Genomic DNA, 51,510 nt, shown 5'->3' on the forward strand with positions numbered 1-51,510 from the left:
CTTTCTGAAACTTCAGCACAATTATGTATCCCTGCCTTTGTTTGCTTCACATGCAACTCAACTTTTTATACCTACTGCACATCTTCTGTTCACCCTGCTTTGTCCTATTAGCTACTCTGGAATGCAATTTCCCTGGTCTGTGCCTACTTGTACTTTGAGACTCATCTCAGGCATAATTTCTCTACAAAATCTCCCCTATGTACCACTTCTGTTCTGCATCCTGTGCTTAACTCTGGCATCACTCTTACAGTGCAATCCATTATTTTCATTTGCATCAATTCAACAACATACAATCAAAAACAAACAAAATTTTCATATAGTATGTCCCCTAAATGGAAGCCAAATTCTTCATCTGGTGCTTAACTGAAGAATGTATGATCTGTTTCCATACTGGGGCTGTGTGATCACACAGTGTGTGATAAATTTACTGAGATATTATAGTTTGTTGTAAAGAGTTGCAGAGCTCAATTTGCAAAAAACAACAGAATGTATGCTGGATATTTCCAGCAGGATGAACTGTGATCCAAGGAATCAGCCCATGCATATTCATTAGAATGCAGGAGGCTTATGTCTGTATTTTTCAAAATAAGTTGCAGAATATTACTGCTGACCTGGCATGCCAGGGGTGCTGCTACCTTTCCCAGAACAGGAAAGCAGAATTATGAGTCTCTTACTGACCTGTTGGGTCACCAACAGTGCCAGGAAGTCAAGGAGGTCACCAATATCTCCCTGGCTTCACCTCCGCAGATCTTGAGACAGACATTGGAATATGGCTGGGGAAAAGCTAAAGTCTCCAGCACTGTGCCTCTGAAGAATAAGCAACAGGAACAGAGGTTCTTTCTCCCTTGTGGAGTCAGTCTCATGCATAGGGACTGAAGAACTGAGTCTGCACCTGGAAATCTGGCAACCAGGCATTCTGGACAAGGTAGTTTTAGCTCTCCAACTGGTACAATCAGGAGGGTACTCTGGGAGACTGAATTGGATGCTGGATGCTAATCCCCTGTGTCCACCATAACCAAGTGTACTTACTGTGCAGTTCAAGCAAGATTGGGATTTTCAATGGCTAATTTTGTTTATTCATTAAAACTGTGACTCCAGGACTTATTCTATGATGGTCTCCTTGCCTCTCAGTAGATTTTCAGTTCCTAATAGAAACTGTGCTCTACTCATCATTGGAACACAGCATCCAATACTGTGTCTTGTCAAATGAGTGAATGTACGAATCAATAAACTGGTGAATGATGGAAAACCTGTGTGTTTTTGTACTTTTTTTTTTAATCAACAAATCTCTTTGACTTTCTCTAATTCAGTCAGGGGCAATTTTGCAACCCCAGGGGACATTTGGCAATATCTAGAGACATTTTTGAGTGTAACTATTTCAGAGAAGAGGCAAGTATTATTGGCATCCTTTGGATAGAGACCAGGGATGCTGCTAAATATCCTACCATGCACAGGACAACTCACTTCAACGAAGAATTATTGAGCTCAAAATGTCAATAGTGCCAAGGTTAAGAAATATGTTTTAATTATTTTTTCTTTTCACTTCTGTCTGCGATAATATTCTTATGTCAATAAATCAGAACCCTTGAGAGTGTGGACTCCATAAGAATTCAAATCCTCATCAGTTTTTTCCTCTTGGCAGGGTTTTCCCCTTGTAGTCTCCACACTAATCATCCCCCTCCCATATGTATTAATAATGGACCGCAGGGACACAGACTGGCCTTTACATCCTTATATTAGAATTACTAGAGAAAATTATTGAAGTGTCAGTCTTCGACTTCTTAATCTCACAGATCTAAATTTGAAATGAATTCATTTAATTTAGAAAATGTCTCAAAAAAAGTGAAAGATATTATTCTAATATATTTTGATTCTTGGTAGGCAACATACCAGTTTCAACTAAGTAGGATTTTTTTTGACTTTTTTCTTTCCCTTTTAAAAACATAACTTATATATACATAAATACAAAATAATTTAATCATCAAGAACAATTAAATATTGTCCTGAAAAGGGTTTTCCTAGAAAAATCCAGAGTTTCTTTTAATTTGTAGAAATATATTCCTTTTCATAATACTCTTGGAAGAGGAAATACACCACAATTAAATAAGCATCGTAATTAAATACTATTGTTATAGGACAGGGAGAGGGGCAGCCCAAACCCCGCAAACCTGCCTATTCTACATGGGTTCTGCCATCCGCCGCATCAACACAAAACATAGGAGACTTTAATGGGAAGGAACTTTAATAAAACTAAGAAACAATACAGGTAAGGCAAAGAGTCTAGTTTTTAAATGAAGCACCCAAAGTTACCCGTCCCCTCGTGGGTAAAAGTCCATCCAAATGGGACTGGCCCAGAACAAGGCCCCAAAGCCTGCCAGAAGTCTAAAGCATTTTCCAGTGGGGACCCACAGAAAAGGGTCACAAACAACTGGACAAGCCCGGAAGGAAAAGAGCAAAATTAACATCAAGATAAAAGCTGCCATGGTCACCTCCCCACGGGTCTCACCCACATCTGTGTCACCTAGTCCACGACCAAAAGACAAGCGCAGTTTCTTCACGTGTCTCTAGGCTCCATGCGCCTCCTCCAGGTCTCCTTGCTCCATCCTGCTTCCTTCCTCAGTCTCTTCTGCAGCTTTTCCTCTTCCTGCTCAGCTCCACCCTCCCTTGGGTGGGGCAGGGAACCTGGAACTTCCCCCTTTTCTGGGGACCACCCTGTTACACTATGATTAAACATATATACAGTCAGTCCTCCATATCCTTGGGTTCTTGTCCATGGGCTCTGCATCTGTGGGTTCAAATAAGGATCAAAAGTGTGTGCTATGTACTATGTAGACAGGCTGAGGATGGTTGTATCCGCATTGAACATGTACAGAGCTTTCTTTCCTGTTATCCCTCAAACAACATAGTGCAACAACTATTTACTTTGCATTTCCATAGTACTAGGATTATAAGTAGCTTAGAGATAATTTAAAGTACACTGGAGGTGATGTGATGTGTAGGTTATATGCAAATACCAAGGGACATTGGTATGCACATATTTTGGCATCTGTGGGGTTCAGGGGTCCTAAAATCAATCCTCAGAAGATATCCAAAGAGATGATTATATTTAGTTATAATTAAAGTCATATGTCTGTGAACAGAAAGGGAAGTCAGTAGAAGCCTTAGAGCCAGAACTATATAAAAGTCAGTGAATACAACAAATCCTAATTGAGCACCTACAATTCCCCTTGTGCTAGCCATTGAGAATAAAATAGTCATGAAATCACACCCAGTCTCCATCCCCATGATGCTTACAATATTTATTTAGGGTTTCCCTACTTGATAATCATATATGTAGGATCTGATTATTACACTGACAAGTCCTATAATTGAAAATAACAAGGTGGTATAAAAGTAAACAGAGACTCTGACAAACTTTCTAACTTAATCAGAAGAATCTTCCTTAAGAAAACAGTAATTAAACTTACACCTGAAAGATAATTCTGGAAGAAACAACATCCCAGCAGAGGCATATATAATGCCTTGAGGAAAAAACAAACAACAAAAAGGAAAGAAAAAAGAGCCTCCTTTTTCAGAAAATAAAAGAAGTATTTTGGCTTTAAAACAGTATAGAGAAACCATGAAATGATGAAATGGTTTTAGTAAAAGAATGATTTGTTTGTTTATTTATTTAAAGGAATGATTGGATCAGATTTACATTTTAAATGATTATTTTCACTGCCTTGTGAAAAATGGGGCTGTGGCAAGGCAAAATGGATTAGAAGAAACTCATTAGAAAATACTTTGGGTAGTCCAGGAGAGGAATGTGGCTCAAATTGGAAAACAGATGGATTTAGGAGGCTGGGTCAATGGGATTTGGTGATTTTTTTTTTTTTCTGGGAGTGGGGTTGTGGAGGAGGTGAGGGGACAGAATCATTGAAGAAGAGGGAAGTGTTATGGAGGGCTTAGTCTTCTGATTGGAGCACCTGGGAGAATATTGGGAACATGATTGTGAAAAGACATCTTGGGGAGAAGCAGTTTTAGGGCAGGGTGGTTATAGATAATAAGTTTATTTGGTACATGTTGTGTTTAATATTCTTATATTTCATTCAGTTGTCTCAAATGGAAATATTAAAACATTTGAACCTGTGAGTCTGTGAATCAGAAGAGTCTGGGCTGGGGAGATGATTTTGAAACCATTGTTTGTGGATGGTGTTTGAAGATATGGGAGCAGATGATATCACTTTGGACTAGAATTAAAGAAGGTCAAACACTGAGCTCTGACGAAGGTCTACATAAAAAGGTTGGGTAGAGAAGAGGTCAGCAAAGCTACCTGATAATAAACCAGAGGCAACAAAAGGGAAGTAAAGGGACATGGAAGGATGGAAGGCAAAGAAAGAGCTGTTACTAGAAAGAGGAGTAAGGGCAGTATACAAAGAAAGCTGAGAGTTCAGATAGGATAGATGTGGACATTTTCATTGACTGGACAACATGTAGGTCATTGATGACTTAACACTAGTATTTACATGGTGAGAATGACATTTTGGAGTGGACTGAGAAGTCAGAGTGGAAGGAAATAGAAATTGAGGCTATAGTAATATATTTTGTAACTTGGAGGCTGGGTAAGATTTTAGTTGGAGGCTTATAGTCTAATAAAATTAATTTTTGTTTTTAAGAATAGGAGAGATTATAGGATATTTAAATGATCATGAAAAGTGTTCAATAAAGAGTGTTCTCAGTTATACAAAGGACAGTGGACACAGTCCAGAGGGGGAGGCTCTTGAGAAAGTGGGAGGATATGAGATTCACAGAATAGATCAAGAGAGTCTCTTGTGATAGAAAACAATTTCAATTTCGTAATAGGCAGGGAGAAAGAAAATTAGTGTGAAGTTTTAAATATTTAAATATGACTCTCGGGCCTCCCCGGTGGCGCAGCGGTTGAGTGTTGGGTTGCGAAGCTGCCCGCGGCCTCTGCGGTGCCGGTTCGATCCCCGGCTGCTCCCCGGCCACTGGAGGAGGGTCCCGCATGGCGCGCAGACCTCTCCTGCCGCCCGCTGCTCCCCTCAGCAGTGTACTTCGGTCCTTCTGCCTGCTCTGCTCCCGCTCTGGCTCTGGTGAATTCTCTCACCCTCCCGCGCTTCTGACTGTACCCAGTGCATGTATAAAAACAAAAAACAAACAAACAAACAAATAAATAAAACATGCCTCTATTAAAAAAAAAAAGACAGCATAAATAAATAAATAAATAAATAAATAAATATGACTCTCCTCTAGAATGAAGTGTGACTTAAATCCTTTAGAATGAGTGACCTTAGTGGTCTGAAGTACTCTGCATATATACCTCCAGAGCTTGAAGTTTGTATCTGCACTAATTGGAGATTGAGATGTAGGAGGGTATTGGAGAGTGACTCCCTAATCGGGTAGTATTTAAGAACTATGTTGTCATAATCTTATTTGAGGTGCTGCTCAAGTCTCTTTTCTCACACCCACTCCCATAGGCGACTTGAATAATAACCCCCTAGCAAACATCCAAAATAAAGGTTGATGAGCCCTGAACACCAAGAGAATCCTGATGTGTTCGTAGACGTCATCAGGACTGAGTCACAATTTGAGGTTAGATTTCACCCTTGCCCTGGATAGCACAAGAATAAAATGTTCACTAAGCTTCTATGAAGCTGGGGTAGTTTTGGTTGTGATGGTGGCAATGGCAAAATGTCACTAAGAATTGCACTGGGCTACAAGTAACCAAAAATCCAATTCCATTGGCTTAAACAACAGGAGTTTATTTCTCATGTAATAATAAATCCTGAGGTACAGTTTGCGGATGTTGTTTCAGTGTCTCAATGATGTTAGGGCCGGTATCTTTGTTATTTTTTTTTTTTTTAATATTTATTTTTTTGTAGAAGAACTGGGGTGCAGGCCAGAAGTTTGGGCGGTGTTGAGAGAATCCACCAGAAACAGTGGGGAGCACAACAGGCAGATTTACTGAAATACACTGCTGAGGAGAGCAGTGGGGGAGACAGGAGAGGTCTGCTGTGCCATGTGGGCTAGCTCCCTGGCCAGGGATTGAACTTAGGCTGTAGTGGTGATAGCCCCGAAACTTAAGCCCACAGCAGCTTTGTTATTCTTTTGGTCTTTCCTCAAGTTCATAATAAGGTGCTGAAGTTCTAACCATCATTTCTGCTTTCAAAGCAGGTAGGAGAAAGTAGGAAGAGCTTACCAGTAACAACTGTCCTTTTTTTTTTAAAAAAAAAAAAAAATACAACAACATGGAAACAAGCTTCCCCAGAATTCCCTCAAGCAGATTTTTGCCTACATCTGGGGTCAGGGGTTAAAAGGAAGCTGAGAAGCATATATTTAACTTTACTGTCTCTGTAGTAGGAGCAGCATGGTTAGCAGAGCATAGGAAATGACTTTGGGTTGCTCAAGCAACAGGATCTGTCACTTAACAATAGGAAGCCAAGCAGGCACCCCAGCAGCAGTTCTCAAGGGGGATGGAGGCACCACAACCTGTGGCAGTAGCAGAGATAAACCATGCAAAAAGTGAGAAAGAGGAATTGCCAGGAAGACTAAAGTCTCTGTGAGCCTCTAAATCACTCCTTGGGGATCTCAAGATACGATCCTATCTGTTCTACTTACCAATATATTATCAAGTACTTAGCATGGTGCCTTTAAGTCCTGAATAATTGTTCAATGAATTAATGAATTAATGAATCATGTATGAATCGCAAAATAAAACCAAGATGATACTAGTAGGAATCTGGTGCTGTCCTGCTTATCTTGGGACTTATTTAAAAGAAGTTGGGGTAGGGCCTCCCAGGTGGCGCAGCAGTTGAGCGCTTTTTTGCGAAGCTGCCTGCGGCCTCTGCGGCGCCAGTTCAATCCCTGGCTGCTCCCCGGCTACCAGAGGAGGGTCCCACATGGCGTGCAGACCTCTCCTGCCGCCCGCTGCTCCCCTCAGCAGTGTACTTCGGTCCTTCTGCCTGCTCTGCTCCCCGCTCTGGCTCTGGTGAATTCTCTCACCCTCCCGCGCTTCTGACTGTACCCAGTGCATGTATAAACAAAAACAAACAAATAAAGAAAGAAAGAAAGAAAACATGCCTCTATATAAAAAAAAAAAAAAAAAAAAAAGTTGGGGTAGATTTAGCAGATTAAATTGGTTAACTTTCACAGACCTAGAGGAAGACAAGCTACCTTCATTTTCAGTTAACAGTGTTTATCTGGGAAAAGTGCCTGTTTAAAGAAACACACAGAACTGAGGGTTTTTTTGGAGATAACTACCAGGGCTTTGCTGAGCTGGGATCCTTACCCATTGTAGGGACTGCAGAAGAACATGCTGGGGAGAGGGAGCTGGTGTGACCTCACCCCATATGTCCAAGCATATCTTTCTTGCCCTGCAAGCATATTTTGCACATTCAGTTAAGAGACCAGAAGACTTGGCTGGGGAAATTTCACTCCTGACTTAAAATCCCATTTATCTATGAACTGAATTTGTTTTAATAAAGGGAAGGAGAAATGAATCTGAGACTTGCCTAGTTCTTAGCCCATTTAAATGAGTCATAGTGAATTGAATCTTTCTAATTTTTTCAGTCCTCTTAGGTTGCTCAGTTATATACCATTCCCAAAGTTATAAATACACTGAAATTGATTTTTATAACTTTGAAAGTTCAAAATCTATGATTTTTTTTTGTAAAAATGGACAAGAGGGGAGGCTATGCAAGCTATCTTGTCTCATATTCAGTAATTTCTAAAAATCTGAGTTTTTGTATAATTATTTTGTTTATGTTATCCTTGACTTTATTACTTTTCATTGTTGAAGATGAAAGTTATAATCAGTGTTTCTGCAAAACATGCTCATTTTAAAAAACATTTTTAGTGAACTGGAAAAAAAAGCAATCAAAATGCTGCATATCTCTCCTTAGAAATTTAAAAAAACATAAATTGTAGGAAACCATAAAAGGACTAGAGTATTAGAACAAGTCAAGAAATTAGATTAAAATCTTTTTTTTTTCATACATTTTCTCAGCTGGAGGGTTCTTTTTTCAATTGAAACGCAATAGGAAAATGATAAGTAAAAAACAACTAGTTGATGTTATTTCCCTAGCTAAACTATAACTTGTTCCACTCACCTGTGTTTGAAATTCAGCCTAAACTTATAATATTCAATTGTTTTCATTATCCAAAATAAATTCTATGATAAAATTTTATTATTTGTATCTAGTTATAAAACGATTAGTTCTGGGCCTCCCTGGTGGTGCAGGCAGTTGAACGCTGTGCTGTGAAGCTGTCCGCAGCCTCTGCAGTGTAGGTTTGATCCCGGCCAGCAGGCGAGGGTCCCACATGGCGCTGCAGACCTCTCCTGTCTCGTCCGCTGCTCCCCTTAGCAGTGTATTTCGTTCGTCTGCCTGTTCTGTTTCCCACTCTGTCTCTGGTGAATCCTCTTACCCTCCCGCACCTCTGGCCTGTACCCCAGCTCTTGTTTAAATAAATAAATCTTTAAAAAAAATGATTAGTTCTATGGGGAAAAATAAGGATTGTAATAAAAAGTGAAAGGCGTGTGAGAAGACGCCTTTCATAGGGAGATTAACCAAAAATCGGAGAAGTAGAGAGAGTTTGAGAAAGTGTGTTAGGGGGCGCATGTAAAACTTTACTCAGAGTGGCGAAACAATCCAAGGTTGGAGACACAGTTTTAAGCAGTGCAATCGGAAGGTGAAGTGTGAATGCTGCCTCAAGCTGAATACAGACACCCAGACCTGGGGAGGAAAGTTTGAGGAATGGACACAGCAAAAAGCAGCCATGAGAGGAAACTGGAGTAGAAGACAGAAGTGATAGTTAATTTTATGTCATCTTGACTGGCAACTGCATGCCCAGATAATTGGTATTATTTCTTTCTATGTGATAATGTTTCTGGAAGAAACTGGCATTGAATCGACAGACTGAATAAAGCAGGTGGCTTTTTCCATGGTGGGTCACATCACCTACAGGTGTGCAGGACTTAATTAGAGCAAAAAGACGGAGGAAGGTCGAATGTGCTCTGGATATTGAGCTTCTGATTCTCAGGCCTTTGGAATCTACACCACTGACTGTTGAGTGTCTAACCTGAAAAACGCAGGTGATGGGATTTCTTAGGTTTCATTATCATATGAGCTATTGCAATATAAATCTCTTTATATATGTATATATACACATACATATTCTTTTTCTCACTATTGTTTCTGTTTTACTGGAGAACCTTGACTAATGTGCCAGGGATATTTGATAAAAGAATCAGGAAGAAAAGGGAAAGGTCAACACTAAGGTTCATGGCTGTAGGGTACATGAAGATCGCTCAGGCTTTTGCTCCTTTGGCCTCTGTGGCTATCACCTGTGGCCTTGAATGCAGGAGATGCTTGGGAGCGTGGGCTTGGGACACACATACCTGATGATGGACACCTGCAGTATGATGTGGGCATGCGTAAGTGGGCATACCCGAACTGAGAGACTGGAGCTATAAGGACAGCATCACAGAGGATGGGGTGGGTGGTAGAGGATTGTGTGGTGGAGAGCAGCGAAGAATGGCTACCATTGGAAAGAGTGAATAGAGAGATTCGTGGGGGGCCCATGTTGCTGCTGCCCTGCTGGCTTGTTACCCGTGAGTACTATTAAAAAACCAAGTTTCTCCTTTAAACTGCCTGAACCAACGGTGAACCTACCCAGGCTGCGATGATTGCAGAACAATGGGCTAAACTGAATAGGGGAAAAGAGAAAAGACAAGTAAATGCACATGACCATGACTGGCAAGTGAATATATGTGTGAGCTCTTCCAACATCCTGAGAAAACTAAGATGTTGGGAGGAAAGAGGGAGTGACGCAGAAACAGTAGAAAAGATGAAGAGGGAGTAGAAACCCATGGTGGAAATTATCAAAGACACAGGAAAAGAGGTAGGGAAACAGAAAAATAGCCCATGCTTTAAAGAATATGCTGAGAAGGAAGCAGTGATTCACTAGATTTTGTGTTAAGTGCATTAATAATGTTTTCTGTCAATTCTGTTGTTCCTTGAATGACAGGCTTTCCAGTAAGTTATCACTGTCCTTTAAAATTCACATAAGCTACTTAAACATTATTCACAGCTGTTCAAGTTATTTAAAGTACTTTGACATTTAAAGGTATCATCCGAGGCTTCAGCCAGAAGTATATGTGTGTGCTTATTATTTTTATTACTTTTTTAAAAAGCTGTAGCTATAGTAATCAGATATCAATCTATGTATAATAGGTAAGGAAATTAATCAAAAGGACTATGGAGGGCCTCCCCGGTGGCGCAGCGGTTGAGCGCTGGGTTGCGAAGCTGCCCGCAGCCTCTGCAGCGCCGGTTCGATCCCCGGCTGCTCCCCAGCCACCAGAGGAGGGTCCCGCATGGCGCGCAGACCTCTCCTGCCACCCGCTGCTCCCCTCAGCAGTGTACTTCGGTCCTTCTGCCTGTTCTGCTCCCTGCTCTGGCTCTGGTGAATTCTCTCACCCCCCGCCCTTCTGACTGTACCCAATGCTTGTATAAATAAATAAATAAATAAATAAATAAATAAATAAATAAATAAATCTTTAAAAAAAAAAAAAAGGACTATGGATACATATTTGATATATATCTCTGTATACATATTCCTGACATATATGTGTGTACATATATATTTGATAAGAAATGCTTGTATATGTGTATATATGTATGTATATGTATATACACATATATTGCATATAATATTAGCATTTAATCCCTGATCAAAAGATCAGATGACAGAGGTTAGCATGGCAAATTCTGGTGTAAAAAAAGGTCGAAGTCTCAAAGGTGATGACACATGGGCTGTATGATCTGGGGAAGCAGGCTTAGGTTGGTGGGCAGTAATGGCAGATTTGTAAACCTTGATCAATATGCTGTCATATTCTATGGAATGTTAGGGACACCCCTGTCTTCCACCTCAATGTTAGGGACACCCCTGTCTCCCACCTCAATGAGAGGCACAGTTAAATGTGTCTTTGACCACTAGGCTAGTGCATTTTCTCCTATTCTTGTTATTCCTTTAACTGTCAGCATTCAGTGTGACCTAAAGACCACTAGATGCATCAAACGGAGTCCTGGAATCTGGTCCAGACCCTTATAAGGTGGGTCACTTTAAACAAGTCACTTCCTCTTCTGGATCTCAGGATCCTCCTCAGTGAGTTGGGTTAGCTTTCTGTTCCTCAATCTTTTTCTGTTTTAGCATACTGGATAGCTGTTTTCTACCCTCATCAATTGTAGTAACCACAGTTATATATTTATTTGAGGCTCTCCAGAGAAATAGAACTAACAAAATCTATATAGTTATAAAGAAAGAAATGTATTTTGAAGGACTGGCTGGCTTATATGACTATGCAGGCCATGGAGAAGCCTGGTGAGCAGCCATCTGCAAGCTGGAGGAGGCCCAGGAAAGTCAGTGGTAGTTCAGCCCAAACCTGAAAACCTGAGAACCAGGGGGGGGTGGGAATGGTGTATGCCCCAGTCTGAGTTTGAAGGCCTGTGAACTGGGGCATTTTGATGGTATAATCTTAGTCCAGGTCTGAAGGCCTGAGAACCAGGGTGCCCATGTTCAGGCACCGTGGAGAAAATAATGTCTCTGCTAAAGCAGAAAACCAATTCACCTTTCATCTGCCTCTTGTTCTGTTCAGGCCCTCAACAGGTTGAGGAGGACAATCTTCTTTACTTAGTCTACTGATTCAAATGCTAATATCTTCTGGAAAATTCCCTTACAGAGTCACTGAGAAACAATGGTTTACCTGCTATCTGGGCATCCCTGAGCCCAGTCAAGTTGACACATAAAATAAAGCAATGCAAGTTATATGGAACATTCATTGATTACTTCATCTATGTCAGATTCTCAACTAGTGCTTTTCCATATTTATCCTCAGCACACAATTTTGCATATCATTCTATTATTATTCCCAATTTAGAGACAGGAAAATTGATTCACAATTTGAAGAACTCAGCAAGGTCACAGACCTAGTGAGTAACAAAGTCCTCATGAATTCAGGCCTATCTACTCTCTAGATGCCTGTTCTTCAATCTACAATATATTGCTCTTTATAATTATGATTATCAAAAGGGGAAGGATATACCTCTTTACCTGCATTCATATCATGATATTGCGAAGCCCTTTGGGGGGTATCCCTACATGAATATCACTGAACTGAGCAATATTTAGACTATTTTTCATAGTTAACCTTTTGTGACTTTGGATGTACTGATGAGAAGAAACACAGCTCTTATCTCTTATAACAAGGTGGAATCTAATAAATTCCATTGCTTTTTGTTGTGCTCTAATGGCCTACAGCATTCAGCCAATCATCAATTCAGCAAGTCACTCTTTGGCTCCTTTCATAACTCACTATTGTGACTGGACACTGGGGGTGGGCATGGTGTAATATATGCAGTTGCTGAGGTGAGAAACTACCTCTGAATCATAGATGGTGCTGTAAACTAAAGTTACTTCAATAAGAAAACGACACCAACTCAATGTCTTCAGATCAGCCTCTGATCAGAAACTTCATTGTTTAAAGACAAAGCTCTGATGTGTGTTCTGATGATACCTGTTAGATAACATATTGGAAGTGTCATCTGAGACACTTAGTGTGCTCCTCTAATTAGACTCCATAGGTGTGATGTCATTACTGTCGCTTTAATAACAGATAACCACATGACCAATGTCTGTGATCCAGTCACAGACCTGTACAATTGTTTTTATATTTGGCAAAGATGAGTTGACTGAGGGTCACAATAAATACAAGTGGCATCCACTTTTCAAATGTATAGCATGTGAAAGATGTGCCCCACCTTCCATCAGGATGTCTTGTGAGATCACCTCTTCTGAAGAGATTGACAAGAGAATACATCCTCAGATGATGCTAGTGTCGAAGTACATTTTCATTCATTTCTTTTCCTATCCTCAATGACAGTAGGGAAGAGGGCAGGTATCTAAAAATAGGTGATCTTTGACTAAAGGAAAAGATTGAGAGACTTACTGAGACATTCCTGGGAGACTGAGCAGATTCCATAATACTAAAATATAACCAGGGTTAGAAAAAGGATGACCATCACATTTGATTACAGTGCCTGTGGAATCACGGCCTTTATTTAGTATTTTCAGAGCACACAGAGTGGTGCCTTACATCTTCCCGGTAGGAATAACCTCACAGTATGAAGGGGGCATCAGAACCTCTGTGATTTCTCACTCCTGGTGGGAGTTTTCTTGCTTCTCCTTGTCCCTTCCTCTCTTACTGACACTTGTATTCTCCTCCCACACCCATACCTTTACAAGTCAAGTTTTGGGTGAAAAGAATGGGATATAAGGGGAAATTTACCCTACCTTTGTCACCAGGGTCCCACGAGAGCAATACTTCTACCTGCATGTCCTATTGTTCCACCCAATGCCCTGCTCACCTCCACCTGCCTTTAATATTTCAGAGCTCAAAAAGGCTGGCCATTCCATGGTTTTTTGCAAATATAATTATTTTACAAATAGATTATATTCCAAAAGACAAATAAGGGTGCAAAGTACATGGTTTTGGCCTCCACTTCATCATCTCCTATATCTCCATCACCATTTGCTGAACACTACTGTATGCCAGGAATTATGCTAGGTGTTTTGCATATATAGCTGCTGACCTTTCTCCCTCTCCTCCATCACTGCACAGATGACCCTAGCTGTAGGTCAGCCCTTCCCTGTACTGCACTCCAGGCGTCACATGGAACTCCCCACACATCTGCTTCTCATCCTGAGTTTCTGCTTTGACCTGTACTTCTGCCCTGTTCTTTGTCCTGCTATTCCCCAAGGTGCACCTCCCTCCTGAATCATTGGTCTGTGAAATTTTTACGCCACTCTTAGATGGAAAACAGAGCAAAGAAAGCGGGGTCCCTGGCCGACCTGTCAGGACAACTGCTCTTATAGTTATTTTCTTTAATGTATTTTTGCATGGAAATACACAAAATTTGGGTGCAATAGCTTTATGAATGCCAATATACATTTTGGAATACAGGAATACAGCTTTTACAAGTTGGTAAAAAAAATCCATCTCTAATACTGTTTCTTTTTACTATGAATTCTGAGTTGAAAATTGGATTTTACAGATGACATTTTGGAGCACAATCCATTGATATGTTGGAGAATGTCTACATTTTGAAGGAGTATAGAATAAGATAGAAAATGTTGAATTTTTATGGATCGAAGAATTAACCTTAAAATGTTACTTTTAGGAACAGCGATGTCTTTTTCTAAGTGGATCTTGAGTTGTGTTCCATGAGAAATCTAAATTAAGTTTTAAATGAAGTGTGTAGTGTTCTACTCAAAATCAAAGCGCAGGCCAAAATAACTGGCAACTGAAGAGAACTTCATAGGAAAGCATGTTCCTTCAGGACAGGATCAGTCTCTTTTCCATCTCTGTTTCTTCAAGGCTAGCTCAGCTATTTCCTGGCATAGAGTCAGATTTCAATAAATGTTCAATTTAATGTTTCAATAAATGTTGGTGATTGTTGTTTTTGAATGAATAGAAGGCTTTAGTGTCTGCATCTATGTAAGTCCCAAACTGAACTAAATTATTTATCTTAAACTGAACCTCTCCTCTTCTCCCCCAATACTTTTCTGTGATGCATTTTTTTTCATAGTGTGTAATTAAAAATTGGCGAATTGCTGTTTGAGATGATGGAATATTGGTTGCATGCCCAGACCAGGAGGAGAGCTTCACACCCTGCCTTATTCTTATCACACTATCTTTGCATGAGTCAAGATTTGATTTGGAGCATTTGTATTTAGCCTGTCACTTGGTTCATCATTTGTCTGGAGTCCTTTATGCCTGATAAAGGAAGAAAGAATTCTGAATGTGAGCTACTTGAGACAGGGTTCATGTTCTTTTCATATTCATGTCTTTTTTTTTTTTTTTTGAACATCAAGCCTAGACAAGGAAGGAAACAATTATCATTTGTTAAATATCTGTTAAGTCAGTCACTGCTCTGGGCAAGTTATAAACACGGTTTAACTTAATTAATACACTTATAAGTTGTTCTCAATTCCAAGTTGAGTTGAGAAAACTGAAGGGTAAAAAAGCTTAAGGAATTTGTCAATATCTCCTAAATATGAAGTTCACTTATGCACACTCATATCCTAGCACAGTGCTTGATAGATACTAAACATTCTGTATACACCTATTCTAAGGTCTGTTATGCTTTAAATATCCTTGTACTGTTCACTGAAAAGTGCTGTCTTACTAGTAAATGTGTTCAATATGGTAGCAATGTGGCTTGAAACATTTGGAGGATGTACAGTGGCTTTCATGTTTGACATCTACATTATAAACATTCATTTAATTATATTCTCATTTTTGGGAGTAGAGAGCAATACTTCTTTCTTCTTTTTTCTCTTTCCTTTTTTTCCTTTTTTTTTTTTTTTTTAATTAAAAAATATTGAGTGAGAATCTATTGGTAAAATTATTTTTGTGTTCAAGGTAAACAGATCAGTTTTCATCTCAGTCATGAAAAACTCAAAGTTTTATGAGGGAGACAGACATGTGAACTCAAATTGCCAATGTAGTGGAAATAAGTTCTATTCCCCCAATAGATAGATATATAAATAGAAGACAGAGAGATAGATAGATAAAGATAATATATATGTAGAAAAAAAAATTTTTTTTTTTTTGCTTCCAACTGCTTTAGTGTCTTTTTATTCTTTAAGCAATATTTTCCAGAGTTAACTACTTCCATTTGTAGGTGATGAAATGTTTACGAAATCCACTTCAAATGTTGGCACTGTTATGAGCATAGTCTTTCCCTTTACTTCATCTCAGAATTAAGACTTTAGATTCTTGTTTTTTATATTCCAGTCCCAGTAGTCTGTAGAAGTTATCTGAAGACAGTCTTATTGCTTTCTAGTTGTAGTCTACAACCAGGCTCTAGCTTCTCCAGGAACATTTAGTACCAAATGGATTTAACTAGGTAGGAAACTAAGAGGCTTTCTCTCAAATGAGTTTAAATGCATTTTATTTTTAGACAACCAACAAGACATGTTTTTCTTAAAAACAATGCCTCCTCTCCAAATAAATCAAGGTCAAAATAAATGAAGAGCTCAAGATGACATCAGTCCCATTTGTCTGTCCTGGTGTTGTGTCAATGAAAAGCAGCAGCCAGTTATGACGACAGGTGATAGTTCCAAGTAATTGCCAAATTTGTTAGCATTTTTCCATTTCTAAACCATCCTTAAAGAAAATCATATATGGGGCCTCCCCGGTGGCGCAGCGGTTGAGCGCTGGGTTGCGAAGCTGCCCGCAGCCTCTGCGGCGCCGGTTCAATCCCTGGCTGCTCCCCGGCCACCATAGGAGGGTCCCACATGGTGCGCAGACCTCTCCTGCCGCCCGCTGCTCCCCTCAGCAGTGTACCTTGGTCCTTCTGCCTGTTCTGCTCCCTGCTCTGGCTCTGGTGGATCCTCTCACCCTCCCGAGCTTCTGACTGTGCCCAGTGCATGTGTAAACAAAGCAAACAAACAAACAAATGGGTGAATGGAACATGCCTCTATTAAAAAAAAAAAAAAAATCATATATGGTGTCACACCATCCTCACGGTAATCCAGCAGAGCAACCATACCATCTGGATTCATGTTTTCACCAATAAAGAACTGGTAGTTTTTGAAATTAGCAAGGATGTGCTTGATTTGTTCTGCAGCTCCTGTCATAAAAGGTTTTACTCTTCTCTGGCCTCTGTTCTTCAAGTTTGCCTTTAATTGATTTCATATAATCATTGATGTACTTCTTGTAGGCTTCTTTTGTGAAGCTGGTTTCCTGCAAGTGATGGTTCATGACAATATCAACACCAGTGATTACTGTGCTTTTGGTACCGACGCCCTCGGGGCCTTCAGCGGAAGCATTTCCACCAATGAGCGAGTCATCAATGTTACCCTCTGTCCTACTGACCATCTTTCCCTCCACCTCCAGGCACAGCCCGTCCACGATCTCCCGGATTTTGTAGATGTCGGAGAACATCTCATCATGGATGATGAGGTCCCGGTAAATAATCATGATGGCGGCTCGACGGCGTCGCTAGCTTAGCAGGAGCCCGGAGCTCGGAGCGAGCGCGGTGCAGCTTAAGTGGAAAAATCAAGGAAGGTGTCTTAGAAAGTATTTGAGTTGAGATTCAGCTGATACTCAAATTATTGCTTATTATCCAGATAAAAGAAAAGCATTCAAGAGAGTCGGAGCAGCAAGTATATAAAGACATAAGATTTAAAAAAAAAAAAAATCTGTAAGATACTGTGTGTAGATGGTGGTTTTTATGTGAAGTTTTATATGGGAAGACAAAGATGAGAAAGTAATGATCAATGACATTTATGTCATATTTACTGCATATAAAATATGCTTTTAAGAGTTTCATATAACAATCCCATTATTTCTGACCACAATCCCTGATTATTATTCTTATTTTAGGAAAACAGGACACTAAGGCTTTGAGAATTTAAACTTTGGCTTAATGTCAAAGCCACATAGAAAGGTGACAGAGCCAGTTTTCACATCAGGCCAGTCTGACAGCAGAAGCATTGTGCCTTAACCACAGTGGAACACTACAAAGGTAAAAAATGCAGGGTGGAAAATGTTGTGTAAGTTCTGCTAAGGCATTTGGATTTTATTATCCTTGATATGAGGAGCAATAAAAAGATTTTAGAGCTATTTAAAAAGTTACCCTTTCAGAAAAGGTTTATGGACATCTTGGATGTTGGGGTACCAAGCAGGAAAATTTTTAATTATTAAAGTGTATTATCAAGGCTTGAACCAAAAAAGTGAAGTGGGGAGATAAAGGGGTGGGTTTTGTGAATTGTTGGAAAGATAAACAGGGAAAGATTTGATGACTACTTAGGAGATAAATAAGTGGGGGAGAAGATGAGTTTGGGGACATGGATAACTTGCATTGTAAGGCCATTACCAGTGAGGGACATAGAAAGAGAAATGGGTCTGAGGCAAAAGAAGAAGGAGCTATTAAAGTTCATTTTAAGGACAACCAGTTTGAGTGTGCAGTAGAGATCCAAATGGAGAAGGTAAGTAGTTGCTTGGAAAGGAATTATCAGGATGTCCCAGCAGAGACTGGATGGGAGCAGTCTCTGATTTGGGAGTCATCAAAGATAAGCATCTGTATTTTACTTTTTTTAAAAATAGATTTATTTATTTATGCATACAAGAACCGGGGTACAGGCCAGATGTGTGGGAGGGTGAGAGGATTCACCAGAGACAGAACGGGAAACAGAACAGGTGGACTGACTGAAATACACTGCTGAGAGGAGCAGCGGGAGAGACAGGAGAGGTCTGATGTGCCATGTGGGTAGCTCCCCAGCTGGCCAGGATCGAACCCACACTGCAGAGGTTGTGGACAACTCCACAGCGCTGCGCTCAACACCTTGCGCCACCAGGGAGGCCCAGCATCTGTATTTCAAGCATCTGTATTTTAACAGTTCACTGTTTTGGTTCAAGCCTTTATAATACACTTTAATAATTAAAAATTTTCCTGCTTGGTACCCCAACATCCAAGATGTCCATAAACCTTTTCTGAAAGGGCAACTTTTTAAATAGCTCTAAAATCTTTTTATTGCTCCTCATATCAAGGATAGTAAAATCCAAATGCCTTAGCAGAACTTACACGACACTTTCCACCCTGCATTTTTTACCTTTGTAGTGTTCCACTGTGGTAAGGCACAATTCTTCTGCTGTATTTACTTAGTGGCAGAGGAACCATCTAAGAAACCAAGGGGTATCTGCCAGAAGAGAGAACATGGAAGACATGATCACATGAACCAGGGAAGAATGGGAGAGGAGAGGGGAACAGGGAGGGTGGGCCTCCCATTAAAAGAGGAAAATATGAAATTGGCAAGAGAGGTGGGGGACAAGCAAACACATATTTTTAAGCTGAATTGAATTAACTGGGAGGTGGTGACTAAGATGGACGAGAGAGCTTGTGAGTCACTGGAGGACAGATGTGGACAGGAGGGACCTCACAGCTGAATTGGGTGAGAGCAGGTGCATTTGAAAGAATGGACTGGGGGAAAATTACTTGCTCACAGGTAGTACAAGTTGAGTCACAATTTTAACAAGTAATGCGTCATCTTGTCTAAAGCTGATAAATAACTGACTCAAAAGCAAAATTACCAGGACAGTCATCTTTATGGAAAAGTTTGAGACCCTGAGAACATTATGTGTCCTTCTCATTTTAACTTCCTCTAACATTCTTGTGGCAGTCACAACAGGTTAAAATGAACATGGTGGGGAATCCCTTAAGAGAAAAATGAGATCTAGAAAAGGGTTGAAATAATACCCTGTCAGTACTTACACATTACGTTTATAAAATGCTTGGTGACTTCCATCTCCCACGTTCCTCTCCAGCTCCACTCCAGTGCCTGTTTGTCTTTCTACCTGGTACACTGCCCCCCTGACTCCTTCTCTCCTGGCCTCACTGTCTTACTGTTAGGTTCATCAACTCTTTCTTTCTTTCTTTCTTTTTTTTTTTTGAGTATTGAAGGACATTGATTGTCTTCACATTAATATTTACATTTAATGCAACCTCAATGAAAATTTCTTTTTTTTTGAATTTCAAAAGTAATTTTATGGGCCTCCCCTGGTGGCACAGGGGTTGAGTGCTGGGCTGCGAAGCTGCCCGCAGCCTTGGCAGGGCTGGTTCGATCCCCGGCCGTTGGTGAGGGTCCCACATGACGCGGAAGTTCTCTCCTGCCACTCCCGCTGCTCCCCTCAGCAGTGTATTTCTTTGTCAGTCTGCCTGTTCTGTTCTCCACTCTGGCTCTGGTGAATTCTCTCACCCTCCTGCGCTTCTGACTGTACCCAGTGCTTGTATAAATAAATAAATCTTAAAAAAAAAGTAATTTATTTTATTTATTAAAAAAAATTATTTTTATATTCCCCATACAATTGCACCCCCCTTATCATGTCCCCAATCTCTCCTTTCCCTGCCCCCCCCCACAGTGTGTCTCTGGTTTATAGTTGTTTATTGATTTTGATTTTTTGATTTTTTTCTTTCTTATAGTTATTCTTTTTCCTGGTCCCTTATTTAGGTTTTCTAGATTCCTGCTATGAGCATCAGCTCTTTCTTTTCTAATATCAAGAGGACTTTTTCTATTACTCTTTGCTTGCCAACATGTTTGTCATGCATTAGAGTTTGCACACACTTTATCGCATTTGATGTCATGTGTCTATAGCATAGGGAATGTCTTCTACTTTTACTTTTATCTTCCACAATGATCTGGTGCTATTAGCAAACACTGAAGAAACATTTTCTAAGTTAATATGTTTCCCTTTTTTATGGCTGACAAAACAAAGCTAGTTGAGAAGAAAGTAAGTGTGAAATTTAAACTGTTCAGAATTGACGACTTTATGCTCTTTCCCTAACTCTTTGCTTCTCTAGAAGCATTAAACAAGAGTAAGAAGGCATGTAAAAGGAGAATAATGAAAGCAAGCATTCATATAGAACTCAGATGACCCAAGCAAATACCAGCTGAGTCACTTTTTACTCTCCCAGATGCCATTTGTGATGTCATTTGCCTTTGTGAGGGCAGCAGCCCATGTGTCAAACTAGAACTCTAGCTGTTCTCTGTGGATATCTGTGATGATAAATAAAGGCAGAGAGATTGCTTATCAGAACAATAATTTATCCCATTTAAAGCAAGCCCACATAATATTTAGTGCTGTTTTAAGTAGGCATATGATGGTACCATCCATGCTGTGCATCTATATACTTGTTAAAAAGGATCAAGTGAAGTGATCAAATGCATTTGTAAATGAAAAAAAATTATACTGCATGGCTGGCCATGGTTTGAAACTGGGCTGTTCTTATCAAAATGCTGGAGTCCTCCTTTCAAATCATTAACTCAGAATAACTTAAATAACTTAAAACTCAGAATAATTTGCCAAGAGCATTTGTAAATTATTTGTTAAACAGCATATGACTATTGACATATTTCATTTACTGAGTTAAGTGGTGAAGGAAATATTCTTTTTGTAATTATTTTGTATCATGTTTAGAAAAATTGCATTACAATGGCAACCTTCTATTATGTGGCCTACTCTGGATATGTGGTACGTGGCTCATATGGAAAACCAGACCTTACCATATAGGAATTGATGGTATTAATAAGTTGAGGTGTAACTTGGTTCATACATCTCTCCCTAAATTTTCCTTTTCCCCTATCAAAACTACAAAAAGGACATGTCATTTATCTCTTTCATGAAGATGTAAAAATTATACCACCTTCAGTTTTTCCCCTTTCACAATTGCTTAATAAAGGTAAAACTGGGGCCTCCCTGGTGGTGCAGCGGTTGAGCGCTGGGTTGCAAAGCTGCCCACGGCCTCTCTGGTGCCGGTTCGATCCCCGGCTGCTCCCCGGCCACTGGCAGAGGGTCCCACATGGCGCGCAGACCTCCCCTGCCATCCGCTGCTCCCCTCAGCAGTGTACTTCGGTCCTTCTGCCTGCTCTGCTCCCTGCTCTGGCTCTGGTGAATTCTCTCACCCTCCCGCGCTTCTGACTGTACCCAGTGCATGTATAAACAAAAAAACCAAACAAACAAACAAATAAATAAATAAAACATGCCTCTATTAAAAAAAAAAGGTAAAACTGAATTTGAAAGAAGAATCCCATTTTTGCAGTGAATGTTCTGGTAATTACTAGTCCTTTCAATACCGGGTTAGTTTTCACTCAATGCTGTTTAAAGGCAGCTGCAGTCTGTCTCTGGCATCACAATCTTATCTACAAAGGCATGCAGAGAACACTGATGGGGGACCTACCAAATGCATTTCATATTTCCTTGACCCCCCCAACTCTTTGCTTCCAGTTACTTATGAAATAGGCACTAGATGAATCCTCCTGAATTACCTTTGAGAAGACAAGAACATTGATAGAAAATACACCACTATTATCCAATGGAAAGATATACCTTCACTTACTGCAGACACATGGCAACTTAGCAGAGAGTGAACCCACAGTGAGCAAACTATGAAAGAATTCACAACAACTACAAAAATGTGTAACTGCTTGGAGCAACCAGGTTAATTTTATTTTGTGCCAAGCAAAGCAGAAAATAAGTTTATAGTCGAGTTACTTGCTCTTTTGAGGAACCAAAAAGACAGTAAATGTAGTTGAAAACAGAGAGACAGATTGTGGTCAAGCCTGCAATAGGTCCAGTGAGTGGATAATATTTCTGGGTTATGAGTTGTGGTTCCTCAGGAGGAATGGTTGGCCTAGAAAGAAGCCACTGAAGGAATTCCTCTAGTTTTGTAGGACTAAGAAAAAATCCCCACTTTTCTCCATGGACAAAAGTTAGCTTGATCCATGTACTAAAGTCTGGGTAAATATGAATATGTGGACTTGCCTTTTTTAAGCGTCTTGATGCATTTTGTTGGTTACTTTTCTTCAAATTTTTAACTTTGGGAGAATTTTTTTCCCCAGATTGACCAGTAGGCTGGAGATCACTGGGTATTGTCTTCGGTTCTTTTGAAGGGATTTCAGAGGCTGTAGAGGTAGATGTTTTCTTCGAAGTTTCTGGTTGGATGAGTTGGTGAAGAAGTTCTATGATCTCTTTACCCTTTTCTCTTTCCAGAATCTCCAAGCAATGTATGCTAGAGCAAAAACTCTGGTTTTCCAATTCTATCACCTTCTTCTTTAAAGCATCAATATTTTCTTTCATAGAGAAGAAACTTTTAGTTATTGTGTGTTGTTTGTTTTCATTTGCATTCATTCTAGTTTCCATTCCCTCGGTCTGCTTCTGATAAAAATCAACATTTTTCTGGATTTTTGATACTTCATTGACAATATTGGTCATTTTACTGAGGAGTTCAATTTGGGCAGTTTTGATATCTTGGAACATGACCGTTAGGTTCATTTCTTCATCAGTACTAATGTCTTCTTGGTCACAATCATAGGAAGTCTTAGATGGATGTCGAGTTGACTCTGAGTATTGGTTCTTACATTTATGGTAAACATTTTTAACAGATTTTCTGATTTTGGAGAGATTTGAAGACCACATCTGCCCAGCAGCAGCTTTTACCCTTTTGGTTTGAAGTTTGTACATTTTTCATAATGAAACAAGAGGTAAAGTGTTGGGAAACCTGACCAGAATCAAAGGAAGAAGCAGTATCAGCATGAAATGGTCTTTCTCTTACTATTTGTTGGATGTCTTTCCTGGTAACATCATCAAATGCGCTATGGAGAACATCAAAGGCAATAGTAGTCACTCTTAGGTGGTTAACTTCTTAAAAGGCAGTCCAACTACAGAACTCTGAAGTAATGGTCAACTGCATGGAATTTTTCATATGTGATCATTGATCTGATGCTGATGTCACAATGGCCACCAGCTTCAAATATAGTTAAACTTAAAGACAGCAATTCTCAATTTTTTTCCACAGCACTCTTTTTTCACTCATAAAAAATATTGAGGACCATAGTATTTTTGTTTATGTGAATTATATTAATCAATATACCATATGAGAAAATAAAACTAAGCAAGTCTTACAATATTAATTTATTAAAATAAAAAACCTATTATATGTTAAGATAAATAACTTTTTAAAAAGATTTATTTATGCATAAATAAATATGCATAAATATTTATTTATGCATACAAGAATTGGGGCACAGGCCAGAGATGCGGGGGGTGAGAGGATCCACCAGAGACAGAGTGGAGAACAGGCAGATTGACTGAAATACACTGCTGAGGGGAGCAGCGGGCAAGATAGGAGAGGTCTGCTGTGCCATGCGGGTCATCTCCCTAGCTAGGGATCGAACTTGTGCTGCAGAGGTTGCTGATTGCTTCAAAGAGCGGTGCTTAACCCCTTGCGCCACCAGGGAGGCCCTAGATAAATAACTTTTTTATGAATAATAATTAAAATTTTTAAAAGAAAAAATGAGAAGTGTGGCATTATTTGCGTATTTGCACATTTTTAAATACTCGGACTAGTGGAGAAAACATGGATTCTCATGTCTGATTTAGCATTGTATTTGTTTTCATATTTTGTTTTGGTTGAAGAGTATAATGAAGATATGACCTCAGGGAGGTGTGTAAACAAAAAGAAGAAAATATTTTAATAATCTTTTTAGATAACTGAGGGTTTTATTTTCTGTTACTCTGCCAAAATCTGACAAATGACATTTAAATGAAAGTTACTTGCAATCTAAAATTTGTAATCTTAGACCAAATCCATAAACTTATATATTTTTTCTTTATAATTCATTGATCTATCTTCCATTTTGAATGGATGTGAAAAATCATGATTTGGCCCTTTGAAAAATAATGACCCATTGAATTATTCATATCTTCCAAGTGTTAGTTCATTTTTTTTAATATCAAAATATCATATTCATTTATATCACCACCAGTCTCACCAGGAAAGTCTTTGAGTATTGGGAAGAAGCCAAGGTCAGAGTGACATATAAAAATATTCCAAAATTCTAATTTTATCTTGAATTCTAATTTTATCCTTAAAGTGACAGGCTGCCTACAGCCATTTTATTTTTCAAAAATCTTGCCAAATGCTCAAATATGACTACAATAGTTTGCTGCCAATTTCTATTTCACGTAAAAATGATATTACATGAAAACAAGTGGCTAGTTCAGTTTGTAACTCAAGTAAATACTTTTCCTGAAAATAACCTGTTTTCTTTGGTAAGTAGCAGAAGTGCTTTTTATATACTTCCCAGTATATCACATACATTTAAAAGGCATACAGGATTGAGACTTGATAAAATTAAAAATATTTGCTGCCTCATCAAAGTTATTCTAGAGTGAAACTATTCTTTTATTGTATTATCTTCTTTTCTCTGATTGAGTGCAGGTGCAAATACCACCACTGTTGGCACAGTTTAGTGTCACTGTCCGGGTTTGTGCTAAGGCACCAAAAATTTTACTCACTATCGCTTTTGCAATGCAATTGCAAAATGTAAATATCAGCACAATGAAAAAGGCAATACTGCTCTAGTATTAATTTGAAATATTTTTGGCCTCATGGTCCATTGTACACATTATCAGAAGAACTGCCTTAGAGTATTAAAGTAACATCATTCTTCATGTATCTTCTTGTAGGATCTCCTAAATCATGGTACTTATAATCCAATCTCCTTGAACTAGTAGATATTTGATCCATTTTATACATTGTGGCAAAAACTTAATTTTATTCTTTGGTCCCATAAGATTGACTGTTTTGGAATTATTACAATAACAGCAGCTGTTTCTCAAGTTATAGTTACTCTATCAAAGAGGGTATTCCTTCTTGGATCAGTGCCCATTTCAGCCATTCTTTCTTCTATTTATGACTTATTACAGGGCCAGTTTTGGTCTAGGTTTATGTATAAACTCTAAACTTAGGCAAGAGTAATTTAAGAATTTTGCCTCATCATTGACATCTGGATTTTTGCTTTACTTTTCTATCTTTGAATTCCTGTTTGGTAACATTTCCAAAATTTCTAGAAACCTCCCAAACTCTTGCTAATGGAGACTGTTCTCCACAAGACAGGCTATCACAGGAATGGTATTTGGAGCCAGGGAAGGTAGCATTCAAAGCTGTTTTATTTACCATGGCCAAGGCCAGTCTCTCCATCAAGCACTGCAGACACATTGCTTAGGGCCTATAAACTTTGCAAGGGCAAATAGAAATATTTGAGGCTGGGAAAAAAATAAATGGTTCAGAATACTAAAAGAAAGCTACAAGATTGAAACAATAAATATTTAATTAAATATCTCCAAAATGTACTATTATATCATCTTCATTAATTGTTAACTTTAGTATTAAAATTTCATTACATTTGGAGGCAATTTGTAGATTAAGTATTCTTGCTTTACAAGAGTTCTCAATGAAATTATAGGAATTGCTTGTAGTAATTACTCTCTCTGGGTTAATAACAGCTAGGTCTTATTGGGTGCATATTTATTATGCAGTTAAACTTATATTCATTTAAATATTAGCTTATTTAATTGAATTTCATAGAAGTCAATTTTACTTTCTGCTAAAAAATGGGCAGAGTCAAATTTCAAATCATCATATTCTGATTCCAGAATCCATGTATTTTACCTTTACTGACACATAACTACAATAAAAACAAACACTTGTCAACCCAGAAAGAGACTGACATCTCAATTTTTAGAAAAATCATACTATATACTTACTGAAGACTGGTTTTGATTAACACTTTGTTTAGCAATATGAGAAAATCTAAAGGTTTAGTTGATTATTTTATTTATCAGTTATTTGAAACAGAAATTTGTAAAGACTTTAGAAGTTGAGCTATCTTAAGTAAATAAAAACAAATATTTGGAAGCTATTATTGCCTTATTGTATTGGTGTTAGTAGTAATAATATAACAACTATAATAAAAAATAGACTTTAAAATTTTCAACCAGGGCCTCCCAGGTGGCGCAGCGGTTGAGCGCTGCTGGGCTGCGAAGCTGCCCGCAGCCTCTGCAGCGCCGGTTCGATCCCCGGCCACCGGGGAGGGGCCCACATGGCGCACAGACCTCTCCTGCCGCCCGCTGCTCCCCTCAGAAGTGTACTTCGTCACTCTGCCTGTTCTTCTCCCTGCTCTAGTGAATTCTCTCACCCTCCTGCACTTCTGACTGTACCAGTGCTTGTATAAATAAATAAATAAATCTTAAAAAAAATAAAATTTTCAACCAAAAATATTTATGTATATGGATTATTTTTATGAAACAAATTAATGTAGTAGGATTGAAATAAACATAAACCTAATTTCTTATTAATGCTGGTGACAGAAGCCTCAGCCTATTTGGGGCTTCTTGGACAATGAAAAGCTGTAGTGGGATGACAAAAGTCTATTGATTTGGGTGAATTTGTGAGAACAGATAAAAAGTGAATGAATAACAGGAAATTAAATGCATCTGAGACTTGAACTTAGTGGCAGACTCTTAGTGAAGAAGAAAGGTGTCCTCCAGGTGGAAGTTTTACAGGAAGAGTATTTGGAACCAGAGAGGTTAGAGTTCAAGGTCATCTCATTTACTAGCTGTGCTTTTAGTCAAGCTACACCTCTCACAAGTCTGTAAAATGGGATTCAAATCAGCACGTATTTCATAGAGTGGTTTTGAAGATTAAAGTTCTCAATATTGTAAACCCTCTTCCTCCTCATCTTTGATCACCTCCTTCTCACCTCCTTTTCAAATAAAAGGAAGAAGTGGTTAAGAGTTTGACACTTTAGTTCTGTATTCTCTCCCTCCCACCTTCCATCCCTTCCTCCTTCCCTCTCTCTCCCATCTGTATGACTTAGGCATAAAGCATGTGCCGCTCACTGTGCAATATACTAATCAAATAAAGCATTTGGGTTAGAAGAACACCAGAATGCAGCAAATACGCCAGACAAAATAGCATTCTGTCTCCTAGTACAGTTAGTACAACCACGTATGGAGTTAGGCATGGAATAACCATTGGAGAGATGAACCTAATAATAGATAATATTATTAATATATAAATGCTGGTATTTAACTCTTTTTTTAAATTTTAAAAAAATATTTTATTTTATATAATTCTTACATCATTTTTTCATTTTTGCACAATGTATGCATTTTCATTTTGGTTATATTCCCCATACAATTGCACCATCCCTTATTTTGACTCTAGTCCTTCCTCTCCCTGCCCCTTCCTCCCACACCCCCCCCCCGCCCCGTACTTTGTCTCTGGTTTATAGTTGCTTGTTGACTTTGATTTTTACTTTGTATTAATTAGTCTTTTTCCTGGTCCCTTATTTAGGTTTTCTAAATCCCTGCTATGAGTGAGACCATCCAGTATTTTTCTTTTTCTTTCTGACTTATTTCGCTGAGCATGATCCCTTCTAGCTCCATCCATGTTACTGCAAACTGCATGGTTTAACTCTTTATTTATTATGTCAGATAGGTATATAAAATCAATTATTAGGTATATAAAATCACCCTATTTTACTTTCTTTTAAATGTACTTTCTAGAGTAAAAGAGAATGGGGTAGAATTATGGCTATCCTGCTACCAATTGGGTATTACTTATAACCTTCATAATATACTTATAGTCATCTACTATTACTCATGTACCCATAGTGACTGTGATCATGAAAAATTATTGTAGTCTTTTACTCCCCACCCCACCCCCCAATTTGAAAGCCAGCTTTATAAAAACTCAGGCTTTCTCATATGAACATCAATTGCCGTGTACAGAATAAGAGAAAAGATTAAGGAACAGGCGTAAAGGAAATCTTTCAAATCTAAAAGGATGGCTGACCCGAGGGAATAAAAGTGTGCTAATCAGAGAGCTCAAAGTTTGTATCACACAAGCCATGTATTTACGAAGGAACTCAGCATGAAGGAACTCAGCCATGAGGAAGAGAAGAGAATGAGATAGACCTCAGAGCTGTTGCACTGGACCTAGAGAGGTGGGAAGGAAAACAAAGACATACTCTATCCAAGACAGGTAGTCTGTGAAGCAGTGATGTCACACTATTGTCTGAAGGAAGTGATAGAGTTTGGTGGCACTGGGACATATGGGGCATGTTAGAGGGGTGTGTGGAACAAGACAGAGGGCCACTTCTGTGGTGTCAATTATGTTCATACAGCTACTTTAAATTCCCATGAATATGGAAGCTAAAGGAGTAAGATTAGCACCATTGAAGAAATGATGGAAAGATAAGAATTTTAGCTAATATTTGGTAACAATAATCTACTTTTCCTTTATAACTAACATTGTGTGCTGTCTGTCTGGAACCCCCTGCAGATTTTTCTCCCTCCAGTGGGAGACATCCAGATACCACTTTCCTTGTCTTGACTGTTCTGATTCCCCATGTAGTCTTAGCAATGCTCCTGACATGCTCTGGGTTCACACTGTAGAAACTATTTTGAGTGAATTAGACTTCATTTTTTCTCTAAGCTGCCATGTGAGAATTCTAGGTGAAAGTTTAACATCCTGACTCAGCCATTTAGTGGCCATGGAAAGACAAGAAATTATCCCCCACTGTCTGTAGCAGAAGGCCTCCATTTTGCAGCATTCTGTCTGAAAACTTTCTGCCCACCAACCACAGGCAGACAAATGGGCTTGGGAACCAATCCCAAAGTGTCACTAATGACCTAATCGCAGACCATTCCTTCCTGATCCCTTAGAACTCCCTATGCTCTAACCCTGGAGACTGCATCTTGGTGGTGTGCACGAATCATGATTCTTATTCTTTCATAAACACCTTCCAGATTATCTTACAGCATGAGTATTTTTCAGGTTGACGACACTCAGCAATGATCAACATATGCTGTTGTTACTGTTAGCTTATTTATGTCCCCTCTAGACTGTGAGAATTTTGAGGAGAAAAACTTGTTCAATTCTTCATCTCTAGTGTGACAAAGTCTAACATATAGTTGGTACTCAACACATTTTTATTCAATGAATGAATGAATGAATGAGTGAATGAATGCACTTGTGGGTAGTTGCCCAAGTATACATTCTCCGCTGAGCCTGGGTAACTAGGGAATGGATTGCTTGCCTCATAAAGGGAAACTGTGATAACTGTTCTCAGCTCCTGAGGGATCATTTAGCAATTTTGGGATACAGATTTAATAATTGCTTCCCCAAAGACCTGAAGCAGGTAAGTGTCAGGGGAGGTAAATTGAGATGGAAGTAATTATGAACCTGAAAACAGCTAAAGCATGGGTAAGTGAGAGAGAGTCCCGTAAATGATGGTAACAGGACAGGTGTTGATGGTGCAGATATTAGAGGAACTAAGATACCCAGCATACTTACCCACTGTGCCATATATTAAACTTTCATACCTCCAGGGAACCTCAGGTAATCAGTGTATTCTCCAACCCCCCGAGGGAATGCCTGCAAGTGCATTTGTCATCAATTTGGATACCCAGCACTTATCTTTTTATTCATGTCATCTTATTCTCTGAACTCCAAATTTATAAAGAACTCTCTCTAGCTTATCTAGACAAACCCTTCACCATTTAGTTCTAGGACCCTGGAGGCACATTAGTATTTTATGTAATCTCTCCTCCCTGTCATCTTCCTCCACTTCTTTCTGTTATGCTTGACTCTCCCTGGTAATATATTACATAAGGTTGCTTGGTTTCTGTAATTCTCAACTTCACCTCTTGGTTCCCCTTCTCTTATATTACCATTAAGTCTCTGCTCCCTTTAACTTATGATTGACACACTCTTTACAGTGCTTTACAAGTACTGATGTGCACAGTTCATGTAGCCATAAAAATAAATGACTGGAAAAAAGAGAAAGAAGTGTTTTTGCTTAATCATTCACCTCCTTCCTTTAATGGAACTGGTGAATAAATTCAGTGAATTGGTCTACTTAAACACCTCTGTTTCACTGAATTTATATCATCTCGCAGATCTTTAGGGAAACCATTATATGACAGGCGCAGACCAGGATTTACTTTCTGTCTTCTTTCTGGATTGCGCTGCACTTCATTTAAGGAGCACTGAAAATTAAAGATACAGAATGCCTAATGATCACATTGGAAATGAGGATTTAAAATGTAAACAAATCCAGAAATCATAAAGTGTGAAAGAAGAAGAATGTTAATTTTTCCATTTCTAATTAGGGATTCTTTATAGTTTTCAGTGTTGTCTGGGTATGTTAATATCACCTTAACTTTAAGAAAAACTCTGCTTTAGTGTTTGGTATTCGGTTGTAATAATGCTTTATAGTACTGTTAAAAAACAAAAATCCAATACAGTTAATTTGAAAAATCTAATTGGTTTTATTAAATGATTCATGAATCACCCAGCATCCCATCTAAAGTAGAAAGCTGTACAAATGAAAGTTTTTACAGGCAGAAAGAGGGCAAGATAAAGGAAGAGGGAATTGTTTCAGGCTTAGGTGACCTACCTATGGGGAATAGAAAAGGAATTTGTGACCGATTATCTCATTTTCCTTTGGGTAATGGAAAAGATGACCTCATTGGTGCTGACCAGAAAATTCCATACTGACCAACTAAGATGACATTCCAGGGGAGGCTTGGAAAACCACATTAGGTTAGGTATTTAGTCTTGGGTTTAGCAGAAATGCCTCCATTTTGGATCTGTTGATTTTTTCCTTTTTAACAGTACTTTGGACTGCAAAGTTCAAGAAGCCATCTTATTTCTTAGTTTAATATTTTAGAGATTAAAATATAATGTGAAAGATTGCACGGGCTTTTCTGAAAAGTCTTCACTGAAGAACATTTATTGCAAAGGCATTTTATGTTTCTGAGGGAATTTGCACTGGTGTCTCTGGGAAGTAAATGTGTATTTATTTCTCTGCTCTATTTTTGCATCTCTCATTAGTCTGCTCTCTATTTTGGGCATATTACTTTCCATTCTACGTCATCTGTACAAGAGCAGCTATTTTACCATAAGCTGATATACTGAAGGAGTTTCGTAATGGTTAACATGAATATGTTTATTATGTCTAATTTTTAAATTTATCTAACATCTCATTAAAAAAAATACAACCCCACAGAGCATTACTATGCACCATTTCTTCAGTGTTTTTTCATAAGGGATTTCATTTTAGAATCACTTGGTCTTTTTTATTTAAAGCTACATGCATCTTTTCTTCTATATGGGTGTGGATTACAAAGACCTTGTTTCTCCTTACATGCTCTAATTATATGCAAAAGAGAAAATGCCCAAAAGAAAACCATAAAACTGAAAAGTAATCTTTTATTTTTTTCTTTTCCATCTCTGCCTAGGCTTTTGCAACTATGATCAAAGAGGGGAAAAATCTATATTCATTGCTCTAAATATTTGTTGAAGCCTCCTTCCCTCTCATCTCCCAAATGTGTATTGCTGCTGCAGCTGTTTTTGGTATGCCAAAAGCCGACTGAAGTATAAAAGATATTTAGGAATGTTTCTAAGATTGAAGATTTCATTTTTGTTCATGCCTTTCTAGAAATTTGAGGTCTCTTTCTGGTGGTCATAGTTTAATGTAAGTAAATGATGGAAATGGAGAGAAATAGCAGATTTATTGGACACATATTTCTATAATTTTCAGCTTCAATTTTAGGTATTAAGGGCTATGATTCTCACTGTAACTTGTAAGAATTAGTTACCAGTCTTTCTATTTAGGTGCCCAGGTTTCTCTCCTACCATATAGTGTAAAATGATAGCAACTTGGCTTAAGTCCTAGGACACTTACATCTAAAAATAGGCAAAAATCTTTGTCGTAATTTCCACTGGACATTGCATTTAAATTTTTTAATGGCACTTACAAAGATAAAAGAACATATTTCAGGAAATTGCATTCTTTGTTGTTAGAAATTAAGGCTGAAGTAAAATGGATGTCAGGCTCATTGTTAATGTTCGAAAAAGTGACCTCATTGCTTCGAACCTAGTAAAACATATTTTAACTATTTTGGCTTCAGTATTCCTTTGAGAATGCTATGAAAATTTTGCTTCCTTCCTCAGGAGACAGCATATGCATACAGTTTTACATGCAATTTCAAGTAATTCACAGACCTCCCTCATGTCCCCACCTCCAACTCCCCAGCCCCAAAGGCATTTATAGACACTGGAAATTATACCCCGGTTTAAAATTCCTGACAGTTGAAGAAGGATCATTCAGGCTCCAGTATCTGTTTATGGGTATTTTGCCTGGAGGTGTCCAGAATGCTCAGGTGGCTTGATTCAAGAACCTAGAATAAGTGTAGGCAATTGAGTACTTAAGGTTCAAAGGAGGGTGAGGCCTGTGGAATGCAGTGGTTTGGGAATGGCTCAGTGAGAACCTTAGACAAAGAGTGAGTTCTGGATAAATCAAAGTAAGAAGAATCTTCTAGGCATGGTGAAGTCAAGGTCCCTATTTGATTTGTTCTTCATCATGCCTTTCACGGCACTTAGTGTATGCCACTAGAATTCTGTAAATATTTATATAAGTCTTTGTGTCTTATTTCTTGAGCCAAAAGGAATGGCATCTACCCAGGGCTCCAATGAAAGTGACTGAGATGATGTGGGGGACTGATCCCTTGTGATCTAGGGGAGCATGGCAAGTGTTTTGTAAGAGTTATTGCAGGTCAAATCTGTAAAATTAAATATCTTAATTTTATTGCTAAGGAACTAAGAAATGAAAGAAGTGATATATTCAATATTTTATTATAAATTCTGATAGATAGACTTTAGGATAGAACTTGTAGTGATGATTCCATATCACATGTCATGCAAAATTCAGGCATTGATGAGTCTTTATTAAGGTCTCCTTTAGATATTAAACATAAACATAAATAATCTGAGCTCAAGAAATTTCCAAGGTCATATAATTTTGTATTTCATTGGATGAAAGATGCACATTTTCTTTCACAGTATGTCTGAGATTGGAATTTATCTTATAATAGATGGTATTTCAGCACTGTGCCATAGATTAATTGGTGATGCTTTGTCTGAATATTTAAAATAGTGGTATGCTTATAATTAATGACATTTAGATTTATTAAAATTCAGTGAATATTATTTATGATAACCTAAATTTAAGACTAACTTTCTATTCTTACAGAAATGCATTTTACATGCTAATTTTTCAATGAAAATGAATAGTTCACAAACTTATGTCCTAACATAATCTTTTAAAATACATAAAGCTGTGTTGAGCAGTTTTCATTCTGTAGAAATTCTAACTTGAACCTAAGCTGGGATTTCAAATGCCTGGCCTGTTGGGTAAACCTGGATATTCACATGAGATGTTAATATATAAGAATTTATTTACATAGGGTCTTCTCAGAGGAAGGAGAATGATTTTTTGGATGTCTGTAACTGGATACAGCCATATTGATTACATTCTCTAGGACGAAGACATGATATAGATTTGGGAGCATGAGTTGATTGGGGAAACATCTGTGAAGATGAAGGTGAGAGGAATTTTATTGAGCAAGGAAAGCCTACAGATATGACTAATCCTCAGCAAAACCAGCCCTGAACTCTGGAGCAAAGAATGTCCATGAGATTGAGCCCTTTACTGAGCAGAAATGTCCTGACCCTACTAACACCCTCCTCAGACTTTGTGTGGGGTCGCTCAGGAATAACATGGTCTCTGAAAACTGAGCTTACTGTAGCTAGAAACCATTAGTGGACTAAACTCTTTGAAGGTGAAATTTGTTCTTTCTTGATGGAAGAGATGAGAAATGCTCATGACAGCACAGTGTCTATATTAGGTGGGGGTTGTTATCCAAGGACATATGTCTGAATCCTGAGTGAGGGATGTATCAGCCACTGCGTAGGGCCCAGGTTTTATCCTATTTGCAAGCTAACAAGTTAGTTCAGCAATGTCATGTGTGCTAGCAGAAGACATGACCCTCTCAGGTCAGAACAAAGGACTTTATTACTGATGCAGTCACTGGCATGTTACATGTTCCCACAGGTAATGCAATGAGGGCTAGGCAGTGACTGCATGTGCAATGGAGTATGTTACAGGTGAGAAAACTTCAGATTTAGGGAGCTCAAATCTTTCAAATGGCCAGAGAGCGAGCCTTCCTGAGTTTGGGCTCAGACAATAGTAAACAAATCTGCCCTTTGAGCCAGAGGGAGACATTCTATCTTTCAAGGTTTTAGGCTGTGGAAACATCCTTAAAAAGATAATCCAGAACAAAGGCAGCAGTGTCTCTGCTTATAAGCCATGCAGAAATGTGAGAGACCCATGGAAAATCATTTGCCAAAAAAGAGTCTACACGGAAGCTGAAGGGAATATCAGTAAGTTCATCAGTAACTCAGGTAAACATGGGACATACACATAGAGATAATTTTGCCTTGGGTCTAAAGTGAGAAGCACTGACACGTAGTAGGGAGAGGGCTAGTCTTCCTATTTCTTGCAAAGCAGAGAGACTTCAGCTCAGAAAGAATTGCAGGGCAGGGACGCTATATAGGCATCTTAGTTGATTATGGGTTGAAGAGCACCAAAAAAACAGTTTTAGTGACATAAAAACTCTCACTGACTTCCCCTCTCAGTGTTTGACTGTAGCAAGTTGGGCCGCAGCTGGAAAACGATGAGAAGGTTGTGAAAAACTTTGGGGAAATAGCTTGGCAGGGAATCAGGATCTGATGTTCCATGGATCTGATTTCTGTCTTTTATGCAGCTAAGAATAAAAGGTGGAGAAATTAAACATTTTGTTACCATGCAACTAAGGTGTACCCAGGGACCCCCAAACTAAAGGGATCCAGCCATGCATGTTCACAAAAGCCAAGCATACTCTTAGTGTGAATAACTAATATAATTAGGGTGCATAGAGAGAGGCGAGAAGAAAGAATATTAGTTCCCCCAATAAAACACCTGAAATTACCCATCCCCTTGTGGGCAAATGCCCAGTCAAACAGGGTTGGCCTGAAACGGGGACAGTGAGGGCTGCAAGCCTGCCACAAGGCTAAGGCATCTTCTCATGGGGAACCACGAGAAAAGGGTTCTGAAGTAGCTTCCAGAAAGCTGGGATGAAAGGAGATACCACATCGAGATAGCTCTTTCCTATCGTCAGCCTCTGCATGTGTTTCTCAGTCTCTGCATGTCTCTTTCCATGCCTCCTTCTCAGCAATACCAGGATGCATGTCTGGGTACAGAAGCAAGAGCTCTCCCCTCTCTTCTTTCCCTGAGCCCAAATGCCTTCCATGTTATATATTGTAACTTCACCTGCTCTTGACTCTGTCAAGGGGGTGGAGAACATTGTACCACCCCTTACCATGTGACCATTAGATTATCCTCCCAGTACCCATGCTGGAAAGTTCTACATGAAGAGATTTGGTCACATCAGCAGTGTTTATTTAGTAGTTCTTATGAGTCCTTTATGTATGAATGAGACTATATTTAGTGACTACTTTCAGCCTAATAATAGCTGATAGTGTATGTATTTCCATTTTTGTCCCTTAACCTTCTTTTCCCCAGAATACTGCAGGAAAGACTGGAGTAAGCAAATACTTTCATCTAAGTAAAAAAAAGTTTTGTCACTTTGGCATGAAGGAATTTTTCATTCACATTTCAAAGCTCAGTTCAATATTTATCTCCTCCTTGAAGCTGCTTTATTCCAGATCACAGTTGTTTCTTCTTCCTTTAACTCCTATGATTAATTCTAAAGATGACCAAAATATTTCACTACATATTCTTAATCAGTTGGGGGTGTCTAGATAGGACTTAGTTGAGAATTGTGAGACCATGTCCCAGCTCTTTAAATAGAAGCACCCACAACCAATGTGGTCCATGAAGTCAGCATATAGCGGTTGTGCCTTGCATGTTATGTAATTAATGACATTTGCCTGATAAGTTCTTTAAAAGGGTTTCCACAATAGACAGCGCTTTTTCTTTTTCATTTTTTTAAACACAGAAGCTATGTAGTCACATGAAACAAGTGTTCCATTTATGAACAAGTTTGGAAAACATGGCAAAGTATCAAATGCTTGGGAATTCACAGTGAACATTGCCATAACAAAGATTACAAAAAATCAAGATTAAAAAAAATCTGCTTGAATATATATAAAATCTACACTGCAACACTTTTTACTACAGAAGTTCTTTTATCTATAGCAAACTAGTCATCACATAACACTGTTTTATCCTCCTGGATAGAAATATAACTCTTTAATTATTTACCTTTTCATGTATTAGTTTTATCTCTCTATGCAGCTGAACTATAAACTTGTTGAGAGTAGGGAGTATGTCCTAGACTTCTTATGTATGTCACAGAATATACAGAATCAATGCCATATATAGTTGGAGTTCAATATGTGTATTTTGATATCTTAAATAAATTCACCATAGTAATAACAGCAGCTCCAGATACTTTAGACTCTCAAGTATATTCCTAGCGCTTAGCATGTTGTTAGAAATGAATTAAAATGTATTGCTTGTTTAAATTATGCATTAATACAGATGAGGATACTCAGATAAAACACAATTCTTGCAATATAGGAGCCTAAAGTTTTCAAAGAAATTAAAATTTTTAAATTTTATTTTTATTTTTCCAGTTTCTTGAGATGTGATTGACATTGAACATTGTTTAAGTCTAAGGGGTCCAAAATGCTGAATTAATATATGTATATATTGGGAAATTTTTATCACAGTAAGTTTAATTAACACATTCTTCACCTCACATAATTACAATTTTGTTGTCATTATGGTGAGAACGTTAAAGCATTACTCTCCAATGTTTGAGTATACAATACAGTATTGTTAACTATTGTTGTCATGCTGTACCTGAAATCCTAAGAACTTATTCATCTTCTAATTGAGAAATGATACCCTTTGACCTACACCTCCATATCCCCCCCCACCCCCAGTCATTGGCAAACACCATTTTACTCTGTTTCTAGAGGTTTGCTATTTTAGATTCCATATGATATGCGACAGTAATTCTCCTTCTCTGATTTATTCCACTTAGCATAATGTTGAGACAATGTGTAAATGAAGACAATGGGCTCATGTTGCAGTGGAAGAGAGTGAAGTAAGAATACACAGGAAAGCCTGACAGTGCCTGAGGTGGGCTCTCAGGTGGATGGAAGGTGCAGTGTGCTTGGAGGTTGGTGAATTGGTACAGTGAGTGGGGAAGTGCTGTTTGTGCTTAGACCGCCGTGGTTCAAGACTTAGCTCTGCCACTTGCTAGTTCTATGATCTCAAGCCAATCTCCACCGCTTATTTAGAAAATGGAATAAGCATGTCTACCCTGTAGGGTTATTGTGAGCATTAAATATGATAGAGAATTTGACACAGAGCCTGTTCCTTACACTAAGCAACATCAGCACATGTATTCTATTATTTTTCTTAAGGTAGATTGGAAAAAATACAGAAAGATATTTACCCTAAATTTCTTTTTTTTTTTTTTTTTTTTTTTAAATTTTCTAGAGGCATGTCTTATTTATTTATTTATTATTTGTTTGTTTGTTTTGGTTTATACATGCACTGGGTACAGTCAGAAGCGCGGGAGGGTGAGAGAATTCACCAGAGCCAGAGTGGGGAGCAGAGCAGGCAGAAGGACCGAAGTACACTGCTGAGGGGAGCAGCGGGCGGCAGGAGAGGTCTGCGCGCCATGTGGGACCCTCCTCTGGTGGCCGGGGAGCAGCCGGGGATCGAACCGGCGCCGCAGAGGCCGCGGGTAGCTTCGCAACCCAGCGCTCAACCGCTGCGCCACCGGGGAGGCCCTACCCTAAATTTCTGAGCAGCAATGTGGCATGTCCTTTACTTTGATGTTTTCGTGTGTCTCTTAATTCCTAGTTTTTACATACTTGGTATGTGCTTTGTTTTGTATGACACTATGATCAGTCAAATTTGTACAATCACTTAAAAGCATATTGCAATGTATCACTTTACTTGAGGGCAAAAACCATATCCTATACTTTTTTTGTGTCATTTGCTGAGCCAGCACTGTACTCCCTAGTACTTAAATGCTCAGTAAATGCATACTAAGCATTACTTTAAAATGTTTTTAAAGTATATTAAACATGAAAAATAAATAACTTTTAAATGTGATTATGAACTGAGGGGTAAATGGATCTTTTTAAATATAATATGATTTGTTAGCTGTCTAATCTGAATTGCTGGTGTGTATTTTTTCTTAAATTATAAGTATGCTCTCTTTAACTTTTTTTTATAATTTATTTATTTATATATATTTTACATCATTGTTCCGTTTTGTACAATGTTTGCTTTCTCCTTTCAGGTGTATTCCCCATAAAATTCCCACCACCAATTCACCCGCGCACCATCATCATAGTCCCTGTGCTCTTCCCTCCCCTGTTTTGATCCCTCTCCCTCCCCATCTCCTGCAGAGTGTCTCAGATTTATAGTTGCCTGTTTATTTTGGTTTTTAATTTATTGATTTTTTTCCTATCCTTTATTTGGTTCCCCTATATTCTTCCTATAAGTGAAACCATCTGATATTTTTCTTTTCCTTTTTTTTTAAAGATTTATTTATTTTTATATAAGAACCGGGGTACAGACCAGATGTGCGGAGGGTGAGAGGATTCACCAGAGACAGAGTGGGGAGCAGAACAGGCAGACAGACCAAAAGCACTGGTGAGGGGAGCAGCAGGCGAGACAGGAGAGGTCTGCCGCACCATGTGGGTATTTCCGCAGTGGGGATTGAACCGGCACTGCAGAGGCTGCGGACAGCTTCACAGCGCTGCGCTCAATCGCCTGTGCCACTAGGGAGGCCCTATTTTTTTTTTCCTTTCTGGATAATTTTATTGAGCATAATCCCTTCCATTTCCATCCACGTTACTGTGAATGGCATGAGTTTATCTTTTTTGAGTGCTGAAGACTATTCCATTGTGTATATATACACATCTTCTTGATCCAGTCATGTATTTTTTGGCATTTGTGTTGTTATCATATTTTACATATTATAAATAGGTATGCAATAAACATAAGTGCAATAAACATGGGGTGCAGGTATCCTTTTGAATTAATGTTTTTGTGTTCTTCAGGTAGATTCCTAGGAGTGGAATTGATGGGTTGTATGGTAGCTCCATTTTTGGCAGTTTGAGGAACCTCCACACAGCTTTCCATAGTGGTTTCTTTAACTTTTTATTAATTTAGATATTAAATATTTCAGTGAAATTTCCTTAAGCTCACTTTTATTTTTCATTTTAAAAATATTTTTACATTCTTCTTTTTGTAAATTAAATTTATTTGATTATTTATTTTTAATTGAGGTAATATTTGGATATCCCCATCAAGTATTCCCACCATAATGTGTCCACAGTCCATTGTGCTTCCTTTCCCTTTTGTTCTTACTCTTGCCTTTTCTCCTTCCCCCTTGGTGCTTTAGTTCTGTAGTCAGCTATCAAGGGTTAGTTTTTAAGCTTGACTTTATTGGACACTTAGTTTAGTTACTCTATATTCCACACATTAGTGATACCATCTGGTATTTTTCTTTCTCCTTCTGACTTACTTCACTTAGCATTATGGAGCCCGCTTTTATAGTAAATAAAGGTTGCCTCTGTTCTCCAGCTCCCAAACATTTAATTTCCTTTTAAAATAACCATTCTCTCTCCTTTCAAAAATTCCTTGTTTGTTTCCTCCCACAGTACCAATAATTCTTTCAGGTTTAACACTATCAGTTTTAGGATTCGACTTTGTATTTTAAAACAATTCTCAGCAGTGTTACTAAAAATATCATGGATGATCGAGAAACAAAAATTCTTAGACATTCCACTTGTTTCTCATTATTTCTGTTGGCTGTTCAGGCTGTACTCTGTGTAGACAAAGTGTGAATTGGCCACCAGGTTATGTTTTTCTTATGTTTCCTCCTAAGTCATAAAGTCCATTGGCGCTTGGCCAGAGGACTATCCCACAGTGTAATCATTCTTCCTGGGTAAGAAAAATATAACTTGATAAACCCCCTGATTCTTTACTGCATTTTAGGAACAAGTTGTTATGTCTAAAAGCCTCATAACAATCTTATGAGGCAAGTACTGAGGAATTAGAGTCTAGGGAAGTAAAGAAACTCACCCAAAGTTAAATTGCTAGCAAATATTTGAGCTGGGATTTAAGCCTAAATGTCAGCCTGCTCTGAGTCTGTAGTTTAACACTAACTTATGCCACCTTTTAGCTGTAATTTTTAACACAGTAATACTATTTTCATTAAAATAGGGATGATAAGCAGAAGTAGGCCATTTTGGACTGCCCGGGCTGCCATGGTACTGGAATAGGTCCTACTATTTTTCTTACATACTCCTACTCTCTGGATATAGCTTAATCTTAAGAAGGAACAAAAATGTTTCATTGTAACTTTAAAAAACCTGTAATTTGTTCTATAGAATTGAGTCTAGATCCACTGCTTTCACATTCACTCAACACCTACTGAAAACTCCCATTCATGTTGAGTCAGCTAGTAAGGAGTAGAGGCAGTTCTAACGCTTGTGAATAAGAGAATTGGGATGACTACTATTGTGTAAATCTTTATTTTACAGCCATAATTTGAGGTGTAGCTAAGTGGCTGTCTTGATTACCTAATGATTCCCTTGTGAAACTAAGTTTTTATATCATTGACTCATCTGAGACTTATTAGTCATCTATAAAGCAGCTAGAACATAATGAAAAAAGAAGAAAAATTAATGATTTTATTTGTTATAAAGTTTTTAAAAAACAAGTATATGTTATTAGTGAAAGTGTATGTTTTTGTTCATATTTTGCACCCCACCCCACCCCCCGCTCCTTGCCATAAGAGTTCTAAGCTCAAACTTGGTTTCAATCTGGTAAGTATTCTGAGAATGTTATCTTCTTCAAATAGTTCACAAAATGTTAACTTGGAAAGCAGGACTTTGCTACTGGACTTTTCACCTTATGATAAGAAGATTCTGCATAAAGTCTGGACTTTCAGGAAGAAAAGAAAATCTCTAAGAATTCCCAAACACAAAAACACATGAATAAAAAAACACAAAAAATAATCTGTGAGATTAAAATTGAAGCAAAGAGGAATAAAAACCTGTGAAAAACCAGGATTTCCTTGGTTGTTATGTCACTTCTGTAGTTAAGATAAGGTGACTAAGCCTTAAGAATGCAATTGGGTTGCATTACTGATATAAAGATTCCAAGATTAAACTGAACATGTTGGAATGGACTAGAGTGTTCTCAAGACAATAGTTCTAAATGGGTCTTATAAGAAACAAATTTAATGCTTCTCTGAATAATAGTATATTTAATTTAACCCCCTGTGCACCTTCAAAATATTGGGGGCTGTGGTATAATAAAAAAGTGAGAGTGGTAGAAACCACATACTTTGAGTTAAGAACCTTTTCATTCAGTATTACTTTTGTTCTTTATTTTTTTTTAAAGATTGATTTATTGATGCATACAAGACTGGGATACAGGCCAGAGATGCAGGAGGTGAGAGGATTCACCAGAAACAGAGTGGGGAACAGAACAGGCAGATTGACTGAAATACACTGCTGAGGGGAGTAGCAGGTGATCTAGGAGAGGTCTGCTGCACATGTGAGTCACCTCCCTGGCCGGGTATCGAACTTGTGCTGCAGTGGCTGGCAAAATAGCTTGTTAGCACTGTCTCTAACCCCTACGCCACGGTGGGGGGGGGGCATGTTTTTTCTTTTCTTTTTTATAGTAAAACAGCTACACTCTGGGAGTAGTGGCAAACCAGAAATAAACCCTTGCAGGGACTGTAACCGAATTTGAAATAATCTTGAATTTCTAAAATTGGATTAAGATGATCCCAGATTGTTAGAGCCCTAACCACTTGCTAAAAACAACATAAAATCTCTCTCTGGGAAGATAATATAAGCCTAAATTTAATTCCAGCTGAATATTAAATCTTTTTGAAACTATAATATAGAATATCTTCATGACTTTGAGTATAGTGATAGATTTCTTAAACAGCATACACACAATACTAATCATAAAAGATTGCTATTTTAAAGTACCTTAAAATTAACTTTCATTCATCAAACAAATGAAAAGAGTGGGAGAACATTTCATAATATTTGTAATCAACAAAAATCTTATATTCAGAATGTATAAAGAACTCTTGCAAATGAATGAGAATGAGAGATGAAAGAAGACACTATAGAATTAATCTAACCAGAGAGTAAAAATTTGAATAAAATTATGAGAAAGAATCAAACATACAATAGATAAGATTAACCTTGCTTGCTTGTGAAATATTAATAAAGTCAATAAACTTTGGTTAGCTTAATAAATAGCTTATAAATAATATAATTAATAAAAGTAGACATAACTCTGGATTCTATGACAAATAGAGTACAATGAACAATTTTGTGCCAACAAATTGAAAACTTGGAAAAATGGATAATCTTAGAAAACTGACTTACTAAAATTGACTCAAGATGTAGTAGAAGTTGTGCATAGTCTTATTATCTTCACAAAAAAGAAACAACAGGGCAATCCATTTTAGTGGAAATTTCCACTAAGCATTTAAGGAGCAGAGTTACAATTTTACTAAATGTTTTATTGAGGATAGAAAAAGAAGAAGTATTCCAAACTCATATTATTAGACTAGCTAGACTTTGATAACAAAAATCATGAACAGTTATTTTGATAGATAAAACACGAATACAAATTATTTGATGCTCCTTCCATAGAGCGGTCTGGTTAATTTTCCCTCCTTGCTTGTAATTTTTTTTTTAAGATTTATTTATTTATGCATACAAAAGCTGGGGTACAGGCCAGAGATGCGGGAAGGTGAGAGGATTCACCAGAGACAGAGTGGGGAACAGAACAGGCAGACTGACTGAAATACTGCTGAGGGGAGCAGTGGGCGAGTCAGGAGAGGTCTGCGCCATATGGGTTATTCCCTGGATGGCTGGGGATTGAACTCATGCTGCAGAGGCTGAGATTGCTTCATAGTGTGGTGTTAACCCCTTGTGCCACCAGGGAGGCCCGCTTGCAACTGTTTTTACCAAAAAAAGAGGGCAAGTGGCAGGAATTACTATGTCAGTTATGGACCTACATTTTAAGAGTACTGGCAAATATCCTAAAGAAACTATTGGCAATCCAAATCTAGTAATGATGGTAATCCCCATCTTGACCAAATGAGGAATATTTTAAGTATACAGGAGCCTCTAATATTAGAACCACCATTAATGTAATCCACTGCATCCATAGATTGAAGGAGAAAAATATACTTTTTTTTTTTTTAAGATTTATTTATTTATTTATACAAGCACTGGGTACAGTCAGAAGCACGGGAGGGTGAGAGAATTCACCAGAGACAGAGCGGGGAGCAGAACAGACTGACAAAATACGCTGCTGAGGGGAGCAGCGGGCGGCAGGAGAGGTCTGTTGCACCATGTCGGACCCTCGCCCTGCAGCCAGGGATCCAACCGGCACTGCAGAGGCTGTGGGCAGCTTCGCAGCCCAGCACTCAACCACTGCGCCACCAGGGGAGGCCCAATATACTTTTATTTCAATAAATGCAAATAAATTACTTGTGATATGAATTTTAAAATTCATATTAAAATTTAAAAATTTAAAATTTAAAAATTCATTGATTATAAAAATCTTAGAAAAATAGGAGTAGAAGGGTGTATTTTTTTGATTTTGGTAGAGCATCAAAAATGAAAACTACATCCTTTGTAAGGTAAAATGTTTTTTCGTTTCATGTAAAATCATGAAGTTTGTCTATCATTAACATAACTATTTAATATTGTACTTGGGAGCTTAGCTAACTTGGAAATATATAAAAAAGAAAAGAAAGGCATTAAAAATACCATTTATAGTAACCACAAAATTAGGTACAGAGTGAAAAATCTAAGAGAAGATTGGTAGGTCTATATAATTTAAAACTTTACTCTAAGATGTTAAAGAAGGTCTACATAAACTGAAAAGACATACTATTTCACTATCATAAAGATTAATATTTCCCCAAATTAATATTTTGAAAGAAAGAAATTCCAGTAAAAATTTCAACAGCTTTTTTTGGTGAAACCTGACAAGATGATTCTAAAATTTTATATAAAAAACACAAAAGCCGGGCCTCCCTGGTGGCACAGCGGTTGAGCGCTGGGCTGAGAAGCTGCCCGCAGCCTCTGCATCACCTGTTCGATCCCCAGCCCGGTGGGTCCCACATGGCGCGCAGACCTCTCCCGCAGCCTGCTGCTCCCCTCAGCAGTGTATTTCTTCCTCAGTCTGTCTGTTCTGTTCCCTGCTCTGGCTCTGGTGAATTCTCTCACCCTCCCGTGCTTCTGACTGTACCCAGTGCTTGTATAAATAAATAAATAAATCTTAAAAAAAAAAAAAAAACAAAAACGCAAATGCCCAAGAATAGATAAGACAGGTCTTGAAGGAAAAAAATAAGGTAAGAGGACTTGCCATGTCAGATACCAGGAAATGTTATAAAGCAAAAGTAATTAATATATTTAGCATTTGTTAAAAGGCACGCATGCTGATCAATGGAACCATATAGATAGCCCCCAAATAACATAAAAAAAAATCTTTAATATTATATTATAACATCTGTAATAGTGAAAGAGCACTAAATTTAATAGAGATATTTTAGTTCAAGCTCTAAACTAAATAAACAATTTATTAGCTTTTAAAAAATCACTCATAAGGATGGTATACCTTAGAAAATATGATTTTTAAGGATAAAAATTTACAAAAATTAGAATTATTGTGTTTGTGCCTAAACAGAACACAATACTGTGTCATAGGTCCAATGAACATTCTATTTCTGCCAGTGCCTGAATAGTTCCTAATCATTTATAAAAATCCATGTCAGATATTGAGATGTTCCCTTCTTAATTAAGTTTCTTTGGCCTAGCTTAAAGAGCAGTTCTTCCTTCATTTTGCTGTACTGTCTTTGTGAGGAATATAAATTACTAATGTATTTTTGGATGTGAATCATAGTAATACAATTTATTTATGTTTTCTCTATTAGATTGAGTTTCTTGAAGAGAGACTCCTTTTTATAAACAGCAGTTTTTGCTAGTTTCTGTGCTACATATTGATGATACAGAAATAAATATGCATTGAGAATGTGGTTGGATTCATGAAAAGGATTGCAAGAAAAAGAGGAAAGAATAAAGAGCTAGTAACATCTTTTGAATTCTCCACCATGCTCTAAGCACTATGCTAATCATATTTGTATATCTGAAGTCAGGGAATTACAGAGCTGAAATAGACTTTGAAGCCATCAATCAAATCTTCCTATTTTACTGAAATAACCAAGATCCAAAGAGGTTTTGTGACTCCTTGGAGGTCACCTGACTATTTGTTTGTAGAAAGTACTAATATCCAGACATTCTGACTCCCAAATCAGTGTTATTTCTCTTAGATCATATTTCTTTTTTGTTCCGGTCTTTGTAAAACAAAAGGACAGCATTGAGTATCTCTAAACCCCATGCATATTATCTGACCATAGCACACTACTAATCTCCTAATGCATACAAAGTAAGTTTCAAATTTGCTTAAAGGCTGCTTTGCATCATTACCTTCCTGTGAGAAATCAGGTACATATTCCTATGCATTATGTGATTTAACACTAAATTAGGAACCACAGTTTAGTCTCTATATTATTTGCAAAACTCAAATATCATCAAATTATTCTAATTTTTTATGAGAGAAAAAATACCTGTAACACTCTGGACTTGACAAGTGGCAGTATTCTTATGTAAAAGTTCAAGTATGTGCAAATTTACAGAATTGTTCACTTTAAATGTTTAGATTATATGATTGTCTATAATTACATCAGGTCAAAAGCTCTCCCTAAATTTGGGGGTCAATCAAGTACTCTTATTTAATATTTGCTTTTATAGCAAATATTTAATATTTGCTTTCATAGCTTTGCATAAGGCTTAAGAATCCACTTAATTTGATTTCATTTTCTAAAGCCTGAAGAATTTTTTTAATAAGCTTTGCCTTCAAGTCCTATTATAATTCCTTCCCTTCACAAAAAAGTTGGTTTCATTTGGATTGCAAGAACTACACAGAAATAAAGCAAAACATTTTTCCTACCTTATAATGATGTCTGAATATGAATCTGTACCATTAAGCTACCTAGTTAACTAAAAACGTTGGCTCTCATACATAATTCCAAAGTTTCAGATGTTAGATCATTAGACATTTCCAAATAACCACTGAACATTTGTGAGAGATCTGAACTCAACAGAATTTTCCTTGTTCTCTGGAGCTGGAAGGTGAAAGAATGGAGAGACATTATGAATAGAGAGAAAAGATACTCAAAATATACTTCTCTTTTGAGTCATTCTACTTATTCTGACCAACATATCCCCAGATGGCTGAAAAATATATTGAAAGTTTCCTTCTGTCTTCCCCGACCTCTCCAAATGCAGGTATTTGATTAATCAATTTGAAAATCAGAAATTCTTAATTTTCCCTGAAGCCAAATTTCTGAAAAACCTATTTCAATAATAGAATGAGAGGCATATTTATTAAAATCCTCAGAAATGATGCTGTTTGAATGTCATAAATTTGATTTGTTCCACTCTATGAGTATGTGTATATTTTAATCTGTGTCCTATTCTATTTTCTCATTTACAAGTGGGGAAAATAACTCTCATAGTTGATCTTGGAGGAAGTTATCATGGAGCGGGAAAGAATGATTGGGGTTTTGCTGTTTCACACTGGCACCTTGTTCCTTTGGGGAAGTGGCCCTGTAGTTTTGCTGGTGTCAGCCAATCCCACAATCCCCTACCTAGTGCCCTGGTCTCCAAAGGTAGATAACAAGTCACACAGGGCCAATTGCAGAGGTTGCATCACTCTGTCCAGGCGGCAGCATGGATTCTAGACCAAGTTAGCCAGTGTCCATCTCAGGAGGTTCTAAATAGAAACTGGGAGACAATAGGTCTCTTTCCTGTGTGTTGGGGAATTGTGAAAATAGGGAGCTGTGAAAATATGTCATGTCCCCTGCCATGTGAAACAACTGAGACACTGCACTGTCATGCAGTGATGAATAAAATAGAATGGACAGAAAGAAAGTTGAGGCAGGGATGACAACTTTGAGCCCTGTTCCTCACCCTATTCTCAAAGGGACCCTCATTCCTGTTGTTTTTCTTTTGAATCTGGGGCATAATCCAGAACTTTCAAGAAATATTCTTTTCTTGCAAATGTATTTGAGTTGTATTTTCCTAATAATGCATTTAACTTTCTATTCATTAAAAAAAATAAGAACAAAAGTACTGAACATTGGTGCTTTTAAAACATGTAAGTCATGGGGGCCTCCCTGGTGGCACAAGGGGTTAAGCACCATGCTATGAAGCAATCCACAGTCTCTTCAGCAGGAGTTCCATCCCTGACTGGCCAGGGAGCAGGGAGCAGCCCACATGGCGCAGAAGACCTCTCCTGTCTCTCCTGCTGCTCCCCTCAGCCATGTATTTCAGTCTGCCTGTTGTGCTCCCCCCTCTGTCTCTGGTGAATCCTCTCAACCCCTGCATCTTTGGCCTGTACCCCAGCTCTTGTATGCATAAATAAATAATTTTAAAAAACCATGTAAATCATGTATTTATAGCTTATGTGGATGGCAAATAGCAACATGCTGGAGTGTTTCATGCTTGCTAGGTTAGTTTATGGAGATGTGAGCAGACTCAAATCAGAAAAAGTATGCTTGTATGGTCTCTCCAAAGGGGTCTTCCCCTATTAGCAGGGACTCTTCATAATCAGGCCTGATCCTGATTGGGGGGTTAAGGGGCAGGGAGAAAGTCAGGGAGAGTTGGCTATGTTTTCTAGCCTACAGCACTTCTGGTCTACACTGTGCCCCTCCCAAGGCCACATAAATGTGCACTTAAGAGGAGTGATTCTTTTATCCTCTCTGCAAATTTAGGGTTTAGCAAAATGTGCTTTCACAGAAATCTACAGCATTGATGTGCTTTTTCAGTTTCTATTTTTGTGAGCACATTTATCAACAAAATTTTAAACAGAAAATTTGACAAATTTTCTGAATAGAAATTCAAAGCAATTTCATGATAGTATTAGCAATTTGCAGTAGTCCCACAATATTTCAGTGAGGAGACAGGTAATATGCTGTTTATTAGAGAGAGGAATAACGAAAGGCAGAGGAAAAGCTATTTGCCCCTAGTCATCTGAGTGGTGTAAATGTACAAATTACAAAATGTAAATTGAGGAATGAGAAAGCACCTTTGTCTAGAATTCAGATAGATGCATGCTCTGAAAATTTTCCTGTGATGAAAGTAAAATGCTTAAGAAATTCTTTTGAAAGCTGTTACACCTCTGAAATGTGCTGTAATAATATCAGCTTTTGGCAATGGAGCTGGCATATCTCAGTTCAAAGTATACACAAACAGATGTTATTTTTAAAGCAACAATCTAGCAATTACCCATGAAGTGATCCAAATTCATGTATTACATTCCTGACTCCACTGAGTAACAATGCTTGGGAGGAAATGTTGCATTTCAATTGATGATGTCAATATGAAGTTTCATTCAATAAAACTGAAGACAGGGAACAATGGCAGTACATCACTGTTTGATCAATGTCCAGGTGTGAAGATAATTCTCCTGCACATTTTAGGTAGATTTTGTGTGCCTTTTTTTTTTTTTTTTGTAAGACTAGAGTCTAATTGAGTATTTGAAGAACAATGCTTATTCTTAATTGATTTTAGATCAATTTAGATCTAGTTGTATATTTTCTTTTGTATGGCTCAGTTTCATTTTAATAAGCTATCTGCAGTGTAACATATGCTTTTACTAGTAGATCATAATATATTAATAAAATATTAATGCCTTGTGTTTATTAATATATTTCATAGGAAACAATGGATAATCTTTCTTAATTACAAGGCAAAATGAATTCCAATGACCAAAAGATTGAGAAAAAATTTAAGGAGTGAAATAATTATCCTTGCCTAAATGTAGGCAGTGACATAATTTCCATGTGCTTTATTACAAATATGATTACTGAGTTATATTTTCAAGTTTTTGTAACTGTGATTCATGTGCATGTCATATAGATAAATTTCCTAAGCAAGTAGTTGTCTCAGTTTGGATAATGATGAATGGACTGTTTTCTACCAAGATATCATGTAAACAAATGCTGTCCAAAGTATGGTCTGTGACCTGAACCATATTTGTCACCTGGGAGCTCATTAAAAATTGAGAATCTCAGGGAACTGGAATCTCTGTTTTGGTAGGGAGCTCTGGAAATTATATTTTAACAGTCTCCCTTGGTGATTCAATGTACACTAAAGTTTGAGGATGACTAAAGTAGACATTATAGTATTTCAATTCCCCAAGTATAGTTGATTTAGATTTTGTGTTCAAGAGCAATCATAAGATCTTGATTTTCTCTTTTCCCAGTAGAAGCTTATCTGAATAAAAAATCAGATTCGTTTAGGGAACAAGTGTGTCAGTTACTACCTTTGTGTTCAGAACATACCTTGTTGGGAGTTAGTCATTTCTTCACTTGATGAATTCTGAATCTAAGAGTTGACTAAATTCTGGAAACTGGCAAGGGTTTGGGACATTCCATTGGGGAAACTGACTTCAACCTTATGCCCGTGCTTTCTTTTTCAGTAAATTTATAGGCTTATATGATAATTACCATGATCCAATTTTAGAACAGTTCCATCACTCCACAACAAATTCCCTAGAGCCCCTTTGAAATCGATCTTCTGCTTTTACCTCTAGTCTGAGACAACCTCTGATCTATTTTCTGTCTTTTCTATAAATTTATCTTTTGGTAGACATTTTATATAAATGAATAATGCAATATGTACTCTTTTATGCCTCGTTTATTTCAATTTGATTAATGTCTTCAAGGTTCTGTCATTTTATAGAATATGGAAGTAGTTTTTTTTAAATTGTTGAATAGTATTCCATTGTATAGACATGAATGGGGAAAAGACATTGTCTTCAACAAAAATAAATATTTGTCTAGTCATTCACCAATTGATGGGTATAATGAATAATACTGCCATGATATCCATTTTTGTACACATCTTTGTATGAATGTATTTTCATTTCTTGTGGGTAGATAGCTAGGAGTGGAATTGCTAGATTATATATTAAGTTTATATTTAAATTTTAAAAGAAATTGCTTATCTTATTTCCAAAGTGGCTATACCATTTTACATTCCCACCCACAGTGTATGAGGATTTAGGTTTATCTCCATCCTCACCCACTCTTCGTGGTGTTTGTATTTTTGATTATAGCTATTCCAGTGGGAGTGTAGCTGTAGTTTATTGCATTTTAAATTTGCTCTTCATTCATAACTAATGATCTAGAGTGTTTGTCTGTGGTTATAGCCAGTTGCATTTTTTTGTGATGTGTCTATTCAAGCCTATTTTTTATATTTGGTTATATTATATATCTTTTTAATTGAATTATAAGGGATATTTATATATTCTCAGTACCAATCCTTTACCAAATATATAAGTTGCAAATATTTTTTCCTGACCTGTGACTTGCCTTTTATTACCACACTTTGGATAGTATCATTTATGTAATATATTGTAAGTCCAAAAGTTTAAGATCTTTAATGAGTTTCAATTCATCAGGTTTTTTTTCTTTCTATAGCTTGTGTTTGTTGTACATTATCTAAAAACATTTTGCCTAATCAATGTCACAGAGATCTTTGTGTTGTCTTTCCATTTAGAAGACTTGTACTTTTAGTTCTTTATATCTGTGATCCATTATTGCATTATGTATGTATGAGCTGGTTCACATAATTATTGGTGTTAGTAAAGCTGTCTTTGATGTAACATGTTTCTACTAGTGGATCATAATATATTGATGAAATATTAATGCATTGTGTTTATAGATTTCATAAGAAATAATGAATAAATTTTCTAAACTATGCATTCATAGTTTAAAAGCATTCAATTGTTCTAGCACCTTTGTTGAAGAGAATATCTTTCCCCCATTGAATTGTCTTGCCACTTTTGTCAAAGGTGTCAAACAGCTATTGAATATAAAGGCAAGGATTCTTTCTGGAGTCTCAATTCTGTTCCATTGATTTCCATGGGTCTATTTATGCTAACATCATGTTGTCTTCATTATTGGAATTTTATGGCAAGTTTTGAAATAAGATAATGTAAGACCTCTAATTTTGTTCTTTTTCAAAATTGTTTTGGCTGTTCACA

At 37.7% G+C, this 51,510-nt stretch overlaps 1 protein-coding gene, 1 long non-coding RNA gene and 1 pseudogene across 3 annotated transcripts; 1 reads left to right on the top strand and 2 right to left on the bottom strand.

Moving 5' to 3' along the window:
• Positions 1-16,557: 16,557 nt before the first annotated feature.
• Positions 16,558-17,072, bottom strand: LOC119256833 (translationally-controlled tumor protein-like; annotated as a pseudogene).
• A 4,967-nt stretch (positions 17,073-22,039) lies between these two features.
• On the bottom strand, positions 22,040-23,322 carry CCDC54 (coiled-coil domain containing 54). The gene has a single exon (XM_037524595.2). The coding sequence runs from the start codon at positions 23,078-23,080 to the stop codon at positions 22,097-22,099; it is 984 nt and encodes a 327-aa protein (XP_037380492.1). The 5' UTR covers positions 23,081-23,322; the 3' UTR covers positions 22,040-22,096.
• A 6,212-nt stretch (positions 23,323-29,534) lies between these two features.
• On the top strand, positions 29,535-37,512 carry LOC119256835 (uncharacterized). Of its 2 annotated transcripts, XR_008553881.1 has the most exons (4): positions 29,535-29,607; positions 31,712-31,826; positions 33,794-33,856; positions 37,364-37,512. It is a non-coding gene; the product is annotated as an uncharacterized LOC119256835 (long non-coding RNA). The 2 variants fall into 2 exon arrangements; XR_005127898.2 differs by lacking the exon at positions 33,794-33,856.
• Positions 37,513-51,510: the final 13,998 nt, after the last annotated feature.

The sequence above is a fragment of the Talpa occidentalis genome, unplaced genomic scaffold (assembly GCF_014898055.3).
Source record: "Talpa occidentalis isolate TD23 unplaced genomic scaffold, MPIMG_talOcc4v2.1 talOcc4.4, whole genome shotgun sequence".
NCBI lineage: Eukaryota > Metazoa > Chordata > Mammalia > Eulipotyphla > Talpidae > Talpa > Talpa occidentalis.

Bases quoted from the DNA above. Each gene is read 5' to 3' on its own strand.
- CCDC54 (XM_037524595.2), bottom strand. From the start codon at position 23,080: ATGTACAAACTTCAAACCAAAAGGGTAAAAGCTGCTGCTGGGCAGATG.